The sequence below is a fragment of the Solanum verrucosum genome, unplaced genomic scaffold, assembly GCF_900185275.1.
Source record: "Solanum verrucosum unplaced genomic scaffold, falcon-dt-bn FXZP01000203.1, whole genome shotgun sequence".
Taxonomy (NCBI): domain Eukaryota; kingdom Viridiplantae; phylum Streptophyta; class Magnoliopsida; order Solanales; family Solanaceae; genus Solanum; species Solanum verrucosum.
This window is the reverse complement of record NW_026020815.1, coordinates 1,221,741-1,293,403: the sequence shown is the minus strand read 5'-3', so window position 1 is coordinate 1,293,403 and position 71,663 is coordinate 1,221,741. Positions and strand designations below refer to the sequence as shown.

At 34.0% G+C, this 71,663-nt stretch overlaps 7 protein-coding genes across 9 annotated transcripts; 3 read left to right on the top strand and 4 right to left on the bottom strand.

Annotated features, from left to right (window-relative positions):
• Positions 1-12,438: 12,438 nt before the first annotated feature.
• LOC125813433 (HMG-Y-related protein A-like) lies at positions 12,439-13,317 on the top strand. The gene is made up of 2 exons (XM_049492938.1): positions 12,439-12,588; positions 12,823-13,317. The coding sequence occupies exons 1-2, from the start codon at positions 12,439-12,441 to the stop codon at positions 13,315-13,317; spliced, it is 645 nt and encodes a 214-aa protein (XP_049348895.1).
• Positions 13,318-19,192: 5,875 nt separating this feature from the next.
• On the bottom strand, positions 19,193-20,071 carry LOC125813384 (uncharacterized). Its single transcript, XM_049492884.1, has one exon. It carries the CDS (start codon positions 19,994-19,996, stop codon positions 19,193-19,195), a length of 804 nt encoding a protein of 267 aa, XP_049348841.1. The 5' UTR covers positions 19,997-20,071.
• A 946-nt stretch (positions 20,072-21,017) lies between these two features.
• On the bottom strand, positions 21,018-28,194 carry LOC125813393 (acyl-acyl carrier protein thioesterase ATL3, chloroplastic-like). The gene is made up of 5 exons (XM_049492896.1): positions 27,910-28,194; positions 26,421-26,521; positions 22,972-23,081; positions 21,587-21,682; positions 21,018-21,499 (listed from the first exon to the last, which is right to left on the bottom strand). Exons 1-5 carry the CDS (start codon positions 28,107-28,109, stop codon positions 21,380-21,382), a joined length of 627 nt encoding a protein of 208 aa, XP_049348853.1. The 5' UTR covers positions 28,110-28,194; the 3' UTR covers positions 21,018-21,379.
• Positions 28,195-29,359: 1,165 nt separating this feature from the next.
• On the top strand, positions 29,360-33,650 carry LOC125813362 (PHD finger protein At1g33420). The gene is made up of 6 exons (XM_049492860.1): positions 29,360-29,994; positions 30,865-30,991; positions 31,315-31,530; positions 31,674-32,291; positions 32,406-33,258; positions 33,467-33,650. The coding sequence occupies exons 1-5, from the start codon at positions 29,658-29,660 to the stop codon at positions 33,223-33,225; spliced, it is 2,118 nt and encodes a 705-aa protein (XP_049348817.1). The 5' UTR covers positions 29,360-29,657; the 3' UTR covers positions 33,226-33,258; positions 33,467-33,650.
• Positions 33,651-35,413: 1,763 nt separating this feature from the next.
• On the top strand, positions 35,414-49,790 carry LOC125813359 (nuclear pore complex protein NUP98A). 3 transcript variants are annotated; one of them, XM_049492857.1, is made up of 13 exons: positions 35,414-35,553; positions 36,599-36,668; positions 37,051-37,323; positions 39,049-39,573; positions 41,345-41,569; positions 41,645-42,276; positions 43,027-43,108; positions 43,195-43,240; positions 43,969-44,107; positions 44,328-44,444; positions 44,558-44,735; positions 47,215-47,274; positions 48,931-49,790. In XM_049492857.1, the coding sequence occupies exons 2-13, from the start codon at positions 36,650-36,652 to the stop codon at positions 49,614-49,616; spliced, it is 2,982 nt and encodes a 993-aa protein (XP_049348814.1). In that variant the 5' UTR covers positions 35,414-35,553; positions 36,599-36,649; the 3' UTR covers positions 49,617-49,790. The 3 variants fall into 3 exon arrangements, with proteins under 3 accessions (XP_049348814.1, XP_049348813.1, XP_049348812.1); XM_049492856.1 differs by having other exon boundaries at positions 43,027-43,111; positions 48,934-49,790; XM_049492855.1 differs by having other exon boundaries at positions 43,027-43,111.
• A 459-nt stretch (positions 49,791-50,249) lies between these two features.
• On the bottom strand, positions 50,250-54,951 carry LOC125813432 (uncharacterized). Its single transcript, XM_049492937.1, has 10 exons — positions 54,892-54,951; positions 54,510-54,776; positions 54,177-54,278; positions 53,793-53,962; positions 53,022-53,155; positions 52,759-52,936; positions 51,608-52,163; positions 50,914-51,026; positions 50,581-50,827; positions 50,250-50,489 (listed from the first exon to the last, which is right to left on the bottom strand). The coding sequence occupies exons 1-10, from the start codon at positions 54,949-54,951 to the stop codon at positions 50,268-50,270; spliced, it is 2,049 nt and encodes a 682-aa protein (XP_049348894.1). The 3' UTR covers positions 50,250-50,267.
• An 11,698-nt stretch (positions 54,952-66,649) lies between these two features.
• Positions 66,650-69,585, bottom strand: LOC125813382 (transcription factor bHLH75-like). Its single transcript, XM_049492882.1, has 6 exons — positions 69,068-69,585; positions 68,776-68,898; positions 68,383-68,448; positions 68,013-68,081; positions 67,808-67,888; positions 66,650-66,894 (listed from the first exon to the last, which is right to left on the bottom strand). Exons 1-6 carry the CDS (start codon positions 69,506-69,508, stop codon positions 66,796-66,798), a joined length of 879 nt encoding a protein of 292 aa, XP_049348839.1. The 5' UTR covers positions 69,509-69,585; the 3' UTR covers positions 66,650-66,795.
• Between the last annotated feature and the right edge of the window lie 2,078 nt (positions 69,586-71,663).

Genomic DNA, 71,663 nt, shown 5'->3' with positions numbered 1-71,663 from the left:
TATTTATTTCTCTCCCTATATCTCAATCTCTCTCTCTCTCTCTCTCTCTCTCTCTCTCTCCCCCCCCCCCTTCCCTCTCCTTATCTCTATCCCTCCACTTCTTCTACTTGTTGGTTGGAGTCAATCATCGTAGATCCCCCTTTACTTCTTTCGATCTATCTCTTTCATCTTTTATCACTTTGTGTGTGTGTTTTACATCTGCGAAGCAACATGTACAATAAAATGAAACCCTTTTTTACGATGAATTTTGGGGTGAACTAGTTCCTTCGATCCACCCACTTGATGAGCTTTGATGATTTTTACATCGTCTGATCATTCCTCATCATCTGAACGGCCCTCGATTACACCCAGGTTCTATCGTTCTTGTTTTGATATTTTATTTTGATATGTTGTTACTCTTGCATAGTTATTTAAGTATTCTTGTTGTATTGTTTGATGTTTCTATTAGATATTCTGAATTAAATTGCATCGAATTGATTGTACATGGAGTGCAAGTTCAGTGATAACCCTTGAGGTGGAAATGAAAGTGAAGATTAATGCACTAGTCATACTCAAGATTTTAAATATCTTCGGTCTATAATTTAAGAAGACAGGTTTATTGATGATGATGTCACACACCGTATTGGAATGGGGTGGATAAAATGAGGGTTCACCTCTAGTATACTATGCAATAGAAATATGTCACTAAGGCTTAAAGCTAAGTTATATAGTGTGGCGGTTAGACTAACACTATCGTATGAGGCAGATGAAGGCAGTGGAAATGAAAATGCTCAAATGAATATGTGGGCATACTAGGAGAGATATGATTAGAATGAAGTTATACTACACAAGGGGTGAGTATTCTCCAATTGTGAGGATGTATTAGTGAGGATGTATAATAGGTTGGTTGTACGTAGTAGGAGTTAGGCCGGGGTATATGTAGGTTGAAAAGGGAGTAGTTTGACAGGACATGATACAACTTCAATTAACTAAGGGCATGACCTTAGATAAAGAGGTATGATGGTCAATGATTAGGGTAGAAAGCTAGTAGATAGTTGAGTGTTGTCCTACTTCATGATTTAGGTATTGCATAGTTTTTTTCCTCCAATGTGCATTAATATTTGTTGCTACACTTATTTATATATTTTTATTTTGCTGTATCTTTTTCTTTCTTACTTTCATGTGTTGGTTACATTTTTTTAGACGAGAGTTTATCTAAAATAACCTCTATACCCCTCAAAGATAGAGGTAATGAGTGCTATATTTTGTCATCACTAAACCCCACTTGTGAGGTTACACTGATTATTGTATCTAAGATGTATGTATGATTTCCTTAATCAACCCTAATTTTTTTCATAATAAGATTAAGGATGAAGTAAATTTCATTCAAATCACTTACAACAATTTATCATAATGAAATATTAAAAAAATAAAAATATGAAGAGATAGTTACCCAAATATAAGGATGATGATGAGGGATAGTTATGAAGACAAGATAAGAAATGAAGAATGAAAGTTTGGATTATCAAGTATGACCCATTTCTAAGCACTCAAAAAGAAACTATAATCCAAGATTATTCAGCAAACCCATGAGATAAACTACAATTAATCCTATTTTTTTTATAGGAAAAGAATTAATGGATGAAGTAAAACATTATACAAACCACTTAAAACAATTAATCATAATGAAAAATACAAAATTTATTCGAAGAGATGAGTTACTCAAGTATAAGAAGGATGATCAAGGGTAGTATCAAAACAAGAGAGAAAATGGGTAAGTCATTGTTGATGAATGCAGTTCTAGGTCATTAAGAATTGCACAATTTCAAGCACTCAAAATGTAAATCATTACCCAAGAATTCATACTTTTTCCACCAAACAAAAATGATAAACTACAATCAACCCTAACTTTTTCAAAATTTTGAAAAAAAGATGAATGGGGTTAGGTAAAACTTGATACTTTATCTCAATTTATACCATTTTCCATCTTAAGAGAAATATTCAGGGAACTACAATCCTCACTTTACTGTCCCTTCCTATATCTTCCTAGCCCTAGATCATTTTGTTTCTTCTAAGATAATCTCAAGTCCTTCATAAATGTGGTATCCGGATCAACCCTGTCCTCCTGGCCTTGAGAGCCCTCTTTACGAGGTTGATCTTTTGGTTGCCAATGATGAAATAGTACCATCATCTATTTTGGCCCTGTCCTTGTACTTAGCAACCCTCCCACGACATTGTTTTATTGGTTGCTCCAAATGCACCTCATGTCGAGGATCCTTTTCCTTTTGATGTGCCTTCTTTTGTGTAATTGATGAATTCCCCCTTCTCTTGGTCTTTCCTTTTCTCTTTGGATTCAAGTTTTTGCTATTAGCTGAAAGCAAAAACTGTCCTACATCAATCATAAGTACTCCTTTTCACACATATTTTGCGGATGATGTTTTAGCAGAGGGTCATATGAGCCCTTGGCAAACTATCATACTCTTTCTTGATAAACTAGATCGTGAGTCTTCATTGGAACCCCATTTCTTCATCTAATTCCTGCAATGCCTTTTCAAGCATCTTTTCAAGGCCTGGCCACAAGGATCTTAAGTTACATCACTAATCAACCAAATTTAGAAGAGGTAACCCCTCCTCAAAATGAAAACTATAACCAAAGAACTCATTTTTATCCAATAATCAACTCTAACTTGATAAAAAATTCAGAAAAAAAAGAGAAGATAAATGGGTCTACAAATCAGTTAATTCTAACAAAAAAAAAAAACACAAACTTTAGTGAAAAGATGAATTACCCAAGCGTAAGGAGGAAGATTGGGGTTAGTCCGAAGACTAGACATAAAACGATCAAGGTGCTGTTGAAGAATCGAGCTCTGAGTCTCTGATAATGGCTCATTGGGATCACTATTGGACATTTTCACAATCCCTTCTCTCAATTTCTCCATGGCTTTCTCCTTATTATTCTTCTATTTTTGTTACTTCTATTGCACATTAGAATTTTCGCATGTATTTTAACGAGTTGACAGATCAATGGTGTTATTTCATTATTTGGAGAAATTTTCAGCTGTTTTAATGAGAAATCAAAGATTTTTTTTGTTTTTTTTTTTCAAATAACAAAATGTCTTTTTTCAAATAAGTGATTTCCAAATAACGAAGTGTCTTTTTTCAAATAAATGATTTTCAAAAAACGAATGTCTTTTTTAAAAAAATAAAACCATCCCCCAAACCACAAAAAAAAAATTCAAATTTCTCAACTGTTTTAATGGGAAATTGAAGATATTTTTGTTTTATTTTTCAAATAAATGATTTTATTATTAGTTGATACATGAAGTGTCTTTTTAAAATAAATATTTTTTAAAAATAAAATAGTCCCCAAAAACCACAAAAAAAAAATAATTCAAATTTCTCAACCCAACCGCCCAAAAAACTTCTATAAATAGGGAATACCACCAGAAATAATGTATCTGTCAACACACAAAAAAAAACTTAATCTGGAGAAAGCCATGGACAAATTGAGAGAAGGAATTGTGAAAATGTCCAACAGTGAACCAAATGCGCCATTATCAGAGTCCCAGAACTCGATTCTTCGACAACAGCTTGATCGTTTAATGTCTGGTCTTCAGACTACCCCTGATCATCCTCCTTACTCTTGGGTAATTCAGTTTTTCACTAAAGTTTGTGTTTTTTTTTTAGAATTAACTGATTTGTAGAAAGTTTTAACTAATCCCATTTATCTTATTTTCGAATTTTTGGAAAAATTAGTATTGATTTTTGGATAAAAATGAGTTCTTTGGTTATAGATTTCAATTTCTAGGAGGGATTAACTCTTATGAATTTTGTTAATCGAATGTTTATAGTCTAATCGAATGTTTTGTTTCGTTATAGATGATTGAAAAAGCGTTGCAGGAATTGGACGAAGAAGGGGGTTCTAATGAAGACTCGATATCTGAGTTTATCATGAAAAACAATGAGAGTTTGCCGATGGCTCATACGACAATGCTGAAACATCATCTGGAGAAGATGTGTGAAAGGGGGGAAATTGTTATGATTGATGAAGGACGGTTTTCGCTTCCTGGTGACAACGAAAACTCGAATCCAACGAGAAAAGGAAAGAGCAAGAGAAGGGGGAGTTCGTCAAATACACAAAAGAAGCAGCAGCAAAAGGAAAAAGAGGAGGATCCTCAACATGTGGTGAATTTGGAGCAACCGAAAAAACAGGGTCGTGGGAGGCCTGCTAAGAACAAGGAAGACGGGGACAAAAAAGGTGATGGCACAACTTCAGCATTGGCAATGAAGGAACCAGAAGATAAGTGTGAGAGGGCTCTCAAGGGCCAGGAAGACAGGGATGATCCAGATGCTGTACTTGTGAAGGACTTGAGAAGCAAAATGATGAAGGACTAGGAAGGCGTTGGAAGGCACAGTAAATTAGCATTCCCAGAAGTTCAAGTGTTAGCGGATATATTTTAGTTATTTGTATTTCTCTATATACAATATTGTAATTCAAACTAATGTGTTAGTTATTAGACAGAAGCTATAGTATTATTTACTAGTCGATTGTAGTTTTCTTTTCTGTAAGTTATGCTCTATACAATAAAACTTGTGTACTCTCTACAGGCTTTGCCTATTTATAAAATGCTGTAGTCTGAATCATCGTCTTTAATTCTCTGTCTTGTTGCTGTGTACATTTTTTTCAAAGATAGTCGCTAGAGAATGACGTTTGTGTAGTTGATTGATTGATATATTTACTTGTCTAGTGTGATGTTGATGCTTGAGTTCAATGTTTATTCAAGAAATTCAACTAATTTCTCCATGAGTTTTGCACTGAAATCTGAATATCTAAGCACTTTTTCTTTTTCAATGGAATAATCATAGATGTAACACCTGTGGTGTGTGGTCGAGGACGTTGCATTTTTTTTAATTTGTTCTCTCACCTGGCGTTCGATATCTGTTAGGGGGTCCGATTAAATTCATATCTGAATCAGGAAATCTCACATTAAGGGTAAATGCTCCTTTTGGAGAGTAGAATACTTGTGTGGATCCCTCTTTGAATTTCGCTTGTGCTGTAGGAGTTGCGAATGGTAATGGAAGTAAGAGGAAGGGTGAGCAGAGTACTTGTGATGTTTTCAAAAGAAAAAATGGCATCCTAGAGGAAGGTGGCACTTCTATAAGTGGGACGCATTATGCAGAATGGTTTCCGATCACAATGACTAAAAACAACAACCAGGAACCTCAACAAGCAACAACGGAGAACAGAAAAGAAGTGAAGAATGGAAATGACATGACGCAAGTTGACGGGAAAGAAAGAGAAGAGCAAAAAGAGGTCCAGACACAAGGGTGATCACATTTTCGGAACAGGAGAAGAACAAAAATGAAATTCCCACTACTATGCAAGAAAAGAGAAAGGTTACAGGCTTACAGCTATCCCAATCTTGGTAACAGTTCCTGTTATGCTTGCACTCTATGTTGCTCAGACTCTTAAAAAATGTCAACAGGTGCATGATGGATTCTCCATAAGTAGTATATTTTTGGAGAATCCGACATAGATAAGACATCAAAAGTGAAGAGTCCGCACAACTTAGCTTGCACCTCATTGAGGAAAGCTAATCAAAAAGAGATACAATATTTCTCTAATAAGTCTTCAAAAACCTTTTGTCAATTATGTTCAGATTACAAATTATATTAGAATGCTTGATATGCAGGGGTCTCTCTAATGTTAACAATAAAATATCGTTGTTCTAGAACAATCACTTCACTGTGAACATCATTAATCAACATTTTCATATACATTTGTGACTCATTTGGCTACAACTTATTTTAACAGATGGTCTGAAAGTACCTATGGAGATATCTACAATGAACCGAAGACGCTAGGAAATAACGTCATCATTGCGGAACAGGCTATGAAGACCAACAACAGTCTTGAAAAAAGAGCTAATCTTGATAAAGCTAAGGCCAAGTATGTTTTATATCTGAAAGTGCCAGAGGATATTTTGACTGATCTTCCTACAGAGAATAAAACCAAGAGCAATCTCATGACTATGGATCCTCATAGTGACCCGGGGACTGATGAATTCACAACAAAGTTCTATCAGGCTTGTAAATACTCTATTCATGATGATTGAGGAGTTTGGTATGTGCCTTACTTGAATATGTTTGTCTTAAAGTCGAGTCGTTATTGATGTAGATATTGTTGAATCTGATCCTATAAGTTAGTTCGAGATGTCTAATATCATGAATGCGAAATGAAATTCTTCCCAAAGTACTATGATCACAAAAGTTTTATGTAAAATGAACCTCAAACATTAAAGTAATAGATTCCAAGTATGTTAATATGCAAATTAAATCTTTTACAAGTTCTAGGATCGTGCAAAGCACGAATGCCCAAATACGACAGATTGTTTCCTGAAGCTACTTATGCCTTACAGGTTACAGCCCTTTTTGTGGTATTAGTCTTCATGGTTAACTCATACTAATATTGATATGATTCCTAAAGTAAATTCCCCTCAACAGTTTTCTGAAATGAGACCCATTAGTGTAATTAACAAAAAATTAACTCTTTGAATAGTAATGCTGATTTTATCAAGTCAAATCATCAAGAACATAATACTAGATGCAGAAGTAGGGCTGGTGGATAATTACACAGGAAAAATGAATTCTTGGATTATATAGTTTTCATTTTGACTGCTTGGAAAGTTTAGGGGTAGTGTGTTATCATGCCTTCCGAACCTATCATAGTACTAGTCGTACCGTTGTAGTTCTTGCCATAGGTCACTTATTGTGTTTGTTGTTGTTTTTGTGTCTTTCTTGTAGACTTTATACTGCTTTTCTTATTAACGGTTATGCTTCTTCATTAGACACACTAAATGATATCCATCTATCTAATACGTATCTGAACACAATAGATACATCTGAGGTTCAATTTATGATAGGATTCATAATAATGAAAACTAAAGGGAAAAGAAGTAATTAGGTAATAAACTAACAGATTTCTGTTGTTTACCCTAAAAAGAGAACACAGTCTAGGCCCAAATCAAGATAATTGGCCCAAGATAAATCTACGAGTGGGTTATGGTGTTGACGGGGATGAGTACAGGACTTGTATCACGATTGTGTATTTGGTGAAAAACTCATTTTGAATCCCTTATATTCATCTCTGATGGAGTTGCCGGGGAGTTTGATTATTGTTCAAAGTTGAGGGGGGAGTTTGATTTTTAAAGCAAAGTTGGGGGGTGAAAACAATTTTTACCCTATAATATTTTGTATACACTGACGTCAATATTGTATTAAATACCACTATTACATATAAATATTCTTATCATATCAGCCAACTGTATATAATATCTCTTCATAGATTATTTCTCTTCATAACTCTAAAAATAATTAAGAAATTGCAATTAATACCACAACATGGTCTATATCCATCTACCCAAAACATATATTTTAATTTGAATGATCATTATTTATTAATATCTTAATAATGAATGAATTTACATACCCAGAGATATGAGGGCATTAAAATTAGAATAAACGACAATAAAATGAATTTCGCTTAATAAGGGCTCTTTCTTCTATTTATTTCTCTCCTTATCTCCCCATCTCCCCCCCCCCTCTCACTCTCTCCCCCCCTCCCTTTCATTATCTCTATCCCTTCACTTCTTCTACTTGTTGGTTGGAGTCAATCATCGTAGATCGCCCCTTTACTTCTTTCGATCTATCTCTTTCCTCTTTTATCGCTTTGTGTATGTGTGTGTTTTGCATCTGCAAAGCAACGCGTACAGTAAAATGAAGCCCTTTTTGACGATGAATTTTGGGGTGACCTAGTTCCTTCGATCCACCCGCTTGATGAGCTTCGATGATTTTGACATCGTCTGATCATTCCTTATCATCTGGAAGGCCCTCGATTACACTCAGGTTCTATTATTCTTGTTTTGATATCTTATTTTGATATTTTGTTACTCTTGCATAGTTATTTAGTATTCTTGTTTTATTGTTTGATGTTTCTATTAGATAATCTGAATTAAATTGCATCGAATTGATTATACATGGAGTGCAAGTTCAGTGATAACCCGTGTGGTGGAAATAATTACGGAATTGCAATTAATACCACAACATGGTCTATATCCATCAACCCAAAACATATATTGTAATTTGAATGATCATTATTTATTAATATCTTACTAATGAATGAATTTACATACGTAGAGATATGAGGGCATTAAAATTAGAATATACGACAATAAAGTGAATTTCGCTTAATAAGGGCTCTTTCTTCTATTTGTTTCTCTCCCTATCTCCCCATCTCTCTCTCTCTCCCCCCCCCCCTCCCTCTTTTTATCTCTATCCCTCCGATCCCTTCTTCTACTTGTTGGTTGGAGTCAATCATCGTAGATCCCCCTTTTACTTCTTTCGATTTATCTCTTTCTGTGTGTGTTTTGCATCTGCAAAGCAACATGTACGGTAAAATGAAACCTTTTTTACGATGAATTTTGGGGTGACCTAGTTCCTTCGATCCACCTGCTTGATGAGCTTCAATGATTTTTACATCGTATGATCATTCCTCATCATCTAGACGACCTTCGATTACACCCAGGTTCTATCGTTCTTGTTTTGATATTTAATTTTGATATGCTGTTACTCTTGTATAGTTATTTTAGTATTCTTGTTTTATTGTTTGATGTTTCTATTAGATATTCTGAATTAAATTGCATCGAATTGATTGTACATGGAGTGCAAGTTTAGTGATAACCCTTGAGGTGGAAATGAAAGTGAAGATTGATGCACTAGTCATACTCAAGATTTTAAATATCTTCGGTCTATAATTTAAGGAGACAGGTTGATTGACGATGATGTCATACATCGTATTGGAATGGGGTGGATAAAATAAGGGTTCACCTTTAGTATACTATGCGATAAAAATATGTCAATAAGGCTTAAAGCTAAGTTATATAGTATGTCGGTTAGACTAACACTATAGTATAAGGCAGATGAAGGCAGTGGAAATGAAAATGCTCAAATGGATATGTGGACATACTAAGAGAGATATGATTAGAATGAAGTTATACTACACAAGGGGTAAGTAGCCTCCATAAGAATAGGAAGTGTGAGGATGTATAAGAGGTTGGTTGTACGTAGTAGGAGTTAGGCGAGGTATATGTAGGTTGAAAAGGAATTAAGGGAGTAATTTGACAGGACATGATACAACTTCAATTAGCTAAGGACATGACCTTAGATAAAGAGGTATGATGATCGATGATTAGGGTAGAAAGCTAGTAGATAGTTGAGTGTTTTCCTACTTCATGATTTAGGTATTGCGTAGTTTTTCTTTTCTTCAATGTGCATTAATATTTGTTGCTACACTTAGGGCCCGTTTGGCCATGCGATATGGTATCATGATATAGAATCATGAGATGAAATTGAAGTTGCTAGCCCTCGGAGTCTCCGTCCGCTTCTTCTTCTTCTGGAGCCTCCCTCATCGGCCGTTATTGATACGCAAGTGCAGATTGAAAAACATATTCAAGCTGTTTTGGACATGCGAAATGGAATATTTGTGTTGTATATTTTCTCATAAACATAAAAATCCATAAGTTGTAAAACTATTAAAATAGCCCCAATTGTTTATTCAATCTTATCAAATAAACAAAAATTTATAAAATTGCATAATAAATTATTACAAAGCTATTTGTTCTCCACTTAAGTAATTGTTTCATCTAACTTTAATTTAATTTTTTTTAAAATTGAACATAAATTGTTGTGTACTAGTCTTTAATATAATCCTCCCACATAATACAGACAATTTTCTCACATTGAACTTGCATTTCTCGATCATGTGACCAAAAAGACGAACCAACATTGTTACTTTGAACCATTTGTTGGTCAATATCATCCGCAACTATAATTTCATGCTCATAGACCATAAATATTTTATCATTTTAACAATCGGTTGGTGTGAGTTAAAGTGACTATAAGTTGGTAACAATAATAAATTTTATGTCGGTGAGAATAATAAATTTTAAAAAGTAATGATGTGATTATAAATTTTGTTTACATATGAAATAAATGGTTAGTAGATATAAATTTGGGGTTGTTTTAACAAAGTATAAACTTGTGGATCAATTTTTGTATTAAAAATATCTCAAATCATGATATGGAATTACCATATAATTTCATATCATGGTTTTTGGAGAATATGGAATCATATCTCATGATATGAAATCATGAGATGGATCAGCGTAAAATTGCATGTCCATACGCTGATTCCATCTCACGATACCATATCATGATATGGTATCGCATGGCCAAACGCCTACTTATTTATACATTTTTATTTTGTTGTCTTTTTTCCTTCTTACTTTCATGTGTTGGTTACATTTTTTAGACTAGAGTTTATCTAAAATAACTTATATACCCCTCAAAGATAGAGGTAAATGAATGCTATATTATGTCATCACTAAACCCCACTTGTGAGGTTACATTGATTGTTGTATCTAAGATGCATGTATAATTTCCTCAATCAACCCTAATTTATTTTTTCAAAATAAGATTAAGGATGAAGTAAAATTCCATTCAAATCACTTACAACAATTTATCATAATGAAACATAAAAAAAAAATTACATGAAGAGATGAGTTACCCAAATATATATAAGGATGATGATGAGGGATAGTTATGAAGACAAGATAAGAAATGAAGAATGAAATTTTGGATTATCAAGAATGATCCATTTCTAAGCACTCAAAATGAAACTATAATCCAAGAATTTATTTTTTTCAACAAACCCATGTGATAAACTACAATTAATCCTATTTTTTATAGGAAAAGAATTGATGGATGAAGTAAAACATTATACAAACCAGTTACAACAATTAATCATAATGAAAAATACAAAGAACTACAATCCTTGCTTTACTGTCCCTTCCTATATCTTCCGCTAGCCCTAGATCGTTTTGTTTCTACTAAGATAATCTCAAGTCCTTTATCAGTGTGGTATCTGGATCAGCCCGTCTTCCTGGCCCTTGAGAGCCTTCTCACGACGTTGATCTATGGGTTCCTTTGTTGCCAATGCTGAAATTATATCATCATTTATTTTAGCCCCATCCTCCTTGTACTTAGCAAGCCTCCCACGGCGTTGTTTTATTGGTTGCTCCAAATGCACCTCATGTCGGGGATCCTTTTACTTTTGTTGGGACTTCTTTTGTGTATGACTTCCCCCTTCTCTTGCTCTTACCTTTTCTCTTTGGATTCAAGTTTTTGTTGTTAGCTGAAAGCAAAAACCGTCCTCCATCAGTCATAAGTACTTCTCCCTTTTCACACATCTTCTGCGAATGATGTTTTAGTAGAGGGTCATATGAGCCATTTGGCAAACTGTCATACTCTGTCTTGATAAACTAGATATCGAGTCTTTATTGGAACCCCATTTCTTCATCTAATTCCTACAACGCCTTTTCAATCATCTATAACAAAAGAAAGGATTGGATTAGACTATAACCTCACAAGGCCTGGCCACAAGGATCTTAAGTTACATCACTTATCAACCAAATTGAGAAGAGGTAACCCTTCCTCAAAATGAAATCTATAACCAAAGAACTCATTTTTATCCAATAATCAACCCTAATTTTATCAAAAATTAGGGGGAAAAAAGAAGATAAATGGGGCTACAAATCAGTTAATTCTAACAAAAAAAAACACAAACTTTAGTGAAAAGATGAATTACCCAAGCGTAAGAAGGATGATCGGGGGTAGTCCGAAGACCAGACATAAAACGATCAAGGTGTTGTTGAAGAATCGAGTTTTGGGTCTCTGATAATGGCGCGCATTGGGATCAGTATTGGACATTTTCACAATCCCTTTTCTCAATTTCTCCATGGCTTTCTCCTTATTATTCTTCTAATTTTGTTACTTCTATTGCACATTAGAATTTTCGCAAGTATTTTAATGAGTTGACAGATCAATGATTGGTGTTATTTCATTATTTGGAGAAATTTTCAGCTGTTTTAATGAGAAATCGAAGATTTTTTTTCTCAAATAAATGATTTTCAAATAATGAAATGTCTTTTTTCAAATAAATGATTTTCAAATAATGAAGTGTCTTTTTTCAAATAAATGATTTTCAAATAACGAATGTCTTTTTTAAAAAAAATAAAACCATTTCCCAAAACCACAAAAAAAAATTCAAATTCTCAACTGTTTTAACGGGAAATGAAAGATATTTTTGGTTTTTTTTTTTTTCAACTAAATGATTTTATTTTGAGATGATACATGAGGTGTCTTTTTTAAAATAAATATTTTTTTAAAAATAAATCATCACCCAAAACGACAAAAAAAAAAAATCAAATTTCTCAACATAACCGCCCAAAAAAATTCTATAAATAGGGAATACCACCAGAAATGATGTATCTGTCAACACACCAAAAAAAAACTTTTGAAAATTCTAAGTTGCTGTAGAAGAAGAAGAATCTGGAGAAAGTCATGGACAAATTGAGAGAAGGAATTGTGAAAATGTCCAACAGTGAACCTAATGCGCCATTATCAGAGGCCCAGAACTCGATTCTTGAACAGCACCTTGATCGTTTAATGTCTGGTCTTCAGACTACCCCTGATCATCCTCCTTACGCTTGGGTAATTCATTTTTTCACTAAAGTTTGTGTTTTTTTTTAGAATTAACTGATTTGTAGAAAGTTAACTAATCTCATTTACTTTTTTCGAATTTTTTAACAAAACTAGAGTTGATTATTGGATAAAAATGTGTTTTTTGGTTATAGATTTCAATTTTGAGGAGGGGTTAGATCTTATGAATTTTGTTGATTAATGATGTAACGTATGATTCTAATCGAATGATTTGTTTTGTTATAGATGATTGAAAAGGCGTTGCAGGAATTGGACGAAGAAGAGGGTTCTAATGAAGACTCGATATCTGAGTTTATCACGAAGAATAATGACAGTTTGCCAAGGGCTCATACGACAATGCTGAAACATCATCTAGAGAACATGTGTGAAAGGGGGGAAATTGTTATGATTGATGAAGGACGGTTTTCGCTTCCTGGTGACAGTGAAAACTCGAATCCAAAGAAAAAAGTAAAGGGCAAGAGAAGGGGGAGTTCGTCAAATACACAAAAGAAGCAGCAGCAAAAGGAAAAAGAGGAGGATCCTCAACATGTGGTGCATTTGGAGCAACCGAAACAACAGGGTCGTGGGAGGCCTGCTAAGAACAAGGAAGACGAGGCCAAAAAAGGTGATGGCACAACTTCAGCATTGGCAACAAAGGAACCAGACGATCAGCGTGAGAGGGCTCTCAAGGGCCAGGAAGACAGGGTTGATCTAGATGCTGTACTTGTGAAGGACTCGTGATTGTCTAGAAGAAGCAAAACGATCAAGGACTAGGAAGGCGTTAGAAGGCACAGTAAAGTAGCATTCCTAGAAGTTCAAGTGTTGGCGGATACATTTTAGTTGTTTGTATTTCTCTATATACAATATTGTAATTCGAACTAATAGTGTTAGTTATTAGAAAGAAGCTATAGTATTATTTATTGTAGTTTTCTTTTCTGTAAGCTATGCTTGAAGTGCTGTGAATATTTATAAAATGTTGTAGTCTGAACCGTTGCCTTTAATTCTCTGTCTTGTTGTTGTGAACATGTTTTTTTAAAGATAGTCGATTTATCTCTTCACTTTGTTTGGAATTAACGTATGTGTATAGTTGATATATTTACTTGTCTTGTGAGATATTGATGCTTGAGTTCAATCTCTGTCTTGCTGTTGTGTACATTCCTAAAGTGAATTCCCCTCTTAACATTTTTTTTGAAATGAGACCTATTAGTATGTGTAATGTAATCAGCAAAAAATTAACTATTTGAATAGTAATGTTGATTTAATCATGTCAAGTCATCAAGAACATAATACTAGATGCAGAAGTAGGGCTGCTTTATCGGGCGGATAATTACATAGGAAAAATGAATTCGTGGATTATATAGTTTTCATTTTGACTGCTTGGAAAGTTTAGGGGTGGAGTGTTGTCATGCCTTCCGAAGGTTTAAGCTTGTTAGTTTTTGTCGTAGTATTAGTCGTACCGTTGTAGTTCTTGCCATAGGTCGCTTATTGTGTTTGTTGTTGTTTTTGTGTCTTTCTTGTAGACTTTATACTGTTTTTCTTATTAACGGTCTTCTTCTTTTACTTTGGTTTGATGCACTTGAGCCTAGGGTCTTTTGGAAACAGTCTATCTACCTCCACGAGGTAGAGATAAGGTCTGCGCACACTCTACCTTCCCCAAAACCCACTTACGATTTCACGGTTTGTTGTTGTTGTTGTTGATGACTGTTTGGGAAGTTAGCCTTCCTATGTATATATGGATTCTCCAAAAATACACTATCTTTTGGAGAATTCAACATGCATTCATTAATATTTTTAAAAAGTTCGACCAACGTAGAACAAAAGCTTTGACTTTATAAACATTATGGAGAGTTTGACTTTATCTACAATTGATGCTATCATTTGGTAGAGACTAGAAAATGATATCATCACTTTGGAACAGGCTATGAAAACCAACAATTTGAATGATACTTATAATTATCTCTTCATAGAATACATTTCTTTATAATACTCAAAAATAATAATGAAGTACGCAGTTGCAATAACTACCACAACATGGTGTAATATTCATCTACATACCAAAAATATATATATTGTAATTTGAATGATTTTTTTTTGTTAATGGCTTAATAATAATTAAATTCTCATACACCATAGATATGAGAGTATTAAAATTAAAGCTGTCAATATGGGCTAGCCCACCCCATCCGGGCTAACCCATATAGGTTTTGACATTTTACAGGTCAAGCCAGGCTAGTCCATTTTTGGTGTGGGCCAGAAAACGGTCGGCCCAACCCACAAGTACGTGGGCTACAGGCTTGTCGGGCCAACCCACTTTTTTAAAAGTTATATATTTTTTTATAATTATTAAATTAAATTATAAATTATAATTTAAAAATATTATCATAAATATCAATAAAACAATATTACATGGTGTTAATGTTACTACTTGTTAATCAAATCCACAAATAAAATTATCTTTATAATATTTATTAAGTTTTTTTCAAGTAAAAGTATAAATATCTAAATAGAAATATTAACCTAACTGTTTTGCAATGATTACAATAAAACACAAAAAATATGACAATATTCCAACCATAAAAATGTAAAAAATAAACTCCTTAAAAAATCATGAAACTTATGGCGTATCTAACACTTCATGAAACCTATGGCGTATCTAACAACTTCATGATCATCTTCATCAAGCATATCTGAATCAACTTGTGGGAAGGTTGTCTTAACATCTTCATTTTCATATGCAATTTATATGAGGTTTCAATTAGTTAAATATTTAAAAATAACTAAATTGAGAATTATAATATTAAATGTACACAAAAATATATTACCAGTTTGAGAAAAACCATGTAACCAGTTTCGAGTAGCAACAAGTGTTTGGACATTTTCATGGTGGATGCAACTACTATACTTAGTGATTTCCTAAAAAACTTTAAATAGATTTTGAGTTTGGATCTCTATAATTTTAAATTTTAATATTATATTATATTTTTTAATTAATTTGTATTAGCCCACGGGCCGGCCCTACCTATATTTCTCAAGCCCCACAAATCAACAGGCTTATTCAGGCCGGGCTAAAAAGCCCTTTTTTTAAATGGGCTCCAAAATTTTTAGCCCAGTCCTATTAAATCCCGGGTTAGGCCAGGTCGGCCCAACAGGCCTAGCCCATATTGACGGCTCTAATTAAAATTAGAAAAATAAGGTAATAAAGTGAATTTCGCTTAATTAGTAAGGACTCTTCCTCCTCTTTATTTCTCTCTCATTCTCCCTTTTTCTCTCTACCTCTATGTTCTTCTACTAGTTGACTGGAAGGTGAAATTGATAGACCCTTTTATTAAACTCTTTTCGGCGATGAGTTTTGAGGTAACCTAATTCCTCCGATCTGCTCGTCCTCTTGATGAGCTCAATGGTTTCGACATTGTCTGGACAATCATCGACAACACTCAGGTTCTATCGTTCTTGTTTTGATATTTTGTTACACTTACCTAATAAAGTTAACATAATTGTTCTATTATTTGATGTTTCTATTTCGATAACCTATGTTAGTGGCTTTTGGGTACGATGGTAGTTTAAGAATGTCTCCTCGATTAGGGTTAGGGTTTGGGGATACAGGGATGGTAAAAGTATCAAGAGAGATTCTAGATTGTGAGTTGAGTCTATAAAACATAGCGATATTAATAGCGAGGTCAAACGAGTTAGTAAATATTCTTAAGAAAAGGAAGATCAATATAACTTGTATCCAGGAAATCAAATGGGTAGGAACCAAAACTATCATTAGGCTAACCGATCATACTCCAAAAAATTGATTTCAAGTTCTCTAAAGACTATCTCTACAAAGAGGGTAAGCTGAATGAGACAATCGAAAGGGTCTTTTACATCAATAATGAATTTGTAATTGAAAACAGGAAGTGTGTCAATAAAAGATTGATCTACACTATTAAAGGTGAAAAAGTTGTTGTAATTGACCTTAATAGGAATCTAACAAGTAAGTGAAGCAAACCAGAAATGAAGAAGATGATTGCAAGAATTATGATGACAAGAAGTATAATTGAATTTTTTGAAGTTTTCAGTAAGAAGATTTTGATGAAAATGTGAAAGAACACAACTTCATGAATTTTAACAAGACCCCAAATCATATCTTCAAAATAACTACAAGAAAAACTCATCCAAGATTCTGTTTTTTTTTTTTTTTTTTTTGCTTTGTGACAATAGGAAATGAACAACACCAATGAAAACAGACTCAAAAGATTCAGTCTTTCTGAGACTTGAAAAAAAAGATTGATAAAAAGGTGAAAGAACACAACTTTCATTAATTCTGACATTTTTGTGAAAGAACACAACTTCATGTTAGAATTAATGAAAGGTGTGTTCTTTCACATTTTTATCAATCATTTTTCTAAAATTCTCAGAAAAAACTGAATCTTTCGAGTTTGTTTCCATTGGTATTGTTCATTTCCTACTATCAAAAATGTGAAAGAACACAGATTCATAAAGTTGTGTTTTTTCACATTTTCATCTATCTTCTTGCTGAAAACTTCAGAAAAATTCAATTATACTTCTTGTCATCATAATTCTTGTAATTATCTTCTTCATTTATGATTTGCTTCACTTACTTGTTAAGTTCCTATTAAGATCAATTGCAACAACTTTTTCACCTTCATGATATTGGTATAGATCAATCTTTTATTGATATACTTCATGTTTTCAATTACAAATCCATTATTGGTGTAACAGGCCTTTTTGACTGTCTCGTTCAACTTGCCCTCTTTGTAGCGATAGTCTTTAGAGAACTTGAAATCATTTTTCGAAATATGATTAGTTTGCCTGGTACAACGAAATGCATGGTAGAGTTATAATACATGGGAGATTTGGAGAGAGGCCCTAGAATCTAGAGGTTTCAGGTTAAGTAGAACTAAGACAGAGTACCTAGAGTTTATGTTCAATGACGTAATGTATAAGGTCGAGGTAGAAGTGAAGATTGATGCACTAGTCATAACTAAGGCATCAAGTATCTGGGGTCCATAATTCAAGGATGATTGATGATGATGTCGCATAATGTAATAGAGTAGGGCATCAAGTATCCGGGGTCCATAATTCGAAGGATCTGTCACTCAAGGGTTGAATATGAGAATGTCCCATAATATTGCTTTCACTATAAATCTCAGAGACACAGTGATGATAAGGGTGGAATATTGCACTCTAATCTAAGGAAAGTCTTGATGTAACTGATAAAATTGTTATCATGTGATTAGGAGGTCGTGAGTTCAAATTGTGGAAACAGCCTCTTTTAGAAATGTAGGATAAGATTGCATGCATTACTCCTCTATAATATATCTCTAATCTTTTCCAAATCTTGCATATAGTGAAAATTTAGTATATCGGACGGTCCTTTTTTAATAAGTCAAATACATAGGCGAATCTAAAATTTGCAAGTTTCGAGTACCATACCCTATGAATAGTTGTGTGGTTTCACTATTTACAAAAGATAAGATGAATAGGTTTTATATCGCCTACATCATAGCGAGAGTTTTGACTTGTTGGTTTGAGCGAGTCTTTAGTTAGGAGAGATGTTATGTTCGATTTTATTAAACCACAATTTTTTTAAAACAATAAAGCCTCCCTTAAATATTTCGAAATTTGAGTCTTCAGTATTCATCATTGGCATTGTACAGTTACTTATTACTGACGTGGCAGACTTTATATGTATACATACACATTCTTAAACATATATACATATTTTCAATCGAGATGTCTAGATGCCGTGACACCCTAAGACTTGTACATAGATCCGCCCCTAGTCAAATACAATAGGTAATCCCTCTAATTTGCTTTTCATTTTTATTTTTTGACACTTAATCTCAACCTTATTCCATTTTAACCTCTCAACATTATTTTTCATCTATCATTTAAATACAAAAAATAGTATCTTATATAAACTACTATTCAGCATGTGTTGATAAACATTTTTTTAGAAGTAGGAAACATTCCAATTAAATAATGTGTTTTTATCTTTTTCATGCCATCCAAGTCAGTTGAGCAAGTTAAGTCACGACTCGTTCATTGAAATATTCCTTCAATTATAATACAAATTAGATTTTAAAAAATACTAATTAATTCGAAATAAAATCTTGATAGAATTCTTAGCATCTAATCAATAAAATGGTGGGTAGTAGTAGAGTTATTTAAAATCGAACCGAAATTAATAATTTGAATTAAAAGATTGTTGATTTATCGCCTTATTGGTAATAGTTACTGGTTTAGCGATTTTAATAACAGTTTTTTATATCGAGTTATTAATTTTTAACGATTTGAAATTTTTTCTTAATAAATTAATCGATAATGATCAATAAACTCATATCTTAATAATTCTATATCATATGCATCCAAGGTATTAAACCTAATATAACACTAATTTATGTAGAAAGATTAAAATATTTACATATGAAATTTCATCTAATTTTGATACTACGAAGTAATTATATGCACAGACTAGAAGGAAGGATTTTCTTCCATCAACTATAATACAATTTTTTTTTAATGATAAGCTAATTTAGTTAGCTATAAAAAGAATATTAAAATTAATTACAAATTTCATCGTTAAATCAATCGCCAAATAAATTAGCACCTAAATAAATTTATGTCTAACGAAGTCATCGTCAACGATAACGGCGCCGGCGTTCCACCACATGCCACCGTCGACCTCCGTCACCATTTCCACCGGCGTTTTCGCTTTCCTCATATCACCAACCTTTACAACTCCGGCGACTTCATCTCTAACGTACACTTTCTCAACACCGCCGATACCCACCACTTTTCCTGTACCCCAATCGGCAAATATCGCCGGCGACTGACGCCTCATTCTCGCGTCGTAACCAGCTAAAACAACGCCGTTCCTCTCATCTCTCAATTCGGACCAAAAAACCATCGCCGGCGACGGCGATGGCAACGTCCGAAATTCACTCATCTTTTCTTCAATATTCAAATCCCAGAGCTTTACAACATTTTTTCCGGCGACAAATTCAGTTAACGGAAACAGTCCATAGCTGCTCCGTCGCCTTATAAGTCTTAAAATACTCTTTTTCCCACCCGCCACAGAAAAATCTCGATCACCTCTGGGTGTAATTATCTCTTCATCATTCGAAGACACGGACGAGCATTCATCGTCGTCATCATCAGAAAAGTCGAAGTCTTCGCTAAGATACTGAAGAATAGGCTCATCAGAAGGCTCAATTCTACGTAAGTAAATGAATGTAAACTTAATTCTTCCAAATAAAGTACTAAATGTAACAAATATGGCGAAAAACAGAGCACCCCATTTCCAGAAACTGTAAACTTCAGGAACATTTTCGATATTCGAAAGAGAAAAGAATTGAGAAATCAAAGATGGGTTCTGTAGATATTTAACATCAGATTCAAAATTGCTAATCATAGTTATGAATCTTTAAAGGTGTAGAGAAACTGTTTGATAAAATGCTTGAAAGAAAACTAGAATAGAAATTGGTTTGGAAAATTGAAAGGAATGGGAGGTATATATAATGGAGAATTGTGACAATCTCAATTTTTATCGATAAAATTGTCTTTGTGCTACATTTTCCTAAACCATACTATCACGGATCTATAAATAATATCGTTTTTTTCTAAATCATACTAACACAAGAATACTTTGTGCACTAGATCGACTTTCCTTATCCTACAAGGACAAGGTGGTGGTTAAGAGATAAAATAAGACTTTTGGTTAGTTGTAATTGACGTGGAGGATCATAATTGGTTAAGAATAAAACATGAAGAATATAGATATTCAAGAGATTCTTTGGTATAATGAGAAATTATAAAAATAAGTCATTTGTGACTCATCAGATGGTTAGACTTATCGCTTGTGGATAGTTGATTTTTTCCTTGACACGGTTCTATCTCTAGTTTTTATATATGGATTAAAGAAAACGTGAATTTTGTATCTGAATTATTAAGTATATACATAATTTTTTAAATTATTATGGATTCATATTAGAATAACTTTCGAAATAATATAACAAGGGTTTCTTTGCCAAATCAACAGGTCAAAACTATCAAATTACCAAAATATGCACCAAATAAAATTCATCAAGTTAGAATTTTGATCTATTCAGCCTTATATATTACTTTGAACTTTGGTTGAGTAAGAACAATTAGACTAGAATAATTTATTAGCCAAAAAAGGTATAATTCTTGACTTTTAACATTAAAATTTGGAAGAGCTAAATTGGAATAGAGAACTTCATGATCGATCTTTTTCCATTTGTATAAGTCAAAGTAGTTTAATTCACAATAAAAATTGGCCAGCTGACCAAATTATGACAGTCCTGTGTTATACTTGGATTATTTTTCAAACTATATTACTATGCAATTAGAGCAACAATGCAAACTTAACATACCACGTAAATAATTAAATGGTGAGCAATTGATAATCATTGTAAATTCGTAAATACTCACAAGTAAAGGGATTAAAAGTACACATTTCAATTAATCGAAGAAAAATGTGGTTAGATATTACAAGGACTAAATTCAGAAACTACAACAACATACCCAGTGTAATTCCACAAGCGAGGTATGAGGAGGGCGTTGTGCACCTAACTTTACCCCTTACCTTGTGAAGGTAGAGAGACGAGGACTAAATTTAACATTATTAAGAATTGAGGGAGCAAGAGTGTTATTAACCAAACAAAATACATACATTGCTAGATCTTTTGGGTCAGTATCTAAATAGACCAAATTTTCACTTCAGAGGAAAATGTTTTGATCAAAATAACTCTTATGGATTTTGTTGACAAGCACATTAGTTAGATGCCTCCTGGCGAAGGAACTGAACAAATTTTGCTCTGAACTCTGATGGAATTCGGACAGGACGGTAACTTTTATTAAGCCACACTGCTATTCCTCTTGCCTCTAAGATGGGCTGGAAAAAAGTAGTAACAGAATACATTAAGATATGCAAGTGGTTTTGCTCCCCAAAAAAAAAACGGCGGTAATAGTGGTAACTGACCTCTTGATCTGGAAGCTTGAAGATGAAGTGTTCGAAAAACAACCGAGCAGCTGAAGAATCAGATATTCGTGCTTTCACGACGAATCTATCTCCACTCTGAACCAATGATGAAAGCAATGAGAACAGGCAGGATAACACAAATTTCAAGCAGTTGTGTTCACGTTTGTAGTTATAAGAGATCAAGCAGTTCTGTTTACTAAGGTAATATTTTTAATCTGAAAAACTATATTCAGTTGACAACACTAACAAATACATGAACCATTAACAGGATAAAATTCCTGATCAGATAGAATTCCAGTCCATGACGAGGTAAATACTGAGATGTAGTACACTATGCCAAATGTCAAAAGCACTCCCCTCCGATCCTCTATTCTTTATCATTCTTATGGTAACATTTGGAGTGAGGGTAGAAAATATTTGAATTCGACAAAAGAATATCATACCAGGTCAAGATAACCAATGGGACCGGTAGAAAGGCACGTCAAATAAATTGGAGTAGCAACACCAAGTACACAGCTGCAAATGTTCAATGGTGTGTTTCAAAAAAATACTAGAAGCAGTTGTTGGCTGCAGAAGTCTTTTCAATCCACGTCGTATTTTATGCCTTTTGAGATATTTGATAATCAAGGCTGCCTCAGGCAAGTTAGAAGCGTAAGGCTCTTGGGAATTAATGCAACATGACAGAGGAGTTCACAGATATCTGATCAAGTAAGCTGGAAGCACAATTTCTTAGTCTAATGAATAACATTTGTGCATCACTTAGCGACAGAAATAGATCAGAAATTCTCCCTCAGGCAACCAAAAATGGTTCAGAAAAAAGAAGCTCATGTCCCCAGGTAAATGACTGAGTCTGATAGTACAGAACACAAGGTTCGTTTGAATAAATTGTCAACTTAGAGACAGATGATAAATTTCTAACATAATAGTTTGATTAAAATTGTAGAATAATCAATTGAAAGCATGCCAAATAACGATTAACAGAATGTAAACTAATACCTATTTGTTTGTACTGACTCCAATTCATGGTAAAGTAAAAGTTTCTTACTCAAGAGACAGGTCAAGTAATTAGAGATAAACAAAGACATTGTCCCAAGTAATTTGGAAAGACGGGAGTGTCACATTATAATCAGCTGTAAAAAGCTTCATTGGCCGACCCATCATCCATTTGACCTTACCCTTCTAACTATGCTTATCCAAACTTCTCACACTTGAAATTGAACATTTTAAGCCTTCTTCATTTCAATATGTTCCAAAGATCTATAATTCAAATTCAAAAGCAAAGTTTTGTGCCACGAAATTTAAATTGAATAGGACATTTAACCAAGGTCTAAAGTTTCTGGTTGCATATTAATTGGTTCTTAATGATGTTTAGATGAGGGTCATACCCTTAGAGGTGCTAGATACTTAAGTGACAGCTCTGTTAGTGCTAGTGCATCACCACTGCGTGCCACTTCATCAGCACTTATACCAATCCTTTCTAGAAGCTCATGACGACCTGTTTCATTTATTGAAAATAAGTCATAACGAACAAGATAGGTTATATATTATCATTTGTAAGTCTTTGATATGGACTACAATATCCAGTATTATGTAATAGACAATGAGGTAGGTCCTTCTACAGAAGGAGACTAGGGCAACAATCCCAGAATAACTTCATATTGATAACTACTTGGGTGTTTGGTATGAAAGGAAAATATTTTTCAATTTTCTCATGTTTGGCTGGTCAAATGCTTTGGAAAATATTTTCCTTAAAAATGAGGAAAAATGACTTCATTAATGGAAGTAGAGAAAACAAGCTTCAAAAGTGGCATTTCAAGTTTATTGTCTCTTCCCTACTCACCCAGCACCCCCAACCCCCACTATCCTTGAAACCCCACCCCGCCCAATCTCACCCCCATAATATTTTGCTAGATTACATATAAATATTTTTGAGATAATATTTTTTTACCTACTTACCAAACACTAGAAAATAAGTAAGAAATCTACTTTTTCCAAGAAAATATTTTCTAGGAAAACATTTTCCTTCATACCAAACACACAACAGCTAACTTTTTTTCTTGATCAGATGTAATGGATGAATGCCTTCCCTCTCGTAGATGAGGATCTGGAAAGAGAAACCCAATAGTTACAAGAACTGGGAGCCACAACAATTGTCAAATGAACCAAATTCTCTAACTTGGACACCACACAACAGAGTGAACTTTGCTGTGAAGTACATCACAACCCTTTTGGCCATGGAGGAGATTATGGAAAGCAAAAGCACAAGAAATTGTTGCGTGCTTCATCTGGATATTGCACGTGCTACTGGCCTAACTTAACACAAATTGCAGAAAACGGGAATGATGCTTTCTGCGATATGTTACCCTGCAAGGAGGGGGCAGAAGATAAAAATTATATGTTTCTAGTTTCTACGCTTCTCAATGGCCTCACAGCTACGGAAGTTCCTCCTAAGCATTTTTAATATGCAATAGACTATACCAAAACAGTGAAGAACCTACTATAGTATTGGAAAGCAAAGGACTTGGCATAGAACAAGAATATGTGACACAGTGCCAGTTTGCATCTGGTAGGTGTTTTGGACAGAAAGGAGTAAAGAATTTTTAAGAGCAACTCAGAAAGCATTTACAAGCTTAAATTTAAGATTTCTTTCTCTTCTTTCTGGTGTAGAAATGATATTATATGATACAGAAAATATGATAGAATTGCTCAGTTTTTCAGTAGATAGTACTGAGGAAGCAGAGGTTTAGTAACGCGCCATGTATATATGCAAAATGCAATACAAGCTTAGTGCTATTTTTTGAAGCAGTAAAAATTAGCTACTTTTCGAAACGGACAACTTTACTTGAGGTGAAAACCACCTTCTGGATTATCCAAAAAATATCAAATTGTTTCAAGAATATCCATTTTCTCCATACTCATCAATTTGTTTTTACTATATCATGAAAAAGGTTAGACCTTTCTGCGCATACAAAGTTCAAACCATTAAAAGATTAAACCTAGCTCCACTTTTGCCTCACTTCCACAAAATACTATAAAACTGCAATAGTTGCCATAACACTCATGTGCCATCAAATTAGTCACTTAATTTGAGTTGGAAAGAGTACTTATTAAAAGTGTGAAAATAATCAGTAAAAAAAAGAACTATACAGAAGTATAACTTTCTCGAACTCTATCCGCTCATAATAATCAACTAAAACAACTATCACCTTTTGGAGTTCCATGATCTGTTCTTAAGTTATCTAAATATAATTGTTTGCCTCTAGCAATGTGACACTGGGTTATCTCTTATTAGTTTCTATTTAACTGGATGGCTAAACTGTGATTATTTTTCTTTTAACTGTTCTTTTAGGTCAAAGGTCCTGATCATATTCGATTTTTTTTCTTTGATAAGGTAAAGTTTTATAAATGTAACATACATCAAGTGTATGCTGTTATAGAGAACAGAACACATCAAAGGTAGTCATCATTAACTGTGTAGTGAGCTAAATAAAGTCAACCATGGCCTTCCACATCATGAGTATAATGTATGTTTGCCTTGTTGCTCCAAAATGAAAGCAAAGAAGTACAATTATCAAGACTAGTGACATTCTCCTTTTTGCCTTCAAAAATCTCTAGTTTCTCTCTTTCCAAATAATCCACCAGATTGTCTGATCATATACTAACATTATGAACAAGTAACTGTTCAATTACTTTAAGCTTTGAACTCAAGATTCTGAAGGATCTTATTTTTTCACCTACAGATTCCAGTGAACTCTGTCTGTTCTAGCTAAAATCCATACGCCAAAATTTGTAATAACAGTAGTATACTGGCTCCATTTTTGGAATTTAGCATGAGAAACTCTGCAGTTGTTAGTTTAATACTTTCTTTATAAGGCAAGTTTAAATCCCTCAAAGTATTGATCTTGACATACACATAGAGCTAATTTAAGTCATTTAAAGTAATGATCTTGTCAGTACCCTTCAATTAAAATTTAAGTTCCTGCTTTCCCTTTTTCCCATTTCTTTTTTCCCATGAGAAGGAAAAGGGTTAGTGGAACAAAGCAAGGATGTAATCAATAATAGTGGAGGAACTAGAAAGATCTGATATAAATTTACAGAATTTTAAACAGAAATTTATATTGATTATTAAGAAACTCAATTTGTATACATAGGTCATGCACAACGTAACAGGCCTTCTTACATTGGAAAGACTTGAATTTGTATTATCCTTGGTTCAGTATCACGGGTATTCAGGTAATGATCCATGACAATTACTTAACAACATTTGAATAGACATATTATTAACTTCTTTTTTGATTAGGATAGACATATTATTAACTTAAAATTATCTCTAATTCGGAAAGAGAGCTACTAACTGAGCAAAGTTCTGGCCGAACAACTATTTGGCAATCAATTATGTTCACATACAAATTGGATATTGGCTTTATCTTTAGTATGTGTAAACGCAAGATTCAAACAGTCATTGACCACATAAGTTCCCTTCAAATTTGGTATTCAATATGTTCTAGTAATAAGCAGAGCAAAGGAAATCATATTCATTATCCAAAATTTGGATGACATCATCTCAAGTTATTGAGAGAGAAAACGCATTCCATAAACAAGGGTAACAGATGATCTAACTATAGGGTCACAAAGAAGTAACATAGAACAGATACAGAAGATCCTTTTACAGTAATTTCTAGTTTTCTACTCATAACAGTTGCCAGAAAAATTTTCTCCCTTGAATAAATCTTTTTTCATCAAAAGGGAAAAGCGCAGTTTTTTTTATGAATGAAAACACATGTATGATATGGTAGTTGTAAACTGAAGTACAGATCAAAACCATAAACCTTACCATGTTGGCAATAACTTGCATAAGTAGCATTGTTTACAACACCATACTGATCCAATTCATAGTCCCGGACTTTGAGTTCAACTTCATGAAACTCAGCCATTCTGCATAGCAAGAGCAAAAGGTAAGCTCATGTAAATAGGAAAAAATAGACTATGTCAATGAGCAAACTAAAAACATCAATTCTTGCTGAAACTTAAAATGAAACTACAAGAAAGGTGAATCCTATATAACACTTGACACAACAAGAATCAAGGATTTTCCATTTTTCTTCCCAAAATAAACTTTTTCCAGAAATCTGAAAGGAAAAATACATTAAATTGAATCAATCATTTGCCCTCAATTGTAGAAATTGAAAATGCACAAACCCTTCATTAAGATGGAGAAAACATAGGTTCTAATCAAGTTCAAACCTAACAGAAGCTACAGTAAAACCAATCAATCAACTATATCTAAAGCTCAAACTAGTTAAAACCAACTACATAAGTGCTCTGCCTATTCAGTCAAAGTCTAGTGGACACATGCCAATAAATTCAATATTCAGAGAATTTGATCATAATTAGACTGATTTACCCTAATCGTCAACCTAGACAACCCCCATCCTTCATCCAAAGCATGATCGGGACTATGTTTTGTCACATCGGATGAATTTTAATGGAACTATAAGTTGCTACCCGAGACACCTTTCTATATTCAGTAACAATTTGATTTCAAACTTCCCATTTTACGAGATCACCCTGACACCTTTTTATATTCAGTAACAATTTGATTTCAAACTTCCCATTTTACGAGATCACCCTGACACCTTTCTATATTCGATAACAATTTGATTTCAAACTTCCCCTTTTACGAGATCACCCTAAGACATCTTTCTATATTCAATAACAATTTGATTTCAAACTTCCCATTTTACGAGACCACCTTGAGACACCTTTCTATATTCAGTAACAATAACTTGCCATTTTACGAGATCACCTTGAGACACCTTTCCCTTTTCAGTAACAATAACTTGCAATTTTACGAGATCACACTAAAGACACCTTTCCCTATTCGGTAAAAGTTTTGACTTCAAACTGCCATTTTCGAGATCACCCTGAGACACCTTCCAATATTCACTAACAATTTGACTTCAAACTTGCCATTTTACAGATCACCTTGAGACACCCTTCTATATTCAGTAACAGTTCGACTTCAAACTTGCCATTTTATGAGATCTCCTTAGACACCTTTCTATATTCCGTAACAATTTGACTTCAAAATTCTCACTTTACCAAATCACATTTCTATATTTAATAACACTTTAACTTTAAATTTCCCATTTTACTAGATATTTACAGCCATACAATATATATATACATACACACAGACACATATATAGATTAATTAAGATCACAAACTTAAAAGGTCTTTCTTTTTATCCATAAACTCCCTGCCTAATCAAATACTTCAGATAAACTGGGACTGATGGAGTAAGAGATATATACATACATACCCTTGGTTACCTTTGAGATCAAATGCATGAGCTTCAAAACTCCTCAATTTACTGACGGATAACTGTAAATTTGGAAGCAGGAGTTGCCGGTGAGGAATGACCGGTAATGTAAACGGTGGCCGATGATTCGGCAACAGTGAGTTCCCGACTGAAGTGGATCCAATGCTGCGAATCAAAGGGGAAGCGAGGGATTGAGACATTTCTGCCCTCCAAAAAATGGTGAAGAATTTGCAGAGGTAGAATAGACGGAGATTAGAAGAATTGGGAAATTTGTTTCAAGTATGTGTAGGGGTCTTGGAGCACGTGATAGGCTCGTGACAGCGAATTGGCAAAAACAAGGTGAGCTCAAAATGTGTTGTGTAGGTGATGCTTCCTAGTTCCTACTTTCTAGGACGGGTGTATAGGGTGGCAAATGAACGGTTTGAGGTGAATTTGGATCGATCAAAATGAGTTGAGTTAATATATTATTATATATAGATTTTTTTGTATATTGATAGTTTCGATAATTATATATTTTATTTAAGTTCTAGATATAATATATACATAGTTTCGAGAAGGTATTGATATATTTAATGTAATGTACATAATATGTATATACATAAATGTATTCAATATATTTATGTATAATTGTATAATTTAAAAAATAATGAAGCTATAACTATACCTTAATTAGGTGTCCTTTTGTGACTTTTTGGTACCAATTACATATCCAAAAAAAAAAGGTGTCATAGGGAAAGCGGGAGAGAAAGGGGAAGAGAAAGAACGGGAGATTATGTAATTATTTTAAAATATAATAAAATTTTAATAATATGGTAAGAAAATTTGTCTAATTAGATAATTTTTTTCATAAATAAATAAAATAATATTTAAATATATCTAAAGTTTATTTGAATAAATAAAGAGTCGTAATTTAGCTAGCACAATTTAACTAAAAATTTTATCAAAAAACCAATATATATACATATTTTGGATATTGGAGAAAAGATGATTTTAAAAGGAACATTTAGGTACTTTTTCATGATATCAAAATCACAATATTAAAAGTTTTTAATTTGATATCTACCGTACATCGGTATATAACCCCCACCAAAATTTCACACATTCATTCACCATTCAAATTCCAAGGGCATACCTGTCATTTAATATCAATCTCTATCTTCCTTAACAAGAAAAAAACACATAGTATTTATTAAATATCACTATCAAAAGACAATTTAATTACGATTTTCCCAACCACCAAAGTTCTTGAACCTTTCCTCAAATGTCCCTCCAATTACCCTTCAAGGGTATTTCAGTCAATTCATAATACTTAATCTTATTTATAGTATTAAAAATATTTATTATTTCACTCTTATCCATCCGTATTCCTTAATCCCTTTAACTTTGCTAAACCGACTTTAAAATTATTATTTTTTCTCTAAATATAAAAGAATTTGGAGAAAATAAAATAATATAAAAGTACAGAAAAGCCCCAAAAATTTTACCAAACCCTAATTTCTCACTCCGAAATAAACGTTCTTCAAGACTTTTTCCCTCCTCTCCTCTTCTTTTCCTCTTTCCCTCTCAACAATACAACTCCTCTTTCCCTCATCCTCTCTGCATCTCTTCTCTGTGGAATTTTGTTTATTGATAGGATAGTAGACGTCCGATCTGGGAGTATTCGGTTCAGATCTGTGACGAGGATTGAGATTTCCGACCTCACGCGCCGAGATCTGGGTGATACGCGCCGAGATCAGTTTAAAGGAGGTATGGTAGTGAATGGTAGGCCGATGAAGAGGTTGAAGAGGAGAGTCACGGCAGACCTCAACGACTTCCTTACCTTCCCCGACGACGGTAATACCGCCGGTACGGGACCGTTCAGGACGACGGTGAAGGAGTTTTTATCGAAACATGCGCTTTTGCCGCCGCCTTCTTCGTTGTTTCCTCACCTTCTGACGTGGCAGATCCTCTTCCGCGTCGGAGATCTCACTGACGGCGACTGTAACGGCAACGGTGACTCTTCTCCACCTGTTGTCTGCCTCGATGTAATCGAAGAAGACGTCGCCAGATGTAGATCCGTTTATTGCGACCAGTGCCGAGTCGTTGGTGAGTTTTCCCACCGATAAATTAAATCTGTTCATACTAATTTTGGAGGTGTTCGCCGGACTTCCGTTACGTTCGATGGACTCGATAAATCTGAACCGTCCAGTTGTCACTCAGACTTTCTGTTAGAAACAAAATCTACTAAAAACTGAGCTAAAACAGCGCCAGCTCACATTGATCCTTTTCTTAATTAACAAGTAAAAAATATTAATTAATTAATTAAAAACGTGGGGTCCAATTAAGTGTGGGTCCTTCTGAGTTGATGAAAATTGATAATTGCTACAGTCAGTTCCCAAAGTCTTTTCTGTTGAATTTACAGATATAACCTTCCTGGATGAAGGGAGGAAAACGACTTGAAAGTGTCACTTGTATAGCGGACAATTACGTAATTTTTGTAGGATGTGAGCCTCATTCTACTTGTTAGGCACGTTCTTTTATTTTGTCTTTGACCAAATTGCCTTGACTTGAGCAATTGTATGATGATGTGGCATGATGACGACGTTTGTGAAAATTGTAGTATGGGAAAAAATTAAGCTTTTTTCTTGCGTACCTAAGCAAAAAATATTATTCTAAAGCATTTGTATATAATCTGGATAAGTATTGATGGGAGCTGTGGCGTGGTTGGGATGGGGGGTACGAGGTTGAGATGAAGTTGAGGTATGTTTAGAGGATTGAGATAGCTTGTTTTTCGAGAACTAGTCATTAATCTAATTATAAAGTTTTACAGAGTAATCACCAATATAGAAGTACATCACAATTTTTATAGATGAAGTTGACATATATTTGATAATATCTTTTGTAGTTTGGAAGCAAATTGAAGAATTGAAATATTTGGTTGAATTGTGTTCTTCTCTTATTCTTGTTGGTTTATAGGTTGGAGCAGTAATCCAGTTTGTGCAAAGCGTTTCCATTTTATTATTAAGGCTGATGGAAACTCAGTTGGGGGTTATAACAAATCCTGTGCTGGGTGTGGTGAAGCCCTTCACCTATCCGAGGCTAGGTAAGAATTTATACACTTTCCCTTTGAGTTTTCTTGTTTAAGTTGAAATTGTTCTTTTTCCTTTTTGGTGTTGCTTCATATGTCATGGTATTCATATGCTAAATGTTCCCTCTTTACCATCCTTCATGTGTTTCCATTGAATTTTGTAATATGATTTAGTCATTTAGGAAACATGTTGGGTAATTGAGATAATTTGTGGATCTGGTCTGCAGCTTCAAGGTTGCTTTAAATCCTCTTGCCAATGGCTGTGAACTTTTTTATTGTGTATCTTGATCTTTGTTTTATTGAAAAATGTGGGGCTAAATACATTAATTTGTTGTCAGGTGCAAGTCATGCAATCATGTCATGACCGCAGAAGATGTTGAAGATTGGATGTATCATCAGTTAGAGGATACCAGTCATCTTCTGCATGGTGTGATTCATTCCAATGGCTATGGACATCTTCTCAGGGTAAACGGTAGAGAAGGTGGATCCAGGGTGCTTTCTGGAAGTCATATAATGAATTTCTGGGATAGGCTCTGTAAAGTCCTTGGAGCAAGGTAAGCATAATTTGTATTAGATGTTATGTCGTTGGAATAATAAAATTTGACATGTTACCCCAAGTACTGAAGGCAATATTCTATAGTTTGGTTCTCCAATGAGCTATATTTGATGATTTAGTCGTGTATTTCTGTATGATCAGAAAAATCAGCGTGATGGATGTTTCAAAGAAGTATGGTTTGGAATTACGCCTATTGCATGCCATCACAAAAGGTCACCCATGGTATGGTAAATGGGGTTATCAGTTTGGCGCTGGTAGTTTTGCTCTGACTCAAGATTCTTATAGACAAGCTGTAGAGAACCTTTCTTCTCTGCCCTTGACCATCTTTCTATCTCAAGGACGGAAGCCTCGCACTCGTCTGCAGGACTTGATTTCATTTTATCAGTCCTTGTCAGATAGTGAACTTGTAAATATTAGAGATCTTTTTCTTTTCTTAACTAGTTCAATCCGTGATGCCCATAAACCTGGCTCAGGAGCTGATGAGGCCACTTGTAAGAAGCGTAAAACTTGCAACTCCAAGGTCTTATGTGCATGGACCAGTACTGACATTTTACGTGTTGAAGAAGCAATGTTTAGAGTACTACGGGCTGTCTCTGGGCCCAATTGGGTGAGCTGGCGTGCTCTTAGAGGTGCTGTGTGTAAAGCTGGTCCTCCTGAACTCCTTGATTATTGCCTAAAGGCACTCCATGGAAAGCAGGCAGCTGACGGACTGGTTGTCAATTCCCGCAGCGTTTCTGGTTCTGGTGCTATGGAGTATAAGTCAGTAAATCCATTCTTCTTTGAGAACTCCATATTTACAATTTTGTATAAGTCACATTGTGTGCGTTATAGTTTTTTTTGCTTTCTCACTGAATTTTCTCTGACTTGATGCAGAATTGAGCGTTGCAACCCAATGGTCAATGTGAATATAAATGAGAATGGATTGCCTTGTACTCCGAACCTCCCATCTGAGGAACATCTGCGTCGAGATCTGAAGTACTTGTACGATTGCATGCTAAACCCATCAACAATGTCTAATCATGTTCCCTTAATCAAAAGGGAAGTGGCAGTTGACTCTGCTACTACTGTTCTTGATTGCAAGCAATTTTTGAAGGTATATCAGCCTGAAAGATTCTTGCCTATCCCAAAATCAGATGCAATCCAAGTGCTATGTGAGGTGGACATCATGGAACAATCTGATGTACATTCCAGAAACCCTCCTCCGGAATTATTAATTCTCCCCTCGGATGCTACCATTTCTGACTTGAAGGCAGAGGCATCAAGGACATTTCAAGATGTATACTTGATGTTCAGAAGATTCCAAGCTGATGAGCTAGTTGGATATGGTGGTGTGAATGAATCTACTCAGGTCAAACTCCTTCTAGGATCTGCTGAATTTGTTACAGTCAGAGGAAAATTCCTGGGGAAAAATGGGCTGAGTAAGTATAGAATGGAAAGAGGAATGGAGAGATGGACTGTAGATTGCTTCTGTGGAGCAAAGGATGATGACGGGGAGAGGATGTTAGCTTGTGATGTATGCAGTGTTTGGCAGCACACCAGATGTGCCGGTATCCCCGACTTGGATGCTGTTCCTGCCAAGTTCATTTGTCTTAGGTGCAGATGTCTTAGTAAGACTATGAATACAAGCGGTAATTGTAAGGATGAATCAGTTGCTGGTGTGGGATTAGGGAAGAACCTGGCTCATGTTGTCTAGAGCGTGCTGGGATTTTTAATAATGCTGTAATATGTAAGTAATCTATAAACTTATATAAACAGTTTCTTGGGTAGACAACAAAATCAGATAAAAAAGATAAAACAGATTTTCTGAAGTTGTCTGGCATTTCGTAACTTAATAGATATCAATGCTATTTATACTCCTGTGAATGTAGTAAAATGGTCATTGTCATTTAGATGTCAAACTAAAATATTTCTTCTTCCTGCCTTCTTCTTTGCAGGTGGGTTCAATTATTGAATTGAGACCATATCAAGCATATAATGTAAATACCAAGTCTTAAGTATGGCTTTGGAGAGTTGTGGTGTATGAGATTGGAGGATGGCTCTATTCGAGGTATATCTACTGTGTTATACATAGTGCATGGTCTGTACTATAGGACTTCTCTCATATGTTACTTGGTGTTTGTGCAGTAAATGGAGGTCTCAGTTCTTGCTTGCATAATTGGTGCTGAGAATATTTTGCAGAATCTAGGATGTTCATGGGTGAAATTTTGAACTACCAGTCGAACTTTTAAAACTTGGAAGATCAAAGATGTTGTGATCAGCCAACTCCCTCCTAATCAAAGATGATTTTACGATGTCTGGACTTCTATATGTGATTTTTGAAATTTTGCTGGTGACAGCACAATTCATCTTCTTCCTGAGTTGTGTTTCCAGGATACAGGTTAGCATGCTAATGAGGACTAGCCTGTGCTGCAATTAACTGAATTTAGACAAAAATAAGCATGACAGGGAGGGTTTATCAAGTTTTTCAACAAAGTGTCATTTGGCTTCTTACATTCCAATGTGGAGACAAACAAGTGCTGTCTGAGCGTTGATAGAGTTCACAAGATACGTGCGGAACAATCGTGCTGAAAATGTATATAATTCCTTTTCTTTTTTAAATACCCTCGATGTCAAAGATGTGGCTTGAAGCAAGTCGTTTCTTGTCGTGGCAAGCTAAAGAATGTAACTTTGCTTTACATTCGAGGAGTATTTTTACAATCTTGTGTTGGTTGAGACGTGTGTATCTGTGTGAATTTCTAGCCATATTTACGCATTGAGGACTAGCCTCTACTCAAATGTCTTTTCTCTCTATTTAATGGAGTTAGAAACAGTGGAACAATGCTTTTTCCTTCTTCAGAAATTTACATTATGATAGTGCTTATGTTGGCATTATGAATTTCAAGTCTTGTTTAGGCTTTAACCTTGTTTATTTTTTAATCAATTGTGAATTGTCTAAATCCGCTTAATATTTTACATCATTGAACACAAAGTGATACAATTATCCTGAGTTTGTGTAGGTTGGTTATAATTTTCGTAGGAGTAGTTGGTTATCATTTTCGTAGAGAAGAGGAAAGAACAATATCTTGAAGATGGAGTTACTCTTAATAATATGTTCAAAGTATTAAAATGTTCTTTAAATTTGTTATCTTAAACAATTGTTATGTCGAAAGTTCAAATTAACGAATTGAAAAAAAATGATATTTAAAAATTAAAAAAAAAAACTATAAAGGAAAGTAAAATAAATTAGATAACATGTTAAAAGTATTCCAAATGTTTAGGATAAAGAAAATGTAGTTTTGAGTTAAAGATTTAGATAATGATCATGAAAAATGGTGTTAATAACATGCAGTATTTTCACTCACTAATTGAAGTGTAAAGTGCTATGTACGCATATATGAAATATCCGTTTTTAACTTTCTCAAATTTGTATGCTTCACCATAATCTCCATTAATGGGCATAAATTCAATGTGTTTCACACTTTCTATCAGCTGCATGTTTGGGATAATATCAGAACTTGAATCAATAGGATTTGAATTTGACAACATCTCGTTATAAGTTATATATATATATATATTATAAAATTGGCTATTCATATTTTTCTCCTTAATTTTGAGCATATTTGAATTGACTTAATTTAAATATTTTTTCGTGTTCAAAGAAAAAGAAATTTACGTTTAAATATTCATTTTTAAGTTTTAAAAAATACAAATAAATAAATAAAAAATTAGAATTCCTAATTTATGACAGTATTCGGATCCTTATTTGGATACAAATAGTTTTATGCTAGGCGGGCGGGCGGGTCTGAGCCCATTAACCGAACCGTCAATAATTAGCGTTGTTTAAAAGCTACGTTGCCTATTTGTATGTTACGGAGACCTTTTTGATAGGTCTTTTACCGACCAAAACACACTCTTAACTCCGCCGAAGTTGCACAAACGCTAGCTTCCGGCGACCTTTTCAGGTGATATTTTTGCTGCTTTTAGATCGAAACCGAGCAACTAGTCGTCCGTCGGCTGGCAACACCTTCCCTGTACATCTCAGGTAGCGCCTTTAACCCTAGCTCTTACGATTTCGATTTCGATTCGGTTTCTCCATTACTTTATCAATTGATGTGATATTTTTAGAGGAACTTCCAAAGACACCAGAGATTTGAAATATAATGAGGCAACAATGACTTTAGTTTGCCGAATACAATTCGTAGCTACATGTTGAGCGAGAGAGGAGAGAGGCAGATTGTATTTGTTTATATGTAAAGTATATGTATCAATGACTTCATTTGTATATATGTAATTAGTATGTATGTGTATCAATAAATACAATTGTATTAACGAATACAATTTGTATCAGTGAATAAGTTGTATACAATTATATTAATTAATTTCCCCATATTTTTATGGCTGAGGCATATATATGTGGAAATCAATTTCTGTACATCCATTATCAAGCTATTGGTGACTTCATTCAACCAGGGACTTTTTAAAATGACGAGTAGCCAAATGGATGATAAGCATACAGTAACCTAAATAAGAATATCATGTTTGTTGCAACCTTTTCATTGATATTTTTGGGGATTATAGATTTAAATCGAGCATTTAGCAGTTGGTCATCAACACCTCCCCTTGGCATAGTAGGTAGAGCCTTAAGCTAGTTAGGTTTTTTATTCCGATTTTGATTCTGTTTCTCCTTTACCTTATCCACATTCCACCATAATGTATACAACGTTCTTGTATAGATAATTTGACATATTCAGGTTCTTTTTTGCCTTAATTGCGGGGAAAAAATCAGGTCCAGAATTGTACTTCTGCCCATAGATGCAGTGTTGTATTTAAGCACTGTTTTTTACATTGATTCACATGATGTTTTAAGGTTTACTATCTTAAAATGGATCTTCTTATTGTTTCCTTGTTTTATTCATTTCGCGGTATAATACATATACCTAGTGTATTGGATTTCTTTCATTCATAGAGGCATTATATGTAAGTGGAAAAAATATCTTTTACTTCCGTTTCGTTGAATTTGCTTTAGAAGTATATTTCTACTTCAACAACCAATTGAGAATGATCTCCGCGCTCTGTCCTTTTTGCAGCTTAACTTTGGACCCTCCAACAACTGCTGGGAAAGATTTGACTATTAAACCATGTTTGGGTCCACAAATGGTAAGTACTTGCAGCTGTCTGTCTCGACATCTTTTTTATACTTGAAATCTATCCCCCCCCACAACTTCTATTGAAGATAGTCTCATGACTCGTAGCTTTACTCATATTTTCGTTTAAAACTGGTACTCCTAACAAGAAATAAAGGATTAAGAAAGGACTTGCCCGTTCTTATTTTCAATAGCTGCTCTTTTCCGCGACGCCTCTATGCACCCTCTCATTTTTCCATTTATTTGCTTCATTTCATAGAAACAATGTTATTTCTTTTCGACTTGTGTTGTGTTTTTGAAATTTTCTCGTCTAAGATGCAATTGTTAGTATTCATTTTCCCTCTTATCTTATACAGTGAGGATGTTCACTGCTGACTGTTTTCTGTTTGTTTCAGCTTTCGGGCAGTCATCTTCTAGCCCATTTGGGTCACAATCAGTTTTCGGGCAGACAAGTAATAACCCATTTGCTCCCAAACCTTTTGGCAGTACAAATCCTTTTGGTTCTCAATCAAGTGGTTCCTTTTTTGGTAGCACTTCCACTGGAGTGTTTGGAACCCCCCAATCTTCTTCACCTCTGGGGTCTACATCAGTTTTTGGTGCATCATCCTCACCTGCATTTGGAGCTTCTACTACTCCAACTTTTGGCAGTTCATCATCAGCATTTGGGAGTAAGTAGTTGTCTCTACAAGCTTCCTTACATAATTGTATTTTATATATCTTTATTCAGAATGCAATCGATGCTTTGTCTCTACAAGCTTCCTTTCATAATTGTATTTTATGTATCTTTTTTCAGAATGCAATCAATGCTCTATTGTATTCTTTAGTATTGCTAACGCCAAATGTCTTAATACCATTCATCATGATTCTGGGTTCACATCTCAGTGGCCTGTAAGGTGGATAGTTAATGATTATTTATTATGCATGTTTCAATGACAATAGGGCTGGCTCACCATTATCCACTACCACCACTCACCCCCACAACCACCACTGCGACCAGACTGCCAATTACTACAATCAACTACTATCACTGTTAGACAATCACCACTATCCGCCACCATTATATATAAGACAGCCAACATAATCATTCGCAACCATCATTAGCTATCACTATCATCCACCGTCACCAACTATCACCATTAACCACCACTTCCTGCCACCACTAGCTCTTACCCTCAACACCTCCAGTAGCCAACACCATCCTTAAGTGACACCCACAACCACCACCACTAGCCAACACTACCACCAACCATCTTATGATTTTTTTTTTATTGATTTAGCGTTAGATTGATTTGGTATTTTATTAAATTTTATATTAACTTATTTTTAAATGTTTTTGTAAAATAAACAATCTTAATTATTTAGTGTTCAAGTCTTAATACAACAATAGAAAATGTAACAAACCCTGTATAATTTCATTCCCACAAGTGGATCTAAGGAGGGTAAAATGTATGTAGCCTTACCCCTACCTTTATGGTGTAGAGAGGTTGTTTTTGCTTGAACCTTGTCAACCCTCCTTCTTTATCGGGGCTTGGGACCATCAATGTAAGTGAGCTCACACAAGCGGAGTTATATTCAGATCTTAGTAGAACATCTTTTTGTTTGGTGTATTCAGATTCTGATGTCTTCGTCTTAATAAAAACAAATGCTAAGTACCAATGCCTGCATAAAGCTCAAGTGTATAATTTGTCTGTTCAAATGAACTGGTGTTGTAATTCTCTTACATGATTATTAATGATATTTCCTATTTAAACCTTGTACCTGGAAAATATTTTTTTGATTATGGAGAAAAATGCTGTTTCGAGCTTCAAAACATGGTAAATAGTGGGCGTGCACGTCTACCCTCCTTCACCTGTAGGCTTTGAATCAGAGGAGTATACAATGTGAATTTTAATGCTAATATTTTTTCCTGGAAAAAAACTGATTTACTTGTTGGGGAGATTATTGTGCTAATGCAATTTATATGTATTATTAGTGCTAATGCAATTTTTATGTAGGACACATCTTTTCTTTCTTAATGGGAAGAGTGATCTCTATCTAATATCTCTTTTTGCTTCATTCCTTGTAGTTCTTTCTTTTCATTTTTTTTCTGTTCTAGTATAACAGGGAATGCATGTTCTTTTAATTTTCTGAGGTCAATGAAAACCCTTTACTAATATTTTTGTGGTGTAAACCGTATGTTGTTTGCAATGTGCATTTTTCCAGCATTTCCCCTTCACTAATATTTTAGTGGCGTAAACTGTATGTTGTTTACAGTGTGCATTTTCCTTAGAGTGGGAATCAATTGACGTTATTTAAGTTATTGGTGTTATTTTGTTTTAATTGTGTTATAAACTCAATGTGAGTGGAACAGTATTTGTTTGTTCTTCAGTTCTGAAAGTGTGTTGATTGTGAAGGTTCATCTGTATTCGGGCAAAAGCCAGCTTTTGGCGGTTTTGGTTCAAGTAGTGCCCAAACAAGTCCATTCGGCAGCTCGTTTCAACAATCACAGCCGGCATTTGGGAGTGGTCTATTCGGCTCATCTACACCTTTTGGTACCTCAAGTCAACCTGCATTTGGTACTCCAAGTACCCCGACATTTGGTTCATCAACCACCCCTGCTTTTGGTGCCACGACGAGTACACCAGCATTTGGTACATCAAGTACTCCAGCCTTTGGTTCTACACCTAATCCTACCTTCGGCAATACAAGTAGCCCATTTGGTGTGACAAATCCTCCTGTTTTTGCATCTGGCACCCCGTCCTTTGGTACTACCACTGCTTCTGCCTTTGGTTCCACATCAACTCCTGCTTTTGGTACTCCGAGTGCTCCTTCGTTTAGTTTTGGATCCTCTCCTGCATTTGGCCAATCAACATCTGCTTTTGGCAGTAGCCCGTTTGGCACATCAACATCAGCTTTTGGTGCTCCAAGTTCTGCCTTTGGTAAGTTGTTTTTATATTCATGCAAGACAGACTGATAGTTTTGTTATTTCCTCGTCTTATATTATGTGATGCTTTCCATTTTAGTCTGTTCAAAAGAATTACTATCTTTCTATATTTCAGAACGATAACTTTAAACTATCCATTTTACTCTTAGGGTGTGTTTGGTATGAAGGAAAATGTTTTCCAATTTTCTCATGTTTGGTTGGGCTAAATGTTTTGGAAAATGTTTTCCAAATCAACTCATTTTCCTCAAATTTGAGGAAAATGACTTCCCTTCTAAACTTAAGGAAAACATTTTCCAAAACTCTCTTCCAACTTCAAATTACAATTATTTTTTTGTTTAAAAAATAAATTTATTTTGTTCCTACCCTCAAACCACCCCAACCAACACCCCCCCCCCCCAAAAAAAAAAATTAATTTTAAAGCTTGTTTTTAAATTCAATTTTTTTACCCCACCCTCACCCCCACCCCCTCCCAAAAAAATATTAAAAATTGTTTCTAAAAGATATTTCTAATTTCAATTTTTTATTTTTTTACCCCCCACCCACTACCCTCGCCTCCCCCCCCCCCCCATCAACCCCCTATCAGCCCCCAACCCCCTTCAAAAAGACAAAAATTTAAGTTTGTTTTTAAAAAAATATTTTCAACTTCAAATTTTTATTTTTTCATCCCGATCCTCGATCACCCACCCCCCTCTCCGGTCACTCCCCCACCCCCCAAAAAAAATTGAGTTTTTTCAAAAAACATATTTACAAATTCAAAATTTCATTTTTTCACCCTACCCTCAACCCCCCACCCACCTCCTACCCAGCCCCCACCCACCCACCTCTAACCCCCCCAAAAAAAATTTAAGTTTGTTTTTAAAAAATATTCTCAACTTCAAAATTTCATTTTTTCATCCTACCATTGACCCCCCCACCCACCCCCCCCACACAAAAAATTTAAGTTTGTTTTTAAAAAATATTTTTAATTTCAAAATTTCATTTTTTCACCCCTAGAACCTCCACCCACCCACCCCCTACCAGTCCCCCACTCCCCCTTCCTCAAAAAAAAATAAAAAATTTCAAGTTTGTTTTTAAAAAATATTTTCAATTTCAAAATTTCATTTTTTCATCCCTACCCTCGACCCCCACCCACCCACCCCCTACCAGCCCCCCCCCACCCCCAAAAAAAATATTTTAAGTTTGTTTTTCAAAAATAGTTTCAACTTTAAAATTTCAATTTTTCACCCCTACCCTCGACCCCCCCCCCCTTCACCCACCCCCTACCACCCCCCACCCCCCCAAAAAAATTTAAGTTTGTTTTTAAAAACTATTTTCAATTTCAAAAATTATTTTCTACTCTAGTAAAAATAAAAGATATTTCTCAAAAATATTTTTCATTCATAAATCAAACACAAAATCTTTTCCGAAAAATATTTTCTACTCACCAACCAAACATGAGAAAATAAGTCAAAAATCAACTTGTTTTCCAGGAAAACATTTTCTAGGAAAACATTTTCCGTGGAAAACATTTTCCTTCATACCAAACACACCCTAAATGAGATGATCTTGTAGCACACAAATATCTATGACTTGTTTTAAACTACAAGTCTCAAAAATGTCTCTTTTTTCTTGAACTCCCTGCCTATGTAAACATCACCACATAAATTTGTCTGGAGGGAGTATGTTTTTTGATATTATTTGTTTTTTCTCTAACTGTAAGGTTTGAAAATCAAAGTTAGTTTATCATATTATTCATCTCTGATACTTGGTCTCTTCATATGGTTTAGGAGCCCAAACTTCTGCGACATCTTTCGGAAACCCTAGTTTTGGACAATCTGCTGTTGGTGGTCAACGGGGCGGAACACGAGTTGCTGCTTACCAGGCAACACCTGATGCAGATAATCCCAGTGGTACCCAGCCTGCGAAACTAGAGTCTATTTCGGCCATGCCAGTTTACAAAGAAAAGAGTCACGAAGAACTTAGGTGGGAGGATTACCAGTTGGGAGACAAGGGTAAGTTTTAATGTAAATTATACTCTCGACATTAGTGATCTTTGCGGTGTTGATAATCTGAACCTCACATTACAGGAGGTCCTGCTCCTGCGGGTCAGTCAACTAGTGGAATGAATTTTGGAAGCTCAGCCTTCGCATCATCAACAACTTCCCCATTTGGCCAATCATCTGCAAATCCATTTACGTCCACTACATCTTCCAACCCTTTTGCCCCCAAACCATCCACATTCAGTACTTCAGGTTTTGGAGTCCCAACTACTCCGGCTTTTAATTCCTCTGCCTTTCCAAGCTCAAATACATCTAATCCTTTTGGCTCTACATCCTCCACTTCCCCTTCCTTATTTGGATCAACTTCAGCTTTTGGACAAAGTACAGCTCCCACCCTCTTTGGATCATCTAGTGCTTCGGGTTTTGGATCATCAACATCAATTTTTGGCTCCTCGCCAGCTCAGGCTACTGCTCCAGCATTTGGTCCTAGCTTAAGCTTTGGTAACACTCAATCATCTCCATTATTCCCATCAACTGCCCCTCCATTCGGACAGACGAGCTCGGCCTTTGGACAGACCGCATCATCTTTTGCCCAGACTACACCAGCTTTTGGTCAATCCAATTTGTTTAGTACACCTTCTACTGGCTTTGGTGGTAACTTGTTTTCAAGTGCACCACTGCTAAATACAAGCAGTACAATGGGATTTGGCCAAACAACAGTAAGTTAATCATAAATTGTATTCTATGTAATGTTCTTGTGTTGCTTCTTTAGGTTTCTCTATCTTTTGGTCCCATTGCATTCATGGTTATCAGATGATTTTCACAAATATTTGCTGTATGGATTTGTATGATGAACATGACTATCAGATAAAATCGCAAGGTTTAGTCATCAACTTTGGCTGTTTTGTCATCTTGGCTTAAGCTTCAGCAGTTAAGCTGTTACCTTTACAAGGATAGCACCCCTTGGTGCATTTTTTTTTTTGGGTAGAGGCGTGAGTCGTGACCTAAAGGCAGGGAGATGTGGGTAGTCACACTTTGGTCATTTGTGAAAGATAAAAGGTTTCTGTTAGCAAATAAAACTTGGAAGTGAGCATTGCACTCATGCTTGATTTGTGTTATTTAAGTAGGAAGTGGAGGAGTACATCACCTCATAAATCCACAGGTATTACAAGGCCATTCTTATATGGTTGCAAGGGTGTTCAACACCGGAAATTATTAAGACATTTGCAATCACGTCTGAGACAGCAAAACACCTAAATTTTTATGCATATATCTTCAATGCTCTATCATTTGGGTTGTCGTTATTTCTCTCGAGGTTGACTTGCTTAGTGTATCTGTTTGATCAATTTTTTGTTCCTTTTTCTTGCTGTAAAATTATATCATATGCTCGCTAAGTTATATGGAGCTCCACCCCCCCCCCCCTTTTATCTAGTTGTCTGCCTAATACATCCTTTCCTTTGGATTTGAAGCCCTCTCTATCGACTCCTTTTCAACTGACTCAGCCTTCTCAGAGTTCTACTTTTGGGTTCAATAACTTTGGTCAGACACAAGGAGGTAATTGAAATGTGAGAGTTTCTTTTATAGTTGGTGAGATTGGTGATGCGACTACTAAATCTGTCTCTTGTTCTAATTTACAGCTGCTGCAAGTGGTTTTGGTGGCACTCCCAGCCTTTTCAGTCAGCCGTATGTAACAGCTCTTTAAATGATCCTTAAAATTTCTTTTTACTATGTAAGCACATGCATATACAGCATCAGAGGAAGTTGTCATCTAGATTTGGTCTAAACTTATGAATATAGTCTTGATGTTTCTTACAGCCCCTTTTATCAGTTTACCTGTAGCGTTACTTCCATTTTGCCTGTACTGATCATATTTTCCTCCAATTCTGGAATTATGCAGTAATTTCCTTCAATATTTGTCAATTTCTTTCAATTGATCCCCACCCCCAAAAGAAGAATGCAGTAAAGGATTAAAGGGCAGCCTGTTATCTGACCCAGTATGACCTTAATAAGAGTTTATGTTATCAAGATGGCGGTACACATGAGCTGTGTGATTTCTTGAATAATAGACTGTCATGAGTACTGCCAGAGGACATGTTCATTTCTAGTTGTACATCTTGATCCTTTTATTTCAGTTTTCTGCCCATGTACTTCTCTTCTTTCATGATTATATGAACACCTGTAGCACTGTCAGAGGACATGTTCATTTCTTGAAGTGCATCTTGATCCTTTTATTTCAGTTTTCCGCCCATGTACTTCTCTTCTTTCATGATTATATGAACACCTGTAGCACTGTCAGAGGACATGTTCATTTCTTGAAGTGCATCTTGATCCTTTTATTCCAGTGTTTCGCCCATGTACTCCTCTTCTTTCATGATTATTTGTATGGAACTGATAAACACCTGTTGCTACAGGCCAGCTATCCAAAACTCAGTTGTCGCACAACCTGCAGTTGTTACTAATCCATTTGGAACTTTACCAGCGATGCCTCAGATGTCAATTGGTCGTACTGGCACTTCTTCTTCTATACAGTATGGGATTTCTAGTTTACCGGTAAGTGTGTATGACATGCCTTCTTTACTTTAAATGGGTTGTGGGGGGTGGGGAAGAGGCTACCTTCCTTGCATGGCTTCTCTATGATTTTCTTATTTTGGTTTGTGGATGAAATCAGCCCTTTTCGTTTCTACTCCACTTTTTCTTTTTATTATTAACATAAACAACAACAGATACATAATTTGGTGCTCTTGCATGTTTTTCACTTTATTGTTTACAGGTGGTTGACAAACCTGTTCCTGTCAGGATATCATCATTACTAACTTCTCGACACCTTTCTCAAAGACGGCTTAGGTTGCCAGCAAGGAAATATCATCCTAAAACTGAGGGGACTAAGGTGAAATGATGTTTTATTTATCTTAGACCTCTAAATACTCAATGAATCAACAGATCTAGTTTTAAGTGCAACACATTGACCGACTTTATGTGACTTATGTTGTTTCTTTGCAGGTACCGTTCTTTAGTGACGATGATGAAACACCAAGCACGCCTAAGGCAGATGCATTGTTTGTTCCCAGAGAGAACCCAAGAGCTTTAGTAATTCGTCCATTGGACCAGTGGCCTTCGAGAGGTGGTTTGGAGAAAGTATCCCCATCAAAGCACATGTCTTCCCCAGCGCATGAGAATGGTAGGTTATGGATTGTGTTTTACTTACTACATAGTTCTAAAGCCAACAATAATCCTCTCGTCGAAGACCTTAATGATAGATGCCGGCAGATGCCAGCGTCCATGCCACCTAGCCCAGCGCCTGGCGCCTGTCCCCAGGCGCCTAGCCCCCATCGCCATGCTACCAGAGTAGTTACCCAGTTTTCCTGCAAAATTATAGGGCAGTTACCAACCTGCTCTTAATCATATCCCTTAGATTGCAATAGCTCTACAGTTGAGGTTATGCTTGTGGTTGTCATTTGTGTTGATTTTGACCATCAACTGGTTAGTTTTGATCAGTCTTGACATTCTTAAGTTGGCGTCTTCACTCTATAAGGAGTGTATCTGTTGCAAGATAGCTTTAGCGTGTGGGAAGTTTCCACACACAACCCAAATTACACCCTAATACACAGTGGATACATGGTAGAGTCTCTCGATGATTCTGTTCATTTTGAGTCATCCATACCACTCGACCGAAGTTGCACTCCAATATACTATAGACACATTATTGTGATTTTGACTCATCAAGCATATTAGAAACATTATGTTTTATTTATATATTGCAATTTTCTGATTTTCTGCACTGGGTTAAATTGTATGTTGCTTTTGAACTGATAGGAACCCCAGTAACTTCTCCTCTTGGTGGTTGAAATAACCTTTCTACATGAAAGAACTTGGAATTTGAACCGTGGATTGCATGACTCCTCTTTTTGTGAATATTGTTTTTGGATTATAGCTGAATATTGCACTTCAAAATTTTGGATTTGCCTTCAATTATTAATGAGTATCAAATCAAAATACCTTTTAAAAAGATACTCCCTCCGTGCCAATTTAAGTGTTACTTCCCCTTTTGGTCTGTCCCAAAAAGAGTGCCTCTTCTATATTTAGTAAGTTTTCCAATTCCAACATTCTACATACTAAGTTTTAAGACCACAAGATTTAAAGGACTATACAAATTTAAATTTAAGACCGCGAGATTTCAAGGACTATACGCATCTTTAATTTAAGACTACAATATTCATTTTTAATTTAAGACTACAATATTCTAAGGTCTCCCTTTGTTTCGTTAAGTCTGTGCCTAGTCGAACTAAGATACTTAAATTGGGGTGGAGGGAGGATAGTTTTTTTAGGCTCCAGAAAGTTCATCTTTTTAATGGATTTGATTCTCTTTAATAATTGAAGGCACTTCCAGAAGTTTTGAAGTGCAATATTTAGTTATTTGATCATTTTATTTGGCCAAGTATACCTAGGCAGCCACTTAAACTTGGCCTGATTTGTCAGTTAGACACAACTTTGCCACTTTCTTCTGTTAGAAGTGCATAATTGAAGGCTGTTCTAACATAATTGAAGGCACATCCTGAAGTTTTGAAGTGTGATATTTAGTTATTTGATCATTTTATTTGGACCTAGTATACCTAGGTAGCCCCCTAAACTTGGCTTGATTTGTCAGCTACCCACTAACTTTGCCACTTTCTTATGTTAGAAGTGCATCTCCTAAGTACCTTATCGTGACATGGCAAAAAAAGTGAGTACATATTTTTTCTTTATAGTTGAGCCTAACAATTTGTTTCTTTGTCAATCGCCTTCTTTCCTTGGAAGAAGTCGCTGGAGAAAAAGAAAAAGAATCCAACGGCTGGCTTGGGGATAGGAATCTGAAATTAAAGAGGGGGGCCGGAACCCCCAACTTAAACACATAAAAATAATTTCTTCTTCACCCACAATTGATAGCTCAATGGTGATGAAGAAAAATTAGATCAAATCCGGACGAAGGAACCAGTGAATTGAACTGTCAACTTTCAATTCATTACTACTTGGGTAACAGGATGCAAAGGAGAACTTTAGGCCATGTAATCTATAAATAACCCTGGAGCTACCAAAATCAAGAATTCCTTTAACAAGCGACTATAGTAAGCAATCACAGAAATCTCAGACTTCCGCAAAATTCTAGAATGCTAAATAGGGAAATCTGTATAACTATTTAGCAAGGCATAAATTAGAACAAATTTAACCTTGCTTGGCACAACCAAATGTGATTCTAATTTTCGAATCATGTACTTCTTGCTTATAAGCCTCTCAATTTTACCTCCATCCTCGTCTTTCCCCATTGTAGAATTCAACGTTGCCTCTCTCTTTTCTAGCGTATGTGGGTTTTGGTGTTTCCCAATTTTTTTTTTATCTAATGTTGTGTTTTATTTTTCACACGACTTTTGTCTTAGTATGACACTCGATTTTGTGGACCTGTGTTTAGGAGACATTTTTGTACCTTTTAGCCTCTTATTTTTCTTAACAATTTTTTTGAAGAACTGGAAAGAATGGTACCTTTTTTGCTCGTGTTTATCATTTCTCTAATTAGTCTTAGTATGTACTATGTCAAGTCTTGCTTTCAGAACTATATTGATGCATAGTTGTTCGTGTTGTAATATTGTGGGTCTGTTTTGCTGAAGAATGCACTTCTTGTTCAGGTAAAACTGCTGAAGTTGTTTGTGCCCCAGTTAACAAGGGCAGTGCAAAAGATAAAAACAGTAAGTACTTGTTGATATCTTGTTGAAGTTCTCAATAAGCGAGAATGTTTCTGAGTGTACCAATTTGTCAAAATAATTTTGGTTATGAAAAAAATGATGTGAACATTTTTTGTTTTAATGCCAAGTTTATCAGTACTATATACTACAAACAAATTCAACACAGTAATATAATCCTACAAACAATCTAGGATATCTAGTTTTCATCAACAATTAAACTGATTGGAAGGAAAGGGATAAGTAGCATGGGAGAACTCCTGAAACAGTCCCCAGGGCTTTGGTTAAATGTGAGAGCACAACACATGATGTATGGATTAGGTACACGTCAGGAGTAGTAACCTGCTGCAGATTAAAAGTCAGGTATTTAAGTCAAGGGTAGAGGGGTAGGACTTTATCACACCAAGCTTGGAACCCTTCGCCAATTGGCCCTTGAAGATTTCTAGGTCATTAAATAAAAACTCCCCTCAGCTAGAGGATCTAATTTAATAGCTGGAACATTAACAGTGAAAATGGCCTCTGAAACAGCTAGGAAACAAATTATCAATCAGACCCTTGAGAGCCGCCACATATCTCTGCAACAATGGATGATAAGTACTATTTGCACATTCTTTTGAGCCCCTCCTCCCCCAAATCCATTCGTTCATCTCTGAATCCCAGTCTGGCTCTTCTTTTGTTGTTTACATTTTGGCGACATTTTTCCTGATTATGCAAAGTCTATTCTATATTCAAGTTCCATCTTTACCCGAGTTTCTAGCAGCACCTTCAAGATTAAAAAATTGTCTCTAATTTTTGAGTCTAGAAGTTGGCATCATGAAAATTATTAACTCCTTTCTGGGCAAGGCAGTAGATTCTCTTCCATGATCTGCACCAAGGTTAGGCTACTTTCTCAAGCATAGGAGGATTGAGCTCTTGATTGAAACTCCCAGCATCTTTTACTTCTATCCTCCTTGGCTCAATTTTATATCATATTAATTGGCCAAATACTCATAAGACCATCTGCACCTAAGAGAGTTTCCTACGTATGTATGATGGTTTTTAGTAGTTTTATCCTACATAGATTATAATGGTGAACATCCTTGAGATCCCCTTGTCAAATAATGCAACAACTTAGGATCCGAAAATTTTGAAATGGTCAATGAGGTGGGCTGAGATAAAAACACTAGGTGTCTTTCCATCTGTCTAAGCCTTTGGTGGACAGAGTTAACTTGGCATTTGTTGCTGGTGGAAGGTAGATGGAATTAGTCAAGGTGCGTCAAGTTGGCTCAGACACTATAGTTATCCAAAAAAATAAGAGATCCTAAAATTTTGAGTTGTTAAACTCGTCGGGTCATAATACATTTGCAATATAATTGAGTTGGTCCAATTCCAACAGTTAAACTGTAAACATGATGTCCTATTTTGCCAATTAGAAGAGCTTTTGATAACCAACCCCCAAAGAAGAAAAAAGGAAAAAGGAAAACTGGAACTAGCCCTTAGCTCTTTTCTGCTATCATGATAATAGCAGTTAATTGAATACAAGTTAGAAGCTTGTTATGACAGTATGACTTGTTAATATAAATGTTGCTTCTGCCTTACAATGTCGGTTACCCAGTTGTCACCAGAATCAAAATTCTGTTACAGTATGTGGCCTCATTCACTGTATTTCATCTTTTCCTGCAGAAGATCTGGTTGAGAATGGCTTTGATAAAGAGGGTCTCGATAGTACCAAACTGAACCAGAAACCTAATGGTCTCCACGAAGGGCAACATCTCCGAAAAGGAGGATCTTCCATTACCCTTACTGGCCATCGAGCTGGTGAGGCAGCAATTGTTTATGAACATGGGGCTGACATTGAGGCTCTGATGCCAAAGCTCTTACATTCCGATTATTACACAGAGCCACGGATTCAGGAATTGGCAGCCAAAGAAAGAGCTGAACCTGGGTTCTGTCGCCGTGTGAAGGATTTTGTGGTTGGAAGACATGGGTACGGTAGCATCAAGTTCATGGGGGAAACAGATGTTCGTCGTCTTGATCTTGAGTCTCTAATTCAGTTTAACAATCGGGAGGTGATAGTCTATATGGATGAAAGTAAGAAACCTCCTGTTGGCCAAGGTCTTAACAAGCCCGCTGAGGTGACACTTCTCAACATAAAATGTTTCGATAAGAAGACTGGACAACAGTATACAGAGGGTCCTAGAATCGAGAAATATAAAGAAATGCTTAAGAGGAAGGCAGGAGATCAAGGTGCTGAATTTGTGTCATATGATCCTGTTAAAGGAGAATGGAAGTTCAGGGTTCAGCATTTCAGCAAATATTGGCTTCATGAGGACAATGAAGATGAATGTGGCGAATATTCTGATGCCTAGCAGCAGCCGGCAAGAAGAAAATTAGACTAGCTTAATTTCTGGTATACAGGTACTTCATGTAAAGAACCCACTAGCACATTTGTGGAATATGGGTTGTGCAGTTTCCCTTTTTTTTCAGCTTTTGTTGTGGATTGCTGTTTTTCTCCGTTGTATTTGTTTGCTTTGGCTGGTCTTTTTTTTTTGTCATTACATCTGTTGTTTCACGAAGTGCAGTATTTTTCATTGCCCTCTTTTGTTAGATTGCAGATTTTGGTTTGAGGAAATCGAAGCTCATCTTTTTATATGCTTAATTTAGGTGTTATTCTGTGTTTGGCTTAGGGCAAAATGGTTCACTGGGCGGATTTGTCACCCTGGGGGTGGGGTGGGTTGGACATGTATTCAATGATCTAAATATATATGCTTATGTTAACAATGATAAAAATCTGAAACATGGAGATACCAAATTTCACTATATTTCTGACTTCAAATACAAGATGTTTGTAAACTCTTTACCATATTTTGATCAATTCTCACGACACTTCATGAAAATTGTTAAAAGTGATCAAACCAAAAGAACCAACAAACAAAAAGAAGTTTAAGGAACTTATCTCATATAAAATCTACATAAAACTGAAGGGATCTATATACATTCATGACTATGAAAACTTCCCATTATGAATCAACATATTTCCCCACAATTTCGACAGGGACGACAGGTATAGAGTCCCACCACTCCTTTATTCTCCGATTTACTTTCTCATTTTCCATGTATTTCCCAATCTTTGATGTCTGTACAAAGATGCACAACGTCAAAGCCATAACGATAAACTTGAACGGAACCACTGCTAATATCACTGAAGCAACAACCATTGCTGCCATTACTAAATCTGCATGCTGTAACCACATTTCAAAAATTAGTAAACGATCCGTCATGACAAAGTATAGGCAAAAAAAGGGGAAGAATTGTAGTGTTGTGTTGTGTTACCTTTGGAGCCTTTGAAACAAATATGGACCAGATTTTCAGTAGAACTATGTTCATGCTTTGAATCAAGTCGTAGACATTTCTTAGTCCATGTTGTGCTGACACTATGTTTTCCATCGTTGTATGATCAGATCCAGTGTAGATAACTATTTTACTTGCCTTATCTAGTACATCCCCTCTTCGTCTTGTCCATATCATCGTAGCAACTGTTCCCAACAAGAGAACTGCTATTGCTTTGCCAATCCACTCTCTGCATTCACGAACATCTATTAATGTCTTTTTTCGAGCTGTGGTTCATTTTGTTCAAATAATGTATTTAGGAATTAAGATACTTACATATATATAACTATGAGTGTCGTCAGGACAAAAATGGAGGTGCATAGAGGTCGTTCCCATGTTAATACCTCTTGAATATAAGGCATTAACCTCCCGAGCTGTTTGATAAGACCCTGATTAGTACAGAAAAGAAAGACGGTAATGTTAGGATATTTCGGAACAATACAGTAGCAGAGTATAAGCATGCTATTAAGAAGACGTCAATAAGTAAATCAACATGACTAAAATTTGTCCTCAACAGGCAAGTAACCACTCCAACTTTGAGTATAGACATGTAGACAGCTCAACTCGTCTCTGCCACATTGTCAGTTTCCAACTTTCAAAATGATCAACTAGACACCTCAAAATTTAATGTGCCATGTCAACGTCAGGTGTCCATGAGACACGGTGTGGACGAGTTAAGAGTGTTTATTTGTCCGTTGAGATCAAGCTGTCGTGTATAGATGAACACTTTCAAAGTTGGAGTGCTTACTTGTTAGTTCAAGCCGAGTTTAAGTGTCTACTTATGTATTATGCTTATTAAAAACTCTTCAATTCAGATTAAGTGATACAGAGTTCTAACAATTAGGGGAAGTCAAGCTTCTATACTGGCTATCTTTGTAATTTCTTACCTTTTTTCGCCTCTCCTAGCTTTGTAAATCTATAGGAGATATGATATGCATGCAATTACGTCGAATAACTCAGCAAGACTTACCATAAGAACCTGGACACTATTCCCCATACCTTCCCCTTTCAGCTCCTCAACAGTAGCTTTGGCCTTTTCAATCTCCTTTGCTTCCTCTCTCGCTTGATCGATAGCATTCCCCAATGACGAGACATTGTCAGTTTGTCCAGGGATGCGGTTGCTATCATCAATTTCTTTGACCACTTCGACTGGAACAGACATCGGGGAGATATTCAGGCTTCTCAAGATTGAGCTAGCACTACAAGGATGTCCAACGTCTAGTTTCTTCAGACTCTCAGCAAGCTCTTCAAGTACATAATCTCCTTTTGGTAACTCGTCTAGCAAATCGAAAATTAAGAAATTCTTGGGAACTGGTGGAGAGATCCTAAGCATTTCTCTAGCTGCATGAAGCCTTATAATTCCTAGTATTGTCCTCGCGTGCATCTCCCATGATCCTGAAGGTGAATCAACCTTAATCTTCTGTAGGAACCGATGCAAAAGTATAATCTCCTTTATAAGAGCAAGCCAATGGTCGCGCCTTGTTGAGCTTGTCATTTCTGGAAATTCCAAGAGAACAGCTTCTTCCCTAAATTATACAATGCCAAAAGTACTCATACTAGTGAACGATATCGTGCACAAACATGGTCCTTGAAGCCATATAATCGTATAAATTGTGAAATTCCACATGAACATGGTATATTACATGCAAAAATCATCCTTCAAACCAGCAATTCTTGAAGCCTTTTCATTTTTTCAAAAGAATCGTCCTTGAAGCATTTTAACTCATCCTTTCTACTTTGCCCAATCTCCTATAGATACCTATTTTCTGGGGGCCGGAGTGGAAGAAGGGGGATTCTCAAACGCGGAAAAGGATCCGATGAAATCCAAAAGAATTTAACGAGGAGTTGTCTGAGGTGAAAATCTCATGTACAGTTCTTTAGAGTGACACTTCTTAGACAAAATAGACGAAATGAAATGAAGAAGACTCCTATTTCAAGTCTTAAACGAAATGAGTGGACTGGAATCAGCAGTATTCTATTGATAGATAGTATGGTAGAAAGATTCATCTATTTCTTCTACCATACTATTTACCATTAGTTAGATTGTTTTATAAAGCAAGCGATAAATAATGCCGAAATACTTAGTCCTTAGGGAGAAGTGGAAGCTCAGAGAATACTTACAATTCAGAAGAACTATAAACTATAGCCTTGTCAAAGAGCGGAGCACCCCACGGACCTGTAGCAGCAGGTTTGATACTCTGCTCGAAATCTTCCGAAAGATTGAGCTTAAGAGCGTCTTTATAAGAAATGACTCCGGATTCCTCGAAGTACAGGGCATAGTTTGTTAGTGTCAGCCTACCTAGAAACAGAAGTACCGTTAACTATAATATCCTTAAAATACGAGGTCTCATAACAATGCGAAACTATAAGGAAGGAAAGAGTACCAGGCCAACTTGTCCCTCCAATATGGCGCACTATTCTTTGTGAACTTGCAGTCCCTTCTACGTGTATTATAAACTCGTCATCTCTCATTTCCACACCCGTTGGAGTTGCTTGTTTCTGCAAATGCTTTATGCACCTAAAGTCCAGTAGACACCGAAAATTGTCAACAAAAATAATGAGGCCTAGTGCAACATCTTTACTAAAGTTGAGAGGCAAGCCATTTTAGAAACAAGAAATTATCTGCTAGAAGAAAAATTCACCATTTTTCCCCCCGGTTTTCCCAATTTGCATCTGAAGAAACATCACCATCATACGACATTTTCCCCCTCTCTCCACCCCGCCAAATATACAAGAAAGAACTTAGGTGCATAACCTATATTCACTTGAAACCGAGATAAGTAACTCTTCTTGATGACAAGCAGGACCCTCAATGGCGGAGATGGGATTTTTAACAAGGGAGTTCAAAATCTGAAGAAGTAAACACGAACTAACCAAAGGAGGTCTGACATCTACTATATATACATAAAAAAAAATTAATCATGTATAATTAGTACTACGCTGAATGTATGCTGGCTCCGCCCCTGGGACCCTGAAGTACACATTTGATCTCAAATTCCATTTTCGGAATCCAGAATTTATACTTGGCTGCTACAACATTATTATACCAGTCGATTTAATTTTGTCGTTGATTCTGAGTCCATTCTTGCATTATAGCTCCATGAGAAATAATCTTCCAACTAATAGGAGGGAAAATAAGAGTTAAGAATAATTACTTTATAATCTCCTTCAAGAATATGTTATAAGCAGGAAAATGCAGTCGATTTTCTGTAGGTGCTGTGAGAGTCTCGAAAGTACATCTTCCGTTAACAAAATCACCTACTAAATTTACGAGTGTCGCCAGCCACAAGAAAGCATGCTCTCCAACACTAGGTTTATGATCAACCTGCCAATCCAATCACTTTGATCAGTTATTTGGAGAGTGAAATTCAGTGAAAGAAAACTAACAATCTTCGAACTTTCACCTACATCGTTATCATCTTAAGTCGTAACATAGTACTAATACATGCATAAACAACTTGTCCGATCTTCTGTTATCTTTTGAGTTACATAATATAACAAAACACAGTACTTCTAACTCAAGGATTCGGATTTCTTACAAGGAACGGCAAGAGATCCGAGTAGAACAAAGGGATGTCATCTTGTTCCTTAGTCATCTCAGCAACGACTTTTTTCTCTTCTTTTTCTTTCGCCAACGACTCCTGTATTGTTTACAAAAAATATGTAAACTACAATGTACATATCATATAAGGAACATAAAGCATGTCATCAATCTTCTAGGACACAGAAAAGTTCCTTCTAATATTTTTTCAAATTTTAGAACTTCCATTATACAATTAACAAAATAAACTCGCGTTGATTCAACAAAACAAATGATGGTGATTAAACTAGGAAGCATGAAAGACACGACGATTGTACATGAGAGAACATACTTCATGTGTCTCTTCTTCTGTTGAACTAGGTATTTCCCATGCCAGCATCATATCAAACATGAACCGGATAAAATCACCATTATCGATCATTTCTTGTAACTTATTACACATATCAGTGAGGGCCTTGGAGCAGCAAAACTCGACTAATTTCCTTGAATATCCCTCCATGTTAGGATCCCATCCAACCTCAAATTCATGCACTAGTTCATCCACAGTTGTGTCCAACTTCCTAACATGAAATGATCTATTAGTACTAATAACTTGTTGCTGATGATTCACATTATAAATGAAATGTGTATTCACAATTTTGTATGAAGCTTTGTAGATTCCAAAACAGAGTTTATGACAAAACTAGAATAATTTAGTAGCTCTACCAATTTACAAAATCCATAATATATGAAAACAACAGTTCTGTGCACAAAACATCCCACCTTGACCTCATCTCGGAATATATATATCTATGTAGAAATTAAGTGGTATTTGTATAAAATTAACATAACCCAATGAACAAATGATCTGGTCCATGGGCTCTTGGGCGGGTGCTTAAGGCCTTTTAGTGTTGTTGAGCCTGAGTTTGAATCTCACTGTTAACATGTCTTTTTTATATTTTGACTTCGCCCACTTTTAGAGCACCCGCAACCTTAAAATCCTAAATCCGCCACTAGACACACCCCAAAGGCGGAGCTAGGTGGGGGTTTATGGGTTCGGACGAATCCAGTAGCTTTTCCATAGGTCCTATATTTGTACTAGAAATTAACTGCCCACTTTCAAAGCACCCGCAACCTTAAAATCCTAAATCCGCCACTGGGCGCACCCTAGAGGCGGAGCTAGGTGAGGGTTCATGAATTCGGACGAATTAGTAGCTTTTTCCGTAGACCCTATAATATTTGTACTAGAAATTAATTAAATTTATATGTATATTAATTTGTTAACCCCTAACAAAATTTAGAACCCCAAACTCTTAATTTTGGTTGCGCCTCTGGCGCATCCCAAGAGATATGAAATAGACAGTTTACTCTAATACAAGCATTAATGACAATTTCTGCGACTCAAACCATAATATGAGTTACATCATAATCAAGCACCAAAAATATATTAATATAGCCTCAACTATGAATGTTCACTTATATCATGAATATATTTCCATTTGATAATATTTTAGAATATTTGACAATTGGCATATATAGTTCAATTTTTAATAAAAAAGTTCAAGTTTTATTTAGCAATTGAAGTAGAATGAGAGAACTAACTTGGCACATCTGCAAATAACATCGTTGGCAATAGTTGAAAGATGCTTCTTTTCCATGGACAAATATTATTATTAACTTCTATGCCTATTGAGTATCAGAAGGCTTTTTCTTTGGTTTATAAATTTAGAAATGTATTTTAATTTGTCGTTACACAACATTTCATTTTTCAAAAAATAGAAAAAAAAAATCATATGGATAAGAGGAAATAAGTGGAGATTATTATTGGTGACACGTGGTCAACATGCAAGGACCAAATCTCCACTCATCACGTTTAAACCGACGGAGAAGAATTACGATTTTGTGACCATTTTTTTTTCATTTATTTAAAAATGAAAGAAAACAAAACTTCTCCGCTTGAGCTAGAAATTTTATTAAGGGTGTTCAAAAATAATGGTATGTGACTGTCAAAACAATATAAAAAGATATTGTGCTATTTGGAGTTTGAACTGAAAACTCTTTCATTCAAATAGACACACATTATCACTACATCAAAGACATAATCCAACTTTAAATATATATTCTTTAAACGTAGAAATATATATATATATATATATATACATATAATTTTAAATGAAGGGTGTCCAGTTAAACGCACTTGCTTTTAGGTGAAAGTATAAATCTTTTTCTTATAAAAAGATTTTAAAATTTTAATAATAAAAAAAGTTATTTTATTAATTTTTCTATTTGTTGATAAATATTAATTATAGTACGTGCTTGCGCGTGATCTATATCAATAAGTATGATATATGCAATTCAAAACATAAGATTAATTGTGTATAGCATAAATAAGAAATTGAATTTTATTGGATATGATACATAGTATGTTAAGTAGCGTTACGCTACTATAAGTTGTGAATTGAATTTCTTAAAGATGATAATGTATGTATTCAATCGAGTCTCAACCTTCCAAAGATACTTTTGATTTGTACTCATATAAAATTAAGTTCTACAATTCACAAGAAATTAAAAGAAATTGAATCTTTGAGCAATTAATCAATGAGATTTTGTAAGGTGCTGAAAATGTTTCAGAATGAATACCAAGTTATTTAAGTAATTCAAAAATTATTGAACAACCAATTAAATAATATGATCCTCGGACAAATGTTGACCAACTCATACGTTTGGGTCTGGTTTGAAATGGAAAAAAATTTACGCTTTTCCTTTTGAACTAACGCGCGTCATTTAATAGGTTGTTAAGCACGTCCATGAAAAATTTTGAACAAAAAGTATACAAAAAATTCATGAATTATAACACACGAAAAAAAATTAAAAAATATTACTATTATCCATTTTGGGCCTCGTTTGAACTCGGAAAAAATCTACATTTGACCCTCCTAACCAAAACGCGTCATTTGATAGGTAGTCATGGATGCCCATGAAAAATTTCAGAAAAAAAGCACCAGACGCACATATCACACAAAATTCATGGATTATAACACATGAAAAAATGAAATAAGAAAATCTCTATTTACCGTTTCATGCCTCGTTTGTACTATTTTCCCCTCTGACCGTGCAATTTATAAGGTCGTCACGGCTCCCCACAGAAAATTTCAGCCAAAAAATCGTTAGACGCGCATATCACCCAAAATCTATGGACTATAACACACGAAAAGACGGATACATCTCTATTTTCCGTTCCGAATCTTGTTTGAACTCGGAAAAACTTATGTTTGCCTCTCCAAACTAATGAGCATCATTTAATAGGTCGCCACGAACGCCCACGAAAAATTTATGCAAAAAAAAACATCAAACGCACCTATCAAACAAAATCCAGACTATAACACACAAAAAAAGAGAAAAAACCTATTTTCTATTTCGAGTTTTTTTTTAACTCGATAAAACCTATGTTCCTCCCTCTAAACCAACACGCGCAATATAATAGGTCATCACAGTCACCCACGATATAATACAAAATCCATGGACTATAACACACACAAAAAAAAAGGAAAAAATTATTATTAACCATTCCGGGACTCGTTTGAACTCACAAAGATCTATGTTTTCCCCTTCAAACCAACGTGCATCATTTAATAGGTCGTCATGGATGACCACAAAAATATTCGATCAAAAAATCGCCGGGCGCACATATCACACAAAATTCATGAACTATAACACATAAAAAATGCAAAAAAACCTATTTCTCGTTCCAGGCCCCGTTTGAACTCAAAAAAACCAACATTTGCCCCTCCTAACCAATGTGTGACATTTAATAGATCGTCATGGACACCCATGAAAAAAATTCATCGAAAAAATCGTCGGGCGCACATATCACACAAAATTCATGGACTATATAACCCACGATAAAATGGAAAAATCCATATTTCCCGTTTCGGGATTCGTTTGAACTCGAAAAAATCTATGTTTGCCCTTCTTAACCTACGTGCGATACTTAATAGTTCGTCATGGATGCCCACAAAAAAAAATCGGCATAAAAACCTCTCGGCCCACATATCACTCAAAAGTCATGGACTATAACACACAAAAACACATAATTTTATTTTAAAACACTTTTAGAATAGTTTTGATAGTTTCTGTAACAATTGATTTTATTGAAAAAGTTTTAAAACTATAATCAATAAAAGAGATTTAAATATTTGTGTTGTTATGTAACGTACAATAATTTATATATATTTTATTTTAATCTTACAAAATATAACAAGAAATATTATACTTTTGGTGGAAAAAGAAAAACTTATTATTAAATTATGTTAATTACAATATTTTTTATAGAATTTATGAGAGTAAAATACATATAAAAACAATAAAGATAACAATCACAAGAAGAAATGTTAGGTAACACACCGTTACCCAACGGATTAATCTGTCCTTAGTTCTCATCCTTTCAAATAGTTCTGATCGTTTTCACTTTAATTTTGAGTATAGAACACTGTAAAAGATAAAATTGTTGTCCTATAGTACACTGTAAAAGATATAGTTATTGACTTTATTACTTTTATTGATTATAGATTTAAGATGGATGAACATATAAATTTTAAAATTGTTAGGTCGATTAAGAATGAAATATAAGTGCACCTAAAAAAAAACACTGACATGTTGTGTCTTAAAGATTACGTGCGAGAGATTTATATTTTTCTCTTTTTATCATATACTAGTATATGTGATGCGCGTTGCACCAATATACTGAAATGTAATTATTTTCTAATTTTAAAATAAATAATATGAATTATTATTGAGTAACAGAAGTGCATGTATAATTATATATAATATTTGATGCTAATAAAATTTCATCCTAATCTATGTAAAAAAAGATTTGTTCTTTCAAGACACAAAACATTATTATAACAACATATACTTTTCCTAATATAATGAAAATTAATAGTAGCTTATATAGCCCGTGTTGCATTAATATTTGTACTAGTTAATTAAATTTTAAATTCATAGATTAAATTACTAACTAATACCAATTTAGATTGTTTAAAATATTAGTTTTAAATAATTTAACAAAAACTTACATTTTTTTATATTGATTTGGATAACTACTATTTTTATAAATAAAGTGAAAATGGAGACCTAAGAAAGAGTTAAGTTTTTTTTTTTTGTTTGTAAAACCGTGTTTTTTAAGTCTTTGCGCTTTAATATTCATTTTCAAATTTCAAATTGATTTTAATAATTAATAAATTCTGACTATTATTTTTTGCACAATATGTGTTTTTAAAAGTTACAATCGTAAGCACACAATAAAAGATATTTGTATAAAATTAACATAGAGCACCCAATGAATAAATGATTTGATTGGTCCATTGACTCTTGGGTGGGTGCTTAAGGCTCTTTTAGTGTTGTTGAGCTGCCTGAGTTCAAATCACTGTTAATTTAAAATCCTAAATCCGCCACTGATGCACCCCAACTCCCAAGGGATATGAAATAAACAGTTTACATTAATATAAGTATTAATGACAATTTACGAGGCTCAAACCAGTCCATAATATGAGTGTACATCATAATCAAGCACTAGAAATAATTTTTGTTTAGTAATTAAATAATAAGTAAGTAATTCAACTGCGTAAGATATTTTTTAAAATTTTAAATTTTTCACATTCTGATAATTCAAGAGCTCGTTGACATCGGAATCACAAAGCAATCTTTAGTAAGATTTGCTCGGGATAAGCGCATTAATGTCATGTCTTTCAATTTTTGTGCCTAAAGCCATGTCTAATGTCTTTTGAAGTATTCTATCTTGATCCATTCAAAAACTATATGAAAAGTACGATAAATTGTAATTTTTTACATATCAATATGATGAAAAAATACATCGTAAAATGTTAGTCAAATTTTGTATTGTTTGACTTTAGAAAAAAAAAATCATGACAATTAAAAGATGACGAAGGAGGTAGCCTTTTGTGCATTGAGATATTATAAAACTTGAAAGTAAAATGACGTGGATTTGCGTAAGATTGTGCACGTTCACTTAAGGAAAGGAGTGAAGAATAAAGGAAATAAAATCTACCGTAATAGTTTTAGTCTAAGTGTTAAGAAAAGAAGTGAAGAATAAAGAAAATAAATTTACAGTAATAGTCTTAGTCTACGTGGAGATTATTTATTGATTTGGTAGTTTTGAGGTACGTGGAGATTTATTGGTTTTGTAGTTTTAGGACTCACACTTATTAATAGTGATTATGAGATGACCAAGTGATGATATATATTTCCATTTGAGAATATTTTAGAATATTTGACAATTGAAAAATATAGTTCAATTTTTTTTATAACGTCGTTAGCAATAGTTGAAAGATGCTTCGGCCATTAACTTCTATGGCTATTGAGTTTTAGATGACTTTTTTTTTTGGTTTAGAAATTTAGAAATGTATTTTAATTTATCGTTACGCAACATTTCATTTTTCGGAAATAGAAAAAAAAAATTCAAATGGATATGCAAGAACCAAACCTCTACTCATTGCATTTAGAAAGACGGAGAGGAATTAAGATATCGTGACCATTTATTTATTATATATAAAATATAAATGGAATAAATATGAGATTATGCGTACGGTTTTCTCAACGTTCTACCGAGGGTTTCGTAAAGATTTTACTAAAAAATCGACTAGAAATCATAGCACCAAAATATTTATGGGCTTATATACATGAAAAATTAAGAAAATCGTATAATTCTTTTAATTGGCCCCTAATTATCAAAAATATGTCGTTAATCATGATGTGATTATGCATACGGAGGGTTCTGTAAAGTCTTTGTGAAAAAATCGATCAGAAGTCATAACATCAAAATATTCATAGGCTTAAACACACACAAAAAATTAAAAAAATCTCCTAATTCCTATAAAGTGGCCTCTAAATGTAAAAAATATGTAGTAGATCATGGTGAAACTATATATATTGCTCTTTCGACTCCCTCGGAAAGTTTTATAAAAAAATTGTAAAAAAATGATCGAAAATCACAACACTAAAATATTCATAGGTTAATATCCACGAATTTTGTGTGATATGTGGTTTCGATAATTTTTTAACCTAAATCTTTTGTGGACGACTTTGACGACTAATTAAATGGCACACGTTGATTGGGAGCGGCAAACCTATTAAACTTAGGTTCAAAAGTTTATCAAGAACACTGGTTATCTATACACGCAATGCGTCTGTCTAAAAGTTAATTATATATTTAAAATGGAAAAATCCTAAGCCTAAGATTAATTTACATTAATGCCCATCAAAGATTTAGAACAATAATTTTTTCGTATTATCAAAGATCTAAACCATGAAAGTAAATGATTTTTTCGTATTGTTATGACTGTCGTTACCATATATGGTAATTAATAATAACGATTACGTCAAGCATCAAGCTACAAGAATCGAAGCATATTGCACTTTGAGGTTCACATATAAATCTCTATTTCTCTGATATGAACAATTAAGAAAGAATAAACCCAATGAATTTACCAACTTTTTGGATTTCATTTTAATATTTTACAATTTAAGAGTGATACGTGCTTAAATAAACTGATATAAACAATAAATCATTTACAAACTTAAGATGAAAGTTTTATTTTTAACACACAACTCAATCACGAGAATGCACACATAAAATTATTTAATGCAAGTAAGATGAACTTTTTATTTTTAAGTATGAATAACTAAAGCTTAAAAAAATAAAATAAAGTGGAAGGTATTTTTTTTTTATAAACAACGTATTATTCGAAATTATGCAATGCATATTATTTTAAATACAACAAATTAAATAATTAATAACATAACTAATCTCAGAATAACTTATTACTTATAACGTAATTCATACAATGTTCATTAGGTACAAATTATATATGCTATGAAATATCGGACTAGTACATTGTCTTTCTCCCAATTACCTTATGGCATATGTTCTTTTAACTTAAATTCGACAGAACACTTAAATTTGTATAAAATTGAACAAGTAGACATATGTGTCCTATGTGTTATTCTATGAGTATTATGTCACGTAGAACGTGTGTGTCTATTTGTTCAATTTTATACAAATTTAAGTGTCTAGTTGTGCACATTCAAAGTTCGAGAGCATAAATGTTAGTTGAGAAGGATGAAATATTTTCAAGCTAAGGTGGTGTGGCATCTAGATCAATCTTTGGATTTTCCAATCGTTAGGCCAAGGGTAATGAGATCGGCTATGCATTCCTTGAACGAATTAAAGACTAAGTTTCAGCATCTGCAAGTTATTAACTCTCTTGTGCTTTTATGTAGGTGAAGGAAGGTCAGGACATAGAGTAATATGTGAAGTGTGTGCATCGTTTTGGCTGGGGGTCAAGCGTTAGCTTTAGCTTTGCTGTTGTCAATGTTGTTAGTAATTGAAAGTGGATTATCTAAGTCTGTAGTGTAAAAAGGAGGAAAAACAGCTGTTATAAGTCATGGAGGATTGTTGGTTTAAGTTTAAAGACAAATAAGTTTTTTGATGATTGTATTTGTACTAGTCTGAAATATATACTTTATCTATTCCCAGAAATATAATAAGGTCTTTGTGGAAGAATGATTTTAACCAAGTTAGACTGGTGGCAAATTCTTTCACTACTTGTAAGAATTATAGAAGGTGAGCTTATATTCCTACTTACGGTTGTTTGGTTGGGTGTATAAGAATAGTAAAGGATATGATGTATTATAAATGCTTGCATTTGTAATGTCAGTATTAGTTATGCTTGCATTAGTAAAACTCAATTAATTCTTCAAGTAGATTAACCTTGCTAAAGTGTTATTCATTAGACGGGAGTTAGAAGTCCCGAATCGTTGTTATTAATCCTTTTTACCTGGTTTTAACTTCTCGATTAGAGCAAAACAAACCTAGGTTTGTTCTAATGTTTGCAACCACTAGAAAACAGTGAAAAATAGAGTATTAGCAACGTAAAACGAACTCAATATCACAAACAACCTAGATTGTTACTTTGACATGGATCCCGCAACCCTAGTTGTGGGATTTTAGCCACTCATGTTTTTAGACAAGAAGGCAATAGTATGCATGATATAAAGAAAAGGTTGTTACAATATATGAACACAAACTTCAAACTTCAATTCTTGATAAAAACCCAAGTACAAATGGTGAAATTCCAAAAGATGTTTACTCTTAGTTAAAGGAGTCAAATGTGTCGACACACCATATGTCTCTTATTTCACCACAAGAATTTATCATTTTCTAGGTTTTTTATATGCGTGTTAGTGATAACGCTCAATTATACACCTTACAAATCAACGTACAAGCGACCGTCAGCGTTCCATAAAATTTTTGCAAAAGAATTGATTGGAAGCCATAGTATACAAAAAATTTCATAAGCTAACACACACGAAAAATTGAGAAAATCGCCTACTTTTTATAAATTGGCTTAAACTGCAAAAAAAAATGTTGTGGATCATGGTGAGACAACACCTGCTGCTCCCTCAACTTCCTACGGAGGGTTCCATAAAAGTTTTGTAAAAAGATGATCGAAAGTTATAGTACCAAAATATTCACGGGGTAACACACATGAAAATCTGAGAAAGTTACCTAATTCCTATAAATTGGTCCCAGAATGCCAAAAATATTTCATAAATCATGGTGAAACTATACGTACTGCTCTCCAACTTCCTACGGAGGGTTTTGTAAAGGTTTTGCAAAAAATCAACCAAAAGCCAATCACCAAATACACTAACACACACGAAAAACTCAGAAAATCGCCTAATTCCCATAAATTGGCCACTAATTCGTTCCTAGTTGAACTATCACTATGATTAATGTATGGTTAATTTTCGTTGAGTATCATAACAATGGCCATTATGTATACGAACTAAGTGGAAGAATGTTAGTATTAAAAGTTCAATACTTGAACTATTGTCATGTCTCGTGTTGATTCATTATTTTTGTTGTGATATATTTCGTTCTATGAATGAATTTTACATGCTTGAATTATATAAATAACATATAACGATGCCTCACTAACGATATTTTCTCTGTCTTCTCTCTTTCGAGTTCGCAATAATTAATCGAAGGTATATAGGTGTTAATCACGATTAGTAATAACAACGAAGAAAAGAAAGAGTGATATGATGATTTTCTGTTGTTTGTGTAAAGTGGAGATCATTCGCTTGAAGAATAAAGTGGATCGAGGTTAGTCTTTCAAAAATATAGTCAAATAAGGTCTACCTAATAATTTTTGTTTCTTAATGCTTTAGACTTCCAAGGATCAGAAATTTTCCTTTGCCTTAAAACACTTGTGCTTAGTGTTCACCTCTCCTTTTCCTTAAATTTTGTTCTTTCTTTTGCTTTTTTGCATATCTTAATTTCATTTTAAAATATCTTTTTTTTTTTTTTGTGATCTAAAAAGAGATGGGATTTTCTGTTGTTTGTGTAAAGTGGAGATCATTCGCTTGACGAATAAAGTGGATCGAGGTTAGTCTTTCAAAAATATAGTCAAATAAGGTCTACCTAATAATTTTTGTTTCTTAATGCTTTAGACTTCCAAGGATCAGAAATTATCCTTTGCCTTAAAACACTTGTGCTTAGTGTTCACCTCTCCTTTTCCTTTAATTTTCTTCTTTCTTTTGCTTTTTTGCATATCTTAATTTCTTTTTAATTTTTTTTTTTTTTTTTTTTTTTTTTGTGATCTAAAAAGAGATGGGGCTTTGTGCATGATTATGCATCTATAGTTCCCAACTAAAGCTTTTTTCAAGTTACTACAAAAGGATATGACATAATCTAGAGTCATAAATATTTCACTATTTTGAGACATTATTGAATGTTACTATTTGGCTAAATGAATCAAGATAGTTAAGATGTCTATTTCCTATATTTCATCTCATGACCCAATCTTTTGAATGATTGAATCTTGTTCCTATTAATAATATATCCCATCATTAGAACAAAGGGTCACAAAAGGGGGGGGGGGTGGGGGTGGGGGTGGAGCCAGAATAGATTCAATTGAATTTCGTACGCTAAAATATTATACTATGTAAATGGGGAAATAACAAATATATATTTTGACATACACATACATATATACAAAAGTTATTGAATTTTCTTTGTTTTATATATATATATTGAATTTCTAGCTCCGTCACTGATTAGTAGGATTTGTTCTATCTCCAAATAGATACACAATTTGAGGGACCTCATTAAGGTTGTATAGATTCGTGTAACTTGTGATCATTCATTCTCATGTGTTTATATTTTGAGGGTTCATTCTCAATTGTTATTTGTGGAGGGGATTTGATATTGCTCAATCTTAATTTAGAGATTGTGAAGTTGTTGAAGGATCTCATTCTTTGGACATTAATTCTTATATACCCCAATTGTATTTGTAGGGTACACATTGATACTTAATTTTGAAGTCTAGATACACATAATTCAATGTCATATTAAAATAATACTTCATCCACTCCCAAATATAATTAGTCATAAATTGAATTTATTTCAAATATTAATTAATATTTGACTATTAAAAAGTCAAGTAGTATTAATTACCTTTTAAATATTTTTTAGGGTAATGCTAAATTGCCATAAAATTTGGCCAGAAAATTAAAAAGTTTATAACATCTTTTTTATTTAAAAAGGGATAAGGGTCTCAAAAATTTCCCAACTTTGGTCGGATTTGCTGTTGTGATACTAAACTTTCATGAGGACCTATTACCTCCCTAGACTATTTAATACCATATTTGTTACCCCCTAAACTATTTAATAGTGTATTTTAAAGGTATATATGTGCCCACGTGGACACATTACTATTTATAATTTTGCATTATTTTTTATGTCCACATGGGCAAATATATATGTTTAAAATACGGTATTAAATAGTTTAGGGAGGTAATAGGTCCTCATGAAAGTTTAGTATCGCAACAGCAAATCCGACCAAAGTTGGGGTATTTTTCAGACCCTTATCCCATTTAAAAATAAACTAATCTTTTTTTCCATTTTTTAGATAAAAGGAATTAAAGTTAAAAGGGTAAAAATGTTCAAAAGGATAAAATAACATAGGTAAAATACCATTTTGGCCAAAAAAAAAATTCCTATTTTTTAAACCTAATTACTCAAATTAGTGAAATGCTGATTAAGTAAGACATTTAAAAAGGAGATAAACGGTAGTTTAAAGTTGAAAGTTGTCTTTTCAAATAAATATTTTAATATTTTACATAAATATTTGCAAATAATATTGATGTCCGAAATCAGTATTTGACACAAACAAGCATGAAATTTTCGTTATTTATAATCAAACAAATCCGTATAATATTTTAAAATCACAATGTAGAGGGTAAAGTTAGCGTACATCCTACTTTCTTCAGATCCATTTGTGAAATTATACGAATATGTCAGGGTCGTTGGTAGCTCAACCTATTTAACAATGTTATTCAATTTTCTTCATAATCACTAAGTACCATTTGAATAGAGGAATTACTTGTAAGAACACTAAATTAGTACAAAAAAAACAAAGATAATTGGAATGGAAATCAAGGTTTATAATAAAAAAGAGTTCAAACATATTAATTATCTGTTACATATTATAGGGATAATAATATAAATTGAGTATATTTTCTTAAAATTAAAGTATGATGATAAGTAGGTCAAATTAAAGAGGCCAAGATGTTTGAAATTGAGGAAATCCTCCATACCCTTCTCCAACAGTATTTTTCCCCATTCCTTGAGCTGCTGCATACCCATTTGTTCCCTACCAATTTAATTCTTAATGTCAAATTTATGGGAAATAAAATAAAAATCAATTTCACATCCCGTCAGTCAAATCTTTTTATAACAGTCATCCTCTATCCATAAGGATGGGATAATATATGAACAAATGATGTTATAGAAAGCTTTTATTGTATAATGTATGCACTCATCAAATTAAATAAAGTAGGAGTGTTTGTGATGCACATTAAATATGAAAAAAATGCCTCATATATCAACTATTAATGAGACTACAGGGTTTGTGATGAGATTGATATGATTATTCTATCCTTAATTAAGTAGAAGTTTGGGGTTTGAGCTTTCAAAATGGAGAAAATCCTTATAAGGAGCGTTCCACTTTAATAAATCGTACGCAACACAAATTCAAATTAATTGAGGCTCAAAAATAGACTCCAATATCAATTTTGAAATTACAAAAAAGACTAAAGACTCCTTTAAACATTTTTTAAAAAAAAAGGGATAAATACATTAATTTGAATTAATCGCATGCAATAATTCTACCTATAAAAACGATCATCAGAGCGGAGGCAATTTATTTATGATTGTATCTAAGAGGACTAGTAAAATGAACGATCATGTATTTCTACGAGCTAGATTAACTGGTGACGAAAACATAATTTTGTATTTAAAATGTTTTTATTTTGGTACGACGATAATTTATCATAGAAGAAAATGAGAAATAATCAGAGTATATGCAGAAGGTAGCAAAGCATACCTACTTCAACGATAATGATAAATGAGATAACAAAAGTAAAACATATATCATTGAGCATAAAAGAGGGTTTTCCACATTAAAAAATGGTGTTTTTTATTTTCTCAATTTTGGGGTTTGCCTCTTTCCTACATATATCTTTATAAAAAGTGAAAGCACTTTAAACTAAAAAAAAAAAGTGTACCTGCATTGAGTCCATATCATCCATCTCTGATGAATTGAAATCATAAAACAAACTTGCTGCTGATAGTTTCATTGAAAGAAACTTCAAAAAAAATAAAAAATGCTCTATTAGAGAATATTTTGATTGAATTTATTAAATATATTGTTCTAATTTTTCACTATAAAATAAGAACATAATATATAAATCTATACATATATATACTTACATCAATTTGATTTTGCAATGATCGGACATAGTTGATTATTACATCTAACATCACTGCCATTCCCATAGTCTGCAACATTTACTCGTGTTATAAAATTAATGATTTAACAAAAACATTTAACGTAAGAGACTATGTTGTTCTTGCTCAGACTCTCCAAAAATTCTGTCGTATACATATTACATCTTCCAAAATTGCATTATTTTTAAAGGATTCAACATGCGTTTGTCGACCTCTTTTAAGAGTCCGAACAACATAGTCAATCAAAAAAATTTCTTTAATAGGAATAGAAATTTACAAAAATTTAACAAGAAGGATTTTGATTGTCAAAATTATATATATTTATATATAGGAAGCATATAATAAATATCACCTTATAACATCCAGGAACAAGTTCTTGCAAGCATCTGAGCTTTTCATTTATTTTCTCCCTTCGAAGCTATATTTCACAAACAAGAAATTAAATTACTCAAGATTGTATAATTTAACAAGTCTTTTTATTCATAGAATATATACTAATGATGAATACATGAAATAAGTTGATAAATACAGTCAGACCTCTTTATAACAATATAATTTGTCCTGATTCTTTCATTGATATAGCGAAATATTGTTATAACAAACATATAATATAATATAACATGAGAAATCTATTTTACAGGAACATGATTGTTACAGTGAGATATTATTATAAAAGATGATTGTTATAGAAAAGAGTGATTGTATAATTAGTAGTATAAATTGAATTTGATTAAATAATTCTTACTCTTTCAGCCAAACTGTGACTATCAGTAGCTTGGCCTCTCTTTGCTCTAACATGTACAACTTCTCTTGGTTTCTCAACTTCTTTTTGATTGTTCCTTTTTCTCTTTCTCCCTTCACATGTATTCTATATAACAAAGAAATTAAATCATAGTTAACAAACAAACAAAAAAACAAATCAACTACAATTTTTAATATTCAGATTCAGACATCTAAATCTTAATGCACATCTTAATATATATTCAGATTGAGACGTGTTAATCTTAAAAAAAATAAGCATAATTTGTATCTATCACCTTGCTAGTATTTCCAGAGACTAGAGGAGGAGGAGTTGGAATATTATTGTTATTATTATTATTCAACATGGATTCTGATTCTGGAATTGAGCTAGTACATCCATAACTTGGACCTCCCAAGGTAAAAAATTGAGCAGCAGCAACCGCGACGGCGGGATCATAAACATCATGGCTAATATTATTCATATGATCATTATGAAAATTAGGCATGATGTTGAGTTCATGTTGATGATGATGATTAGAGAAGTTTTGATCATTTGACAAAGACAAAAAACCATGTTGTTGATGAATATTTGAGGTGAAATTTTGATCATTTTCAAGTTGTTGGCTTATGCTATTTAGAAGTTCCATATTTGAATTCATCAAAAGAGGGGAATTGTTGTTACAAGTAGAATTCAAAGCATGAAAATCTAGAGGAGTAGAAGAAGAAGAATCACCCATGAAAAATTTGGTAGATTTTTCTTGATTTGATTTCTTTAATATGATAGGATTAGGTAATGCAAGAGAACAAATGTATGGGTACTATAGTTTCTATGGTGGGGTTTTAATATATACTATTCCATACGTCTCATTTCATATCGTGTTGTTTAGAGGCGGGGTCAGAATTTAAAATATATAAATTTTGAATTTTAATCTTTTTAAATGACTGATTTATAAAGTAATAGTAATATATATATATATGATCAATAGATTTTAAAATAAATATTAAGTTTGAATCAAAATTATTGAGTTCGACTGAATACGTAGCTGATATTCTAACTATGCCCCATTAATATAATATTAATACAAGTCATACAAGTTATGACATTATAGATAAACTGTGAATTATATGATTAAATAGTTTTCAAATATTGAGATGTACTCCAATCGTGTCCATTTATATGGCACGGTTTGAATTGACATAAAAAGAAATATTTTGAAATTTGTGATGTAAAACAAATCTTATACATTTATGTGACAGTAAATTATTTCACTAAGGATAAAATAAATTTTAAAATATATTTTTTTAATTATAGAAATATGACATTTTTTTTAACAAATTAAAAAAAAAAAGTATTGCATGAGATATAGAGATCAGAGTTATACATGAATCGAAAAGAAAAGTGTATGACATTTTAAGTAGGATGAAGGAAATAATTGTTTTTACAAAGTAATAAGGCAAGCAATTTAATGTATATTTTGATGATTGGAGAAAATAGAATATATATTATTGGGTAAATATTAAAAGGAGGTTTGTGGATGGAATCTCTTGATGGGTCCACTTCAATTTGATATATCAAGTAAATGGGACCATAACTTAACTTTGATTGAGTATGATCCAAATTGAGAATATCATTCAAGTCTTTTAATTGTTTGGCATTGAGTTGTTGGAAATGACAAGAGTGTACATTCCCATTGACCACTTTTAATCTTTCTTATAAAAAATTTAGACCTCGTACTATTTTATTATAGATGATTTTTTTTGGAGTTTACTCCCGATGTTCGAAATTCACATTGAACCATATTAGAGCTTCGACTAAATTCAGAACTGCATGGTCAATTCGGAGGTGACACTCTCAACAAAATTTTCTTCATATTCAAAACTCGAACTAAAAACTCTGATTAAAAATAAAGTAGTCTTACTACTTCACCACAACTCATATATATTCATTAAAGATTTGATAAAGATAATGATAGTACTACTTGATCATCGATATTTCCTTTTGTTTGAAAAAAAAAACAAAGATAAATGAAAGAGATTAATAATTTCAATTTTTGAATGATTATTGTTTATGTTGGTTAGTGTTGTACCTCCTCTATTATTGTAAAGTAATGTACTAAATCAAATTTTAATTGGTTAATCATATATTGTTTTCTTTTTATATGATGATCCTTGAGTGAAATATAATTAAGCCACTAAATAATTTGATAAATAGACAAACTCGTTGTGGTAAAGATGGTAACATCAAAGGAATATTCATATTTGCAAGACATGGATAGAGAGGTCATAAGCGTTTATACAGTGACATTAATTTTCGATGGAATGAAAAATAAATATATGGCATAATCGTAACCATAAAGTACGATCCTAATCGAAATGCATATATTTTTTTCATACACTATAAAAATACCGAGAAGAAAATTCTGTAAAAATATGTAAAATATCCTACCTTTGAGTGCTCACTTAATAAACTAATTTTTGAAGTTAAATCAGACTTAAAATTTAGTTTTTAAGAATATATCAAAATCTAACTACTCATCTTTATAATTAAAATGCATACATTTGTCTCTCACACTTATTACCTGAGCAATCCCTCTTATCTAGAGAAAATAAGTTTTCTCACCCCACCCCTACCCTCCAAGATCCTCCTTTCATCCTCAAAACGTTGTCTTAAATTATATACAAATACTTTTAATTAAGAACATATTTTTTCCTTCTTACCAAACATACACGATACTGACAAGTGTGATAGGAACTCCACAAGTGACAACTATATCTACATTAAAAAATAAATAGTTGAATATATATCACAATTATTATTTTCATCATATTCCTCAAGTGTGTCATTTTCAAGTTCTAATATTTCTAGGATTTTTCAAAAAAGTATCTCTCTTT

Coding starts and splice junctions, on each gene's coding strand:
- LOC125813433 (XM_049492938.1), top strand. CDS start 12,439: ATGGACAAATTGAGAGAAGGAATTGTGAAAATGTCCAACAGTGAACCT. Junction 12,589..12,822: donor ATCATCCTCCTTACGCTTGG/GTAATTCATTTT, acceptor GTTTTGTTATAG/ATGATTGAAAAGGCGTTGCA.
- LOC125813384 (XM_049492884.1), bottom strand. CDS start 19,996: ATGATTAGCAATTTTGAATCTGATGTTAAATATCTACAGAACCCATCT.
- LOC125813393 (XM_049492896.1), bottom strand. CDS start 28,109: ATGTCTCAATCCCTCGCTTCCCCTTTGATTCGCAGCATTGGATCCACT. Junction 23,082..26,420: donor TGCAAGTTATTGCCAACATG/GTAAGGTTTATG, acceptor TAAATGAAACAG/GTCGTCATGAGCTTCTAGAA. Junction 21,683..22,971: donor AGTATCTAGCACCTCTAAGG/GTATGACCCTCA, acceptor TCATTGGTTCAG/AGTGGAGATAGATTCGTCGT.
- LOC125813362 (XM_049492860.1), top strand. CDS start 29,658: ATGGTAGTGAATGGTAGGCCGATGAAGAGGTTGAAGAGGAGAGTCACG. Junction 29,995..30,864: donor CGACCAGTGCCGAGTCGTTG/GTGAGTTTTCCC, acceptor GTTGGTTTATAG/GTTGGAGCAGTAATCCAGTT. Junction 31,531..31,673: donor TGTAAAGTCCTTGGAGCAAG/GTAAGCATAATT, acceptor CTGTATGATCAG/AAAAATCAGCGTGATGGATG.
- LOC125813359 (XM_049492855.1), top strand. Junction 39,574..41,344: donor TGCTCCAAGTTCTGCCTTTG/GTAAGTTGTTTT, acceptor CATATGGTTTAG/GAGCCCAAACTTCTGCGACA. Junction 44,108..44,327: donor ATGGGATTTCTAGTTTACCG/GTAAGTGTGTAT, acceptor TATTGTTTACAG/GTGGTTGACAAACCTGTTCC.
- LOC125813432 (XM_049492937.1), bottom strand. CDS start 54,951: ATGAGGTCAAGGTGGGATGTTTTGTGCACAGAACTGTTGTTTTCATAT. Junction 53,156..53,792: donor TTCTTGAAGGAGATTATAAA/GTAATTATTCTT, acceptor ACTGGACTTTAG/GTGCATAAAGCATTTGCAGA. Junction 50,828..50,913: donor ACACTCATAGTTATATATAT/GTAAGTATCTTA, acceptor TCGTGAATGCAG/AGAGTGGATTGGCAAAGCAA.
- LOC125813382 (XM_049492882.1), bottom strand. CDS start 69,508: ATGGGTGATTCTTCTTCTTCTACTCCTCTAGATTTTCATGCTTTGAAT. Junction 68,899..69,067: donor TCTCTGGAAATACTAGCAAG/GTGATAGATACA, acceptor TTTGTTATATAG/AATACATGTGAAGGGAGAAA. Junction 68,082..68,382: donor TTGTTCCTGGATGTTATAAG/GTGATATTTATT, acceptor TAAATGTTGCAG/ACTATGGGAATGGCAGTGAT.